The sequence below is a fragment of the Sorex fumeus genome, unplaced genomic scaffold (genome assembly GCF_029834395.1).
Source record: "Sorex fumeus unplaced genomic scaffold, SorFum_2.1 ptg000061l, whole genome shotgun sequence".
NCBI lineage: Eukaryota > Metazoa > Chordata > Mammalia > Eulipotyphla > Soricidae > Sorex > Sorex fumeus.
In genome coordinates this window covers 5,076,579-5,148,352 of record NW_026606118.1, presented here as the reverse complement: position 1 = coordinate 5,148,352, position 71,774 = coordinate 5,076,579, and the positions used below count along the sequence as shown (strand labels likewise).

Genomic DNA, 71,774 nt, shown 5'->3' with positions numbered 1-71,774 from the left:
CATGTAAGATGACAAGCTAAATCAATAATGTGTGTTGTATGAATCGCTCCAATTTTTCATCACTATTTGCGTATATCCCCTTCCACAGGTCACCCTCTTCTTTGGGATATTGAGTTAGACTGAGATTAGACTGATGAATAATTCTGCCTGGCCTCGAAGTGCTCAGGGAAAGGGAGAGTTGCCGCATCTTCCACTTTAAAATCTAGAAATGACCCAGTTTAGCAAGGAAGTGTGCTGCAGAGCCCCGAGGAAGCAGGGGATCAGAGGGAAGAGAGGAATGCCACGCATGTTAAGAAAGAGAAATGGTCTTATTGCTGCTATGGCGAAATTTGGGTGGTCTGAAAAGACGCTCCAGCCAGCCCCCACATTCCTTGAGAGATAGGCTAATCCAGGGCAAAAATTCCGACTCTGAGTTTATCAAGGCTGAGAGAGGTGGAGGGAGCTGTGGAAGGAATGTTTGAAGAGGCAGAATATGGTTTATGGGCCTGAAGGAGAGAAGCAGTGCTCAGAACCCAAACGGGCTGCAGGAGAAGTTGCAAGTTCCCCAAAAGACTCCGCTCAGAGGAGTCTGGGAAAGGAAATCAGGTGAGCCAGAGATTCCCAAGCAGACTGAACAGGCTCCCAGGAGAAGGGGACATCTTGGACCTCAGATCAAGAGAAGGGGCCCCCAACTGACCGCAAAGTGCCAAGGGGCTGGCCTCACACACTTACTAGAATTAACGCAGGTGGTGACTTGAAGTTAAAATTTATTCACCATTCTGAAAATCTGAGGGCTTTAAAGAATGATGTCAGGGGCTGGAGCGATAGCACAGTGGATAGGGCGTTTGCCTGGCATGCGGCTGACCTGGGTTCGATCCCCAGCATCCCATAGGGTCCCTCGAAGCACCGCCAGGAGTAATTCCTGAGCATCGCTGGGTGTGACCCAAAAAGAAAAAAATAAATAAATAAATTATGATGTCAGTTGTACTCTGCCTGTGCTCTGTAAATGGGAATGCAAGAGCTGTTTTCTCTTTCTTTTCCCCCCTGTTTTGGGTCACGCCCGGCGATGCTCAGGGGTTACTCCTGGCTCTGCACTCAGGAATTACTCCTGGCGGTTCTCAGGGGGCCATATAGGATGCTGGGATTCAAACCTGGGGTTGGCTGCGTGCAAGGCCAACGCCTTACCTGCTGTGCTATCGCTCCAGCCCCGCAAGAGCTGTTTTCAAGACACAATTACTATTTTTGTTTGTTTATTTTGGGGTCATATTCAGCAGTGCTCAGGGTTTACTCCTGCCTCAGTGCCCAGGGATCACTCTGGCGAGGCTTGGGGGAGCACATATGGATCAAACCTGGGTCTTCCACATGCAAGTCAAGTGCCTTATCTGCTGTACTCTCTCTCTAGTCCCCTAATGAAACATTCTAAAGCCACAGGTGAGTCTCACTACTAGATAACAAATTCGTCGATTGCCTCGAGCAGGCCCCAGTAACGTCTCTTTCATCCTAGCCCTGAGATTATATTCAAGGCTCTTTAGGAGAATGAGACCCATCATTGTTACTGGTATTTGGCATATTTGGTACGCCACAGGGAGTTTGCCAGACTCTGCCCTGTGGGCAGGCTACATTCGATAGCCTGCAAGTTTGTCCAAAGTAGGAATAAGATAATAAGATGTCATAAAAAGATGTCCTGATAAGATGTCGCACGGCCGCAAATGCGGCCGCGCGGTTCCGGGAGCTGGATTTTATAGTCTCTGAGTCTTGGCCGTTGATGGGATTACACGGCGCCAGGGGACCAGGTGGTGGGTGTGACCCCCGCCTACTGGAATTTGGAGGATCTGGGTGGAGGATGCTCGACTCCAATCCGAGTAGGCTTGGAGATCTCGGCCCCGGAACCCGCGTGGATTTGTCCCTCTGCCAGTACCTTCATGTGTGCGGAGAGCGGTCTCAGCATGGTGGTGGCTGGTCCTGGAGGTCTTCGGCTACTGGAGCCCTGGTCTGGGTGGGGAGGAAAGCTCAACCCACTCCCCTCCAAGGGGCCCCGGCGAGGAACAGCCAGGCGCGGGGGCAGGAGACTGCACTGTTCTCGTCCGGGAGCTGTCTCCTGCCCCTGTGCCTGGCTGTTCCTTGCCGGGGCCCCTTGGAGGGGAGCGGGTTGAGCTTTCCTTCCCGCCCCAACCAGGGCTCCGGCAGCCGAAGACCTCCAGGACCAGCCACCACCATGCTGAGACCACTCTCCGCACACATGAAGGTACTGGCAGAGGGACAAAGCCACGCGGGTTCCGGGGCCGAGATCTCCACGCCTACTCGGATTGGAGTCGAGCATCCTCCACCCAGATCCTCCAAATTCCAGTAGGCGGGGGTCACACCCACCACCTGGTCCCCTGGCGCCGTGTAATCCCATCAGCGGCCAAGACTCAGAGACAATAAAATCCAGAAAACAAATAAATAACAAAAATGACTTTCAAAATAATATTGAGACATACCAGAAGATGAATGTTGTTTTCATGCTTGCTAATATGACATTTTGCAGCCCAGAGACTAAGGAATCATTTTGACTTTCAAGTCTTCTTATTGATCGAAGAGATAGTCCAGTGGGCAGCGTGCCAACCCTGAGTTCAGCTGCTCAGGTTCATTCCGTGACCCCCATAGAATCTCCTGAGCACAGAGACAGGAGTAAGCTCTGAGCACCATTGGGGTTTAACAACCCCCCCCAAAAGAAAACAAACCCAAACAAATCTAAAATCAAGATTAGATTACAAAAAATATGTTTTACTTGTTTGGGGGCCACATGGTAGGTTCTCGGGGCTTATTTCTGGATTTTTTGCTCAGAGATCACTCCTGGTGGGCTCGGGGGATTGTATGGGAAGCTGGGAACTTAATCTGGGTCAGATGCATACAAGGCAAATCTGATGTTCTATTACTCTGGCCCCAAGAAATGCTTTTTGAGACTGAAGAGATAGTTCAGTGAGCACGTGGGAGGCTGTGGCTTGCTCTTCATGGTCCCCTTAGCACCATCAGAAATGACTCCCAAGTATGGAGCAAGGAGTAGTCCTGGGGAGCCCCTATGCAGAGCTCCTAAACAAGACAAAATAAAAAAAGAGAAATAGGAAAGAAACAAGAAATGTTCTCTAAGGCCTTACAGATGCAGCCCTCCTTTATTGCTTTAGCCCAGAATCCAAAATCTTTAAAACACAGCAATCGTTATGTTCAGCACACAATGAATAGAAGTAGACATCACAGAAAAGTGTGACTAAGAAAAATAAGTCAGTGAAAACAGACCTCAAAGTGGTAGAGAAATTGATGTAGCATATTGACCGACATTGCAAATAATAATTCGGCTAAGTTAATGAATGTAAAATTATTAAAAAGATGTTGGTAATGAGAAAACATAAAACACGTTCTTAGCAGGGAAGTGGGACTTCTGAGAAAGAACCAAATGGAAATATTTGAACTGGAAGTTGTAATATCCTAGATGAAAATTGTGCTACTTTGCAGAAGACTGCAAAGAAAGAGGTTCTGAAAAGAGGCTAATAGCAACGATCATATCAGGGCCAGAGAGATGGCACAGCAGGTTGGGCACTGGCCTTACATGCAGCCGACCCTGGTTTGATCCCCAGTACCCCATATGGTTCCTTGAGCACCGTGAGGAGTAATTCCTGAATCTAGAGCCAGGAGTAGGTCTTGATCATTGCCGGATGTGACCCAAAATAAAAAAATAAAAATAAAAAAAGAATGACCAAATCTGAAGAATGGGGGAAATATTTAAAAGAACCAAAAAGAACAGAGCTTTAGCAAATTGTTATTTATTATTTATTTTAATGTGGGGAGGTGGGTGCTCACCCAGAAGTGCTCAGGGATTATTCCTGGTTCTATGATCAAGGATCACTCCTGGTGAGGATTGGGGGACCATATGAAGTGCAGGGGAATAAACTAGGGTCAAGTGTGTAAGTGCCTTACCCCCTTGTGCTATCTCTCTGGTCCCAGCCTTAGTCATTTATACAATAATTTCAGGGAGTCTACAGTGCAAGTAATTAGAATGCCTGATAAAGAGAAAAGAAGAACAGAAGTGGCAGAGAAAACATTCGAAGAAATAATGACCACAATTATTTAAATTTAATTGATCACTTGATCACTTGATATCACATTCCTCATCGATTTGCTCGAGTGGGCACCAGTAATGTCTCCATTTCCCCCGTCGCATGCTAGTGTAGCCCAGTGGCATCTGCTCGTTCTAGGAACACGAAGAGCCTCAAATCGATCGTTCAGGGTCTTGACGAAGAAGTCTGACCATCTCGTAGGTGGGCAGCCATGCGATCTTTCGACGTCCTGTGGAATCCAGCCGGTAATGGCTCTAATCCAGCGATTGTCTCCAAATCTCATTACGTGTCCAGCACATCTGAGAATTCCCTGACAGAGAACTATCTGGTTGCCTGATGAGCGATTTCCTGAATGGCTTTTTTAAAAATTTTTATTAGTGAGACACCATGAGGTACAGTTGTAGACTTACAAATTTTTGTGCTTGGGTTTCAATTATACAATGATCAAATGCCCATCCCTCCACCAGTGCCCATTTCCCACCACCACGGATCCCAGTATCCCTCCCACCCCCCATCCCCCCCATCCCACCCTGCCTCTGTGGCAGGGCATTCCCTTTTGTTCTCTCTCTCTCTTATTGGGTGTTGTGGTTTGCAAAAGAGGCAATGGGTGACAATCATGTTTGGTCTATAGTCTACTTTTAGCATAGGGGCCTGGGTTGGCTCTGGTACGTGTATTTTAGCAAACACCAGACCAAATGGAGCTTGTATGATGATAACAAGCTCCATTTGGCCTGGGTTGTTTTCTCTTGTTGCTGCGTTGCTGACGGTGACGGCTGTGATTCTGCAGCAGTTGGATGTTGTGTTTAGAAGTATCAGGTCGAGTGTACAGCCATACAGCTCTGAACATGCCTGATCTCATCTGATCTAGAAGCTAGACAAGGTCAGGCCTTGGACGGGAGGAGTATCAGGTCCAGTTGGTTAAGAGCACTGAGACTATAACATACCATAATCTACTTGCTTTGCCTATTACTAAGAGAGGTGCTAAAAAATTAGATAATTAGATAAACTTAATTATCTAAACATAATGATAAATATTTATCTTCCTGAGATTCAGGAAGCGTGGGTTACACCAAACAGTATTTAAAAAGAGTGAGAGAAATTTATTTGGTCATATCAAGTTGAGAATCAGAGAGAATGAAGAAAACAATAAAAGCAGCTGGGGTGGAGTAGGAAAAACACAGGATTACATCCAGGATGATATCTGGGGAAATAACATGCGAGTGAAGGTGACTCCTATTGATCAGAATTTTCAGTACAGCCCCAAGGCAGTGGACTGCACCGAGAGGGGAGGATCCTTTAACCCAGAATCCCACTTCAGAACAAACACTCTTGATTCAAAAGTCAACATGGAGGGGCCGGAGTGATAGTACAGTGGGTAGGGCATTTGCCTTGTTGGAAACCCGCCATCCCATATGGTTCCCTGAGCCCGCTGGGATTGATCCCTGAGTGCGGAGCCAGGAGTAAGCCCTGAGCACTGCCAGGTGTGGCCCCAAATCCATATGGTCCCCCAAGAACCTCCAGGAATAATTCCTGAGTGCAGAGTCAGGAGTAACCCCTGAGCATGGCTGGGTGTGGCCCCAACCTCCACCCTCCCCTGCCCCCAACAAAGTGAAAGTGGAGAAAATCATCTTTAGATATATCAAAGATGAGAGAAATTGCCCCTAAAGGTTCTGTGCTATGAGAAATGCCAAAGTATGTTCTTGCGGGAAAGATGGCAGATGAAAATTCTGATCAATAGGAAGAAACATAAAGCACTAGAAATAGTCAAAAGTCAATACCCAAGCACAAAAATTTATAAGTCTATAACTGTACCTCATGGTGTTTCACTAATAAAAAAAAGGCAAAGAAAAGAAGTATAGGAAACCACAAAGCAAAGAATGATCTCAAGCCTTCAGTGAATTTACTGTCTTCACTGCAATCCTAAGAAATCAGAAAGGAGGGAATTACTAGTACAACGAAAGTTTCTACTAAAAAAAAATGTTATTGTAATCCAGGGAGTGTTGTTTATAAAATATGCTCATGAAAATTAAACTATTTGTTATAGTTGAAAAATAAAAGTCAATACATGGGTCAGTATGAAATACTTGTTGTTTTTTCCTTAGTCATTGAGACGCAACTCACGGTTGAAAGCAGTGCTCCCTTCATACTTCCTGGGATGGTAAATATTTGGGGTGCACAGGCCAGTTATTCGTCTCTGCCAAGACAGCCAGGAGAGGCCGCAGGCAGCATCTAACCAAATGGCACAGCCACGTTCCCATTAAGCTGCACGGACACAAGTGAGTCTAGCTCACAGACCAGTCTGCTCCGGTTAAAGCAAAAATATTGCATTGTGGGGGATACACATGCAGGCATAAAATATATGTAAACATGATGGGAGGCAAAATGTGGGTAGAATTTTATATTTTTAGTTTTTATGTGAAGTGACAATATGAACTCTAAGCAGACTGTCATAAGTTAAGGAAACAAATTGTGATTTTAGAATAACTGCCAAAGAAATTAAAGGGTAAAGCCAAAGAAAACAAAGAATAGGGGCTGGAGAGATGTACAGCGGGGAGAGCACTTGTTCTGTACGTGGCCAACCCAGGTTCGATCCCCAGCACCCCATGTGGTCCCCCAAGCACCGACAGGAGTTAATTCCTGAGTGCAGAGCCAGGAGTAAGTCCTGAGCATCGCCTGGTGTGACAGTGTGGCCCCCAACCAAACACACTTAAACAAACAAACAAACAAACAAAAAACCCAAAGAATATAAAACAGAATTCCCCTTACCTCCAAATGTTCATTAACCCAAAAAGGCTAGAAAGGAGGGTTAGAAATAAAAAAGGTAAAGGTAAAGGTAAAGGCCCTCCCGTTGATCGTCGATTTGCTCGAGCGGGCCCAGTAACGTCTCCATTGGAGACTTTGTTGTTACTGTGTCTGGCATATCGAATACTCTCTGTAGCTTGCCGGGCTCTCCGAGAGGGGCGGAGGAATCGAACTCGGGTCGGCCATGTTGGCCGCTTGTAAGGCGAACGCCCTACCCACTGTGCTATCGCTCCAGCCCAGAAATAAAGAAAGGAGGTACAATTAGAGAACAGATGGGAAGAGGATGGTCTTAAATCTGATTATATCAATGATTCCATAGATTTACATTCAAATAGAATTAAATATGACTGGTTAAAGTTTCCAGTGAAAATATGCGATTTTTCTGATTAGGGATAAAAGAGACAATGATTTGCTTTTATTTTTTTCCTTTAAGTACAGAAAGACGCGTTTGAAAATAGAAGAAAATGTGTGCTAAGCAATGGGGAGGTGCATGCAATTAAATTAATGACTACTAATTAGTATGTAATATTACACAATGATTCAAAACAATAAATGATTGCCAAAAAAGGTAGAAATTTTACAAAAGTAGGAGGTTGGACACAGTCAGTGAGGCAACTCCTGGCCTGCTGCTGGTGCGGGCTTAATTCCTGGCACCCCCCACCAGGAGAGACCCCTGAGTATGAGCCCAGGAGAAAACTCTGAGTCCCTCCCCAATTTTCCTTTGTTTTTTTGGTCTACAACCAGCAGTACTCAAGGTTTACTCCCAACTCGGAGCTAAGGGGTCACTCCTGGCAGTGCTCAGGGCACCATAAGGGCTATCAGGGATCGAACCTGGGTCGGTGACAGGCAAGGCAAGTGTCTTCCCTCTGTCCTTCATTTTTTTTTACAATGATAAAGAATATAATATTAATAAGGTATAATAACTTTAAATGTTTTATGCCAAGTAAAAAAGATTTTAATTGTATGAGGTAAACTAGAGAGAAATAGCAAAACTAGACCAAACTAGAGAGAAATAGAAAAATCCAACTGGAGATTTTTAGCACCTCTTTTAGTAATAGGCAAAACAAGTAGACTATGGTATGTTATAGTCTCAGTGCTCTTAACCAACTGGGCCTGATACTCTTCCCGTCCAAGACCTGACCTTGTCTAGCATCTAGATCAGACGAGATCAGGCACGTTCAGAGCAGTAGGGCTGTACACTCGACCTGATACTTCTAAACACAACATCCAACTGCTGCAGAATCACAGCCGTCACCATCAGCAACGCAGCAGCAAAAGAAAACAACCCAGGCCAAATGGAGCTTGCTATCATCATACAAACTCCACTTGGCCTGGTGTTTGCTAAAATACACGGACCAGAGCCAACCCAGGTCCCTAGGTCAAATCATCCAGGAAACCGCTCATCAGGCAACCAGATAGTTCTCTGTCAGGGAGTTCTCTGTTTGGGAACTGCTGAAATTCCCTGGACTGAGGAGTGACTGACTCAACTTCAGTTGTCTTGGAAAGTAAGGGACATCATGTTTTCTCCTTGGGACAAATATATATATATATATATATATATATATATATATATATATATATTTGGCCAGTGGTGCTCAGAACTTTTTCTGACTCTGCACTCAGTGATCACTCTTGGAAGCTTAGGGGACCCTATGGGGTGATGGGGGGCAAACCTAGGTTGACCGTGTGCCAGGCAAGTGCCCTCCTTGCTGTATTCTCTCGCTAGCCCAGTGAAATGTCTCATTAAAATATTACTCACTTTATTATTGTTGTTGTTATTTGGCTTTGGGGGGACACACCTGATGATGTTCGGGGGTTACTCCTGGCTCTGCACTCAGAAATTCCTCCCAGTAGTGCTTGGGGGACTCGATGGGATGCTGGGGATAGAACCCAGGTCGGCTGCGTGCAAGGCAAACGCCCTCCCCACTGTACTATTGCTCTGGCCCATATTATTATTCCTTTTAAGGATTCTAGTCTTGCAGTGAGGCAGAAAGAATGGTCTGACTCAAATATTACTTAGCAGGTGAGAATCCATAAAGCGATCGCTTGGCCATCATTTCTGAGTGCCCGAGCTGCTGGGAAGAACGCATGTGGGATAGAATGTGCTGTTTGTGTCTCCGAATCAGTAAGCAGAGCCAAACATTTTACGTGCCTAACTTTAGTCAGAAGCAGAGAGAGCGCCAACAGAACAAAGGCTCTGTCTTCCTGTTAGTCACGTGAAACCACAGACCATCATTACTAGGAAACATTCCCTTCAAAGTGTTAGAGGTGTGTTCCGGGGAACAATGGAACCACGACCCAGTGGTGGCGGCAGGCACGGGGTGGGGGTAGGGGTGGGTGCCTCAGCGTTAATCCTCCAAATGGGGATTAATTGAATATTTCTGTTGGAGAAGGGCGGAGGCGGAGGCAAGTTTATTAAATGACTGTTTAAACTATATGACAATCCACCAAGGCGTCACTCACCTCCCGTAACTCCTGCATTCATGGCTTTTCATGCTTTTTTTAGCTTTGAAGTCACCTGCTTGTCATTGCCAAGGCTGTCTGGGTTTGGAGTATCAGAGAACAACTCTGTCATTATTCGGAAGATGAGGGAGTTGGAAGGAGGCCAGGAGAGTTCAGGGCATTGGGACGGGATAGTAGGGGAGAAAGGGATGATGGAGAGCCTAAAGACCTGAGCCAGCAGAATCTTCCCCACAACAAGCCCCTTGTATGATAACATTGGTTTGTTCTTTCTGCCTTGCCACAGGGAGCTTAGGTTTATTGGGCTACTCCCATCACAGTGCTCCCGTTCCTCTGTGTTTATTTGTAACCTCTTTCTTTGTGCTCTGCTTCCCCAACTGGTCAATCACCTTTATCTCCCAATCAGACTCTGTTAATTTGTAAATGTTGCTTTCCTCGTCTCCTTAAGTCCTTTGCAGAGTTACTTCAGAGCAATGTCCTTTTTGTATAGACACAGGAAGACAGTTAATGCTACGCTTTTGTAAATAGGGAGTTAATTGACTTCAAATAATATTCACTACCTGGCATCTGTTTTCTTGACTTAAGCCTCAGTTGCCCTTGCTTCCTAGCACCCCCAAAACCGGGTCCCTATGAGGGACTAGATGAATTCAGGAATCACCCCTGGTCTGTCTTATTTCTGGGGCTCTTTGAGAATCCCGGCTTCCCGTGCAAGAGAAAGTTTCAGGTAAATGGTGCTCATTTGTCTGTTTAGATTAGATTAGAGCAGTTAGATTAGAGCAGGGAGGGGACACCAGGGCCTCTCAGTATGCTTGAGGGGGCTTTCTGCTCCTGCTCACGGGCAGGCTGAGGGACCATTGAGGCTGGCTATGCCCTTGGACCATTTTGCATCTCCTCTGTTTCTGCTCCTGAGAGGCGTAGGTGATGCTGGCGCACCCCTGGATAAACTTCCATTGGGTTATTTCTTGGCTCCAGATCTTGTAAGAACCACATTTCACCCAATGAAGCCAATGGGAACGTTCAATCAGCGCTCAAGACTGAACATGATTTGGCTGAGTTCCTGCTTGCTCTCGTCTCCTCCCTCCTTAGACTCCTTTCCAAACTCCACTTCAGTCTCGTTGACCTTGCTCTTCTCTTAATGCCCACAGAGTGGTTTGAAATTGGCCTATTTCTTGTTTTTAATTATCTCTTGAACTTCTGTCAGTTGCATATTTCCAAGAACCCATTTATTTTACCGAAGTTGTTGAATATGTTGGCAAACGCTTGCTATAAAAGTCCCTTATACCTTTAGATTGTCTTTGAAAATACCATTTGCTGGTTCTTTGCAGTGACTCTTTCTGTTAGTGTTGTATTCGCTTTGTTTCTTGGGTGGCATAGCTGAAGGGCCAGACATCTTATTTCTCTTTTAATAGCGCCAAGAGCCAACTTCTGGTGTTATTGATTTACCTCCTACCTTGCTTCTATTTTTCTGTTTTAATTTTGACTCTGATCATTTTTTGTTCATTTTTTTGCTTTTTGGGTCCCACCTGGCATTGCACAGGGGTTGCTCCTGGCTCATGCACTCAGGAATTACTCCTGGCGGTGCTCTGGGGACCATATGGGATGCTGGGAATCGAACCTGGGTCAGCCGCGTGTAAGGCAAATGCCCTACCCGCTGTACTATCGCTCCAGCCCCAGATCATTTTTTGTTTGTGTTTAATTTTGACTTAAGTTTGTTCCTTTTTTTTTTTAGGTTAGATGCTTAGATAAATTTAAACTTTTCTTTGTGTGTGTGTGTGGGGGGGGGTGTCACATCTGGTGGTGCTCAGGGATCATTCTTGGAGGGGTTTGGGGGATTGTATGTGGTACCGGGGATATAACACAGGTCAGCTGTGTGTAAGGCAAGCACCTTACCTGCTGTACTATCACCCAGGTCTCAAATGTAAACATTTCTATTAAAGCATTAAGCTATAAATGTTCCTATAAACTGTAGGTTGGGAGTACACGTCTTTATTTTACTTTAAAGTTTAACTTAGTTCAAGAATTTCTGAGTTTCCTTTACATTTATTTTTGTATGCACACACTACTTTTGGAGGGTGGAGATTTGGGGGCCTCAACAGCTGTGTTCAGTGCTTTCTCGTGACTCTGTGCTCAGGGATCATTCATGGCAGTGCTCAGGGAAACTGGCCTGTAAGGTGCCAGGGATCGAACCAGGGTCAGCGTGAGCAAAGCAAGGACCTTAACCCGCAATGTTTCTTTGGTCCTTATGCATGTTACTTAAAAATCTTTCACCTGCACTGCACTGTTGATTCAATTCTTGATACACATTAAAACTTTTTTTTTCTTTTTTGTCTTTTGGGTCAGACCCGGTGATGCTCAGGGATTACTCCTGGCTCTGCACTCAGGAATTAGCCCTGGCGGTGCTCAGGGGACCATATGGGATGCTGGGGATCGAACCCAGGTCAGCCGCATGCAAGGCAAACGCCTTACCCGTTGTACTAGCACTCTGACCCACATTCAAACTTTTATGTTGAAAAAGTTTCAGAGTTGCAAGGACAGCGCAGGGAATAAGGCCCTCACTGAATTTTGTTATTAGCACCTAAAAACCATTTGCTGTACTCAAAGTACTGGAAGCAATGTGGCATGTGGGAGCCCCGGGATCAGTCCCTGACACCACATGGAGCGTCAAGGCCAGCCAGGTGTGGCCCCAGCACTGGAAAACCAATTCCTTCACGCCTTCTCTTTCTCCTTTTCCACAGCCTGTCAACCTTGCTTTGGCTTTATTACTGGGGGCAGGGCTCAGGGGTCCACTTAGAGTAGATCTTACCCCCTGCTCAGGCAGTTCCGAGCGAGGACTCAAGAGGAGGGCACAACTCAGAGCCTGCAGATAGGACAGTCTGGGCCACACCAGGAGTCCTGGGAGCGCCCGGCCCACACTCACACTCTCTTGGGGGCCCATGGGACGCCACGGTTCAGTCCTGGCTCCTGCTGCAGCCTTGGCACCTGGGCCACCTCCCTTGACCCATTACTAGGATCTTGGAGAACAGGCTGCTGACATTATGACCTCTCATCCTAAATATTTTAACATACATGTGTCAGGAACAAAGACATTCTCTGAAGACCATTATCAAATTCAAGGAAGTTAATGCTGCAATTTATCCAAAATACAATCTATACTTATAGCCTCACCATTAGGTAAAGGTTAGTGTTTTCCCATTGCTCAGGATCCTATTTGACAGTCAGATCCTTTCCGTTTCTTTGGCATTGTACTCTTGGCCTTTGATTTTAAGACACTGATAATTTTGATGAGGACAGGTCAGTTTGTTTGTTTGGCGGTGCTCGGGGTTACTCCTGGATCTGCACTCAGGAATTACTCCTGGTGATTCTGGGGGACCATACGGGGTGCTGAGGATTGAACCCGGGTCAGCAGCATGCAAGGCAAACGTCCTACCCGCTGGACTATGTTTCCAGCTCTATTACAGGTCACTTCAGTTTTTTTGTTGTTGTTGTTTTTGGTTTTTGCTTTTTGGGTCACACCCAGTGATGCACAGGGGTTTCTCCCGGCTCTGCACTCAGGAATTACTCCTGGCTGTGCTCGGGGGACCATATAGGATGCCAGGGATTGGACCAGGTCTGCAGCATACAAGACAGATGCCCTACCTGCTGGACTATCTTTCCAGCTATACTGCAGGCCCATTTTTAATGTTTTACTTCTTTTGTTTCTTATTCTGTATATTAATACAAAATATGGGTAAGGTGTTTGCCTTACATGGCAGCCAACATGGCTGACCCGAGTTCGATTCCTTCGCCCCTCTCTGAGAGCCCTGTAAGCTACTGAGAGTATCTCGCCCGCACGGCAAAGCCTGGCAAGCCACCCGTGATGTATTCGATATGCCAAACACAGTAACAACAAGTCTCACAATGTTACTGGGCCTGCTTGAGCAAATCGATGAACAAGGGGAGGACCGTGACCGTGACGGTGATGCTAAAATATCAGAGTTTAACATTGGGGGTGGGGGGGCTGCTTAGGGGCAGCTCCCACATTCTCGTGCACTTGGGGAGGCCAGAGGCCGCTCCTGGCAAGAATCACTCAACCTCCAACCGGGTTCGACCGTGCAGTGCTGGGGCTGACAAAACAGTGCTGCTAGGGCCCTGGGTGGCTGTAGCCACCAGAGCCTCACCTGGCGGTGCTGGGGACGAGGCATGTGGAATAAAGCACAAGGCCCTGACCACGGAGCTACCTCCTGATCCCCCAGGAGAGTTTTGAAAGGCTTACACTGAAATCCCAAGAACTTACAAATCAAACTGTCCTCTCAAAATTGAGAAGACTCCTCCACTGGGTATGTTTGATTAGAATCAGATTATGTTTATTTGGAAGAAACAATGTGTAACTGATGGTCCTTAGTTCTCCATGAAGGAGGTATGGTGATCAGAGATGATCAGAGGTGATCAGGCCCCATTTCCTTATGGGAACGGGGAGCTTGGTTCTGGTCACATGATCGAAGAGGAGCATTGGCAGTTCCGGCCTGTGTCCAGGTTATTTTGAATGCTGCAGATCCCCTTTTTAGTGACCACATGAGGCGATGGTCTTTTTGGCTAGACTACATGGACTCTTTATTTTTTTTTTTTTGCTTTTTGGGTCACACCCGGCGATGCTCAGGGGTTACTCCTGGCTCTGCACTCAGGAGTTACTCCTGGCAGTGCTCAGGGGACCATAAGGGATGTTGGGAATAGAACCCAAGTTGGCTGCATGCAAGGCAAATGTCCTATCCGCTGTGCTATCTCTCCAGCTCACTACATGGACTCTTTCTTTGAGCAGGTGGCTACACTATGGACAGAATTCCTGATTTCAGCAATGGACATCACATACAGATTGACTACCAACTTCAAAGCTGGTGTCTTGGTTAGCCTTTTGCAATGGTTTAGCACTAAGAGGTGAGAACCAAGAAGTCGGCCTGGGAGGTAGCTATCTGGCAGACTCCCTGCCTGGCCTGTGCAAGAGATCTTGGATTCAATCACCCAAAATTAAAAACAACAACAAACAAACAAACAAACAAAAACAACCAGTGATGGGGTGGGGAAAGGGTATCAAGCCTCCAAACCTCTGTTCTTTCTTGATTCTTTCCGGGCCCTTCCTCCTGGACAGGCTAGAAGATCAAGTTTTATTTTTATCTTAGAAGTAACTCAGAGCTGTGTTCGGCTTCCTTCCCTTGTCTGCTTTCACTCAGCGTGGACAGTTTTGGACACAGAGTGGTCCAGACGTTGGACTTTGCTCTTCTCCCCTCCTCTTCCCTATCTGAGCTCGGAAGACAACACCTTGGAACGTTCCCGACACCTTCAAACTCATTTAGAAACACATTTGTCATAGTTCCTCCGGATTTTCCAACTGTCTTGGTAGGACAGTTGCACCCACATCACGTTGAACCTTTACAGCCATTTGAAAACGACAAGAGCCTTTATCTAAAGTGTCAGGCAGAGTAAGTGGAGCTGTGTGGGAAACCCAGGTCAGTCCTGGAACAAAAGCAACTTGAAAAGTAATAGTGCGTGCAAGCACAGTGAACACGGGAGCACACGTCTGCATGTGCACACCCACACACACATAGGCGTACTCCCACCCGCCCACAAGCAGGAGGAAATTGAGTTTCTGAAAACCTTAAAAGGGAGAGCAATCTTTTCAGAAACAGCTAGCTCACCGCATTGCTAGCCCTGAATTGCGAAACAGATAAATCAGAGGCTCGGGTGCTACTGAAATTTTATTTCACAAGTGTTTTGCCTTTTCTTGGGGGCAGAAAAATCCACAGTGACTTTGTTATCACATAAGAACGTTTCCTTCTGCTAAAACTTTGGAAGCAGGGCATTCATTCTAAGCCCAGAGGAAAACTACTCAAAATATTTTGGTGCTAGCTGCGGGTTTTCCATGAAGATCTGGATTTCAACTACTTTGTCATCGTATCTGGTCGAACAGTGTCCTATTAAATTTTCTTTTAGCTGTTAGAGCTGATTACAGTCAATAATATTTTGCGCGAGCAACTCAGGATGACAAAAGGAGAGTTTCCACCGAGTGCATTTAAACGCTCCCTCTCCCTCATCCCTTTACCTAACTCTGCAGGAATGTAGATTGCACAGGACAAAGGGAGGGCTTGAATCTCGGGTCTCAAATACCAACTCAAATCCGAATTTGTCCTTTTGCAATTTTTTTGTTGGTTTCTGTTTAGAACACTAGAAAGACAACTTTTTTTTTTTTGCTTTTTTTTTCGGGGGGGTCACACCTGGCAATGCACAGGGGTTACTCCTGGCTCTACACTCAGGAATTACCACTGGCAGTGCTCAGGGGACCATATGGGATCCTAGGAATTAAACCTGGGTTGGCTGTGTACAAGGCAAACACCCTACCTGCTGTGCTATTGCTCCAGCCCCATTTTTTTCTTTTAAGAACCAAATTTATTGACTTTTTTCTTTCCAAACAATAAGAACTCAAACTTTTTAAAGGGTACATTTATAGGGGCTAGAGCATAGCACAGCAGATAGAGCGTTTGCCTTGCATGTGGCTGACCCGGGTTGGATTCCCAGAATCCTATAATCCTATATGGTTCCCTGAGCACTCACTGCCAGGAGTAACTCCTGTGCATTGCCGGGTGTGACCCAAAGAGCAAAAAAAAGACTACATTTATAAAGTTGCCATGAAATCAAATTCTAATTGCTATGTTGGTAAATCAGTAAACTTGACTGTATTTTTTTCAAAATTCATAGAGACTCAAGATTTCGTGGAGTGTGAGGGCATCATTTCAGAGGTTCTATTCTCCCCCTGCCCCCCAAAATGGTTGCAGGATTTTTTTTTTTTTTGCTTTTTGGGTCATACCCGGCGATGCTCAGGGGTTATTCCTGGCTCATGCACTCAGGAATCACTCCTGGCGGTGCTCGGGGGACCATATGGGATGTTGGGAATCGAACCTGTATTGGCCATGTTGGCTGCGTGCAAGGCAAATGCTCTACCCGCTGTGGTTACAGGATTTGAGAGCATCTGCAGCCCCACGCCGCAGTGCTCGGAGACCTGGGCCCTTGGCTATGACCTGTGACAAGGCAGGAACCAGCCTGGCACCTCTGCCAGCCTGGCCCTGCAGATGAGCCTGCATTCATGGGGGTGGGGGGGAAGGGGGAGGTGGCCCCAGTCTGTCTCCCAGACCCCTCTGAAGGGGGCGTGGTGGTTTATTTCCCTCCTTTCAGAACTGGACCATAGTGTGGAGATGCTGCAGCTCCGTCCACCCGAAAGGGAGAATGAGTGGACTCAAGGCCCCGGGCACTGGCGCCTTCCTAACTCTAAGCATCAAGCATTGAACACGGAGCTTCCCAGAGCAGGAGACGCCTCCCCAGCACCCCCTACTCACGCCCTCCGCACCCCCTGCATGCCAGGGGCCGCTGGAACAGATTGTGGTTATCATTGGGGGGTTACTTTCTGTTTGTTTGCCCAGGGAAGGTAGATTTCCAGGGGGGTTTCTCAGCAGTTTGTTTTCTTTTGAAAAGAGGGCAGTTGATTAAGTAGGCTCGGGCACCTCTGCCTGGCGGGCGGTTCACAGGGTTTCAACACGGAGTTTTCAACACCAGTGGAGCGTGTCTGAGTGCCCCTCACCACCTCCTCCCACTCGCTTCCCGAAAACAGGTTGGTGGTAACGTGATCCACATGGAAAGAACATACTCCAGCAGTCCTCCTTACGCTCGAAACTCTACCACATTTCAAGGAATCCACCCTCCTTCTGATGAGAGTTACTTGTAAGTGCTGGTTTCAGGTATTTCAATAGCGTACGTTGAATTTCACCAAAGTCTTTCCATTTTTAGGAGTACGGACAGACCTATTACAAGATGACTCCTCCCACCTCCCCCCCACAAAATCTGACTCAGGCCAGAGTGACAGTACAGTGGGTAGAGTGCTGGCCTTGCATGGGACCAACTCAGGTTCAATCCCTGGCATTCCCTATGGTCCCCCCCAAACCGTCAGGAGTGATCCCTGAAAGCTGAGCTGGAAGTGAGGCCTGAGCACCACCGAGTGTGGCCCCAAACCTGAAGAGAATAAAGAAAAGTCTGTCCCAGGGTCAGTTAAAGCAGTTGTTGATGCCGACCCTGGGTGCGCCCCCACCTGCCTTGCTGCGGGTGTTGACCCACCCCCTGGCATGTTGATGGGACATGCTGATAGGTGGTGGGGGGTCTTCTGCAGGGAAACAAAACTGAAGTTCGAGGTGTAGCTTTCTGAGCCAGCCGTTCAGCACTGGAACCGTGGGGGATCCTGTTCCGTCTTGGGCACCCCAGAGCCTCATGACATGGGACCCCACTGAAAGTTAGATGAGAGAATGAATGCATGGGGAAGGGGCGCCTCTCGTGGTTTCTTCCCTTTCTTCTCCCGGTCGATAACTTAAAACCGATACTCAGGGTCAGAGCAATAGTACAGCAGGGAGGGCGTTTGCCTTGCACGCGGCCAACCTGGGTTCAATTCCCAGCATCCCATATGGTCCCCTAAGCACCGCCAGGAGTAATTCCTGAGTGCAAAGCCAGGAGTAAACCCTGAGCATTGCTGGGTGTGACCCAAAAAGCAAAATAAATAAATAAATAAATAAATTAAAAAAAAGAAACGGATACTCAGTCAAGCTCCCGATGGATGGAGATCCCATTTTTAACAGTACTGTATTCTGCATTGTGTACACCTTGGTACGTTTGGGGAAAGTGTGTGTGTGTGTGTGTGTGTGTGTGTGTGTGTGTATGCTGAGAATCTGACCCAGGGCCTTACACATGCAGAGCACATACTCTGCCATGAGCTCTGGCCCAGGCCCGAATATCAGGAGAGCTGGAGAGATGATTCCAGTGCCTGTGAGAACTGTTGGGTGGGCCGTGCCGCTCACCAGATGCTGAGTGGGCTGATGGTACCTCTTCTCTGGTGCTGAGAGGGCCCATGGTGCCGCTCCCCTGGTGCCAAGTGGGTCATGGTGCTACTTCCTGGTGCCGACTGGGTCACAGTGGTATTTCCCTGGTGCCAAGTGCCCCCCTCCCCACCCCCCCCCCCGCAGCTTGCCCTCCCACCAGCCCCTCTAACTCAGGACTCCCTGGCAACTGACTCGGCAGCTCCTTAGCCACGTCTCAGTAAATTCACATTTTCCAGGGCCAGGGTGTGGGGTATGTCCCTTGCCTGCGTGGGACCCCAGTTTAATCTCTGGCACCACATGGGCCCCTGAGCATCATTAGGACCCTCCAGCTGGCCCTAGTGACCCCCAGATCTGCAGGTCCGAGCAGTATTCCAGCTGGACACGTGCTCTGATCTGCCTGCCTGATTGGACGAGTCTCACAGGAATGGCCTTCGGGTGCCCTGAGCACTGCTGGTGAGGGTAGGTGATTAGAGTTATTTGTAAGTGCTAGTTTCAGGTATTCCAATAGCATATGTTGAATTTCACCAAAGTCTTTCCATTTTTAGGACTACGAACAGACATATCAAATCATTTTGTTTGTTTTTGGGCCACATCCAGTGGTGCTCAGGGCTTACTCTTGGCATTGAGTTCAGGGATCACTCCTGGCAAGTTTGGGGTACCTGGGATCAAACCTGGGTTGGCCAGATTCAAGTAAATACCCTAGCCACTCTACTATCTCTCTGGCCCCTGATTTATTTATTTGTTTGTTTTGGGGCCACAATAGGCGATGCTCAGGGGTTACTCCTGGCTCTGCCCTCAGAAAACACACCTGGTGGACACCATATGGGATTCCGGGGATGGAATCAGAGTTAGCCATGTGAAGGCAGCACCGTACTCACTATACTATTGATCCAGCCCCTAAAATCACATTTTCACCCAAAGCAAGTTACAGGATAAACCCTCATGGTTACACAAATCAGACTGGAAAATGGACCCATTGAAACAGCTAACCCTTTTTAAACTGGAAATGAAAACATGTCAGTGATTTCTAGAATTGGATGCTCATTCAACCTTATAGCGTTTGCTCTGGCTGGTTTCCTGGGCCCTTTTATTTACTTGGAAATAAAACCCATGAATACATTCTTAGAATTTAGGAGCTTTCTAAATTTGTGTTTTGTTGTTGTTTTGTGCCCTGGCTCTATGCTCAGGGATCACTCCTGGCTGGGCTGGGGGAACCATAGACGGTGGCAGGGATGAAGCCGGATTGGATGTAAACAGAGCAGAGCCCTGCCCACTGTGTGACCTCTCCTCTCTCCAGCAGAGACCCCTGAAGAGTAGCTTCCTGCTCTTCCCTCTGTCCTCGCACAGGATTGGTGCCTTCTCTGTGTGATTTCGGGACCAGACTCCCACTCGAGTTCAGGGGTCTCCCTGCACCCACCCCCACCGGCCCTGTGCAGCCTCAAGACCACCCCATCCCCTGGTGGGAGGAGGGAGCTCAGATACGCTCAGCCTGGTTCCTCCCGCAGCACCACCCATGCCCCGAGCACTTCCAGCAGCATCCTCTGAGCACTGAGTGAGGAGCAGTCCTGGAGCACCACAGGTGGGACCACCTTCTTGCCAAACAAGCAGAAAGGCTGATCCATTGTTGGGGTGAACCAGGTTCTGGTTCCGTGTTACTTTTCTAAGGGAAATGAACATGTGTCAGATGCTTCCCGGTCTCCCCCGACTCTGCCTGCTGTCAGGCCCATGTGCGTGAAGTGAGGGGACCCTGAGTACAGGCTCGCACCCCGTGGAATCCCACTGCATCCCTGGAAGCCTGACATCCACATCTGATGCGGAGACTGAGCCGGGCAGGGTGCCGGTGGAGGCAGAGCTTTGAAACCCTCTTCATCTCCGTGTCCTCAGACCCCAGTCCCATTCTCTGGGAGACTTTGGTTTCTATTTTGGGCCACTGCCAGGGATGCTCAGGACTTAGTCCTGGCCGCGAGGAGCTCTGCAATGCCGGGATTGAACCAGGGTTGTCGGCGGTGTGCAAGGCAAGCACCTTGCCCGTTGTGCTACGGCTCCGGCCCTTCTGTGAGAGTTCCACAAATAAGATCATCAGGTTTGTCATGTGGAGACACAAAGTCAAAGTCACTCAACCTGTGATGAACACACCGGCTTCCTGACCTCTTGGGAGCTTTTGCTTTTCTCAGGCTCCTGGCAATTGGCACCAGTGAGAACTGGGGGGATCTGGCCTCCATTCTCTCTGATGCCAGGAGCTGTGATATGGGGACCCGGGGTGCAAGGCCACGTGAGAGAAACTTCAGCATCCACAGGAGCCTGGTGTCGTGTCTGTTTAGAAATGCCACATTCTCACGTGTGTCCCTTTCTTTCTTTCTTTCTTTCTTTCTTTCTTTCTTTCTTTCTTTCTTTCTTTCTTGTTATATTTATTTATTGAATCACTGTGGGAAAAGTTACAAAGATTTCAGGTTTAAGTCTCGGTCATACAATGATCAAACACCTTTCCCTTCACCAGTACTCATTTTTCACCACCAAGAACCCCAATATACCCCCCTCCCACCCCTACCTATGAGGCAGATGATTTCTACTTAACTCTTTCTTGACTTTGATTACATTCATTATTTTGACAAAAGATGCACCATTATTGTTAGAATTTCCCAACAATCAGAACTGCTGAAAAGGTATTGTGAAATTATTTGTTTTTTATAGCTGGTTATGAGAACCATATGATGTTGCGTGGCCGCAATAGCAACCACGCAATTTTGGATTTCTGACGTTTTACTAATTAAATCTGGAGGGATTTCTGCCAAGAGCCAGATAATTACGAGATTGGTTTCTGTGCGTCTGATGCTATGGCTGTGCCAGAGAGCCATTCGTGGTGGGCAACTTGTGGCCTCAGTAGGGCATGAAGGATGAGCCGGTACCACCCCCCTTCCCATGAGGCTGCAGTTGCCCCGTCACCGCCAGCTCATACCTGGCTTTCCAATAAGCTCTGAGGTGGTGGCCACCTTGCTGTCTGGGAAGGAGGGGATGGGGGGGAGGTGGAAGGGACAGACACTCTTTCCCTCCCGGGAGGCATAATCCATTCTCTTTTCTGCTGCAAGCTGCCAGGCTCTGGATTAAGTTCTTTGGCCTCTGGAGCCATGGCTGTGCTGGAGAGCCGCTCGTAGGGGGCAACTCGTGGCCTCAGTAGTGTATGAAGCCGTTTCTTTTTTTTTCCTTTATTTTTTTTTCTTTTTGGGTCACACCCGGCGATGCTCAGGGGTTACTCCTGGCTCTGCACTCAGGAATTACTCATGGCGGTGCTTGGGGGACCATATGGGGTGCTGGGAATCAAACCCAGGTCGGCCACGTGCAAGGCAAATACTCTTCCTGCTGTACTATCACTCCGGCCCCTGTGTCTGTTTCTTGATGTTGCATTCTGAGAAAGATGAACCATTGATGGGGAACAAAAGCAGCTGTCCTGGGTGCTTGGGACTGAGTTGAAAACATTTGCTGCGTTTCGGGGGCCCCTTTGACTTCCACACAGCGCGATGGATTCCTGAGCGGCTGGGTTTGGGAAGAGGTACTGCAAACACTTCCTCTCTCTCCCCCAACGCCGGTTTCTCCACCCAGATTCCTGCGTCTGGGGTAGAATCTCGGGCAGAGTCTCACTTATCTGCCCTCTCTGAGCTCTTCAAACACAGTTTACAGCTCGGGCAGAACTGTCATCAAAACCCCAGACTCCTGTTCTTCTAGAAGCTTCTGCTCTTAAAAACACAGCCCCCTGCAGGCTGGAGCAGAGGCAGAGAGAGCTAGAATGTGCTAGAGTCCCCCTTTATTATTCTGTACTTTGGTTTCAGGGATTACACGGGATTACATCAGCGGCCAAGACTCAGAGACTATAAAATCCAGATCCCGGACGAGAACAGTGCAGTCTTCTGCCCCCGCGCCTGGGTGTTCCTTCCCGGGGCCCCTTGGAGGGGAGCGGGTTGAGCTTTCCTCCCCGCCCCGACCAGGGCTCTGGCAGCCGAAGACCTCCAGGACCAGCCACCACCATGCTGAGACCACTCTCCGCATACATGAAGGTACTGGCAGAGGGACAAAGCCACGCGGGTTCCGGGGCCGAGATCTCCAAGCCTACTCGGATTGGAGTCGAGCATCTTCCACCCAGATCCTCCAAATTCCAGTAGGCGGGGGTCACACCCACCACCTGGCCCCCTGGCGCCGTGTAATCCCATCAGCGGCCAAGACTCAGAGACTATAAAATCCAGATCCTGGAACCTCGCGGCCGCATTTGCGGCCGCGCGACATCTTATCAGGACATCTTTTTATGACATCTTATTGTCTCATTCCTACTTTGGACAAACTTGCAGGCTATCGAATGTAGCCTGCCCACAGGGCAGAGTCTGGCAAACTCCCCGTGGCGTACCAAATATGCCAAATACCAGTAACAATGATGGGTCTCATTCTCCTAAAGAGCCTTGAATATAATCTCAGGGCTAGGATGAAAGAGACGTTACTGGGGCCTGCTCGAGGCAATCGACGAATAACAGGATGATGAAATGAAATGAAATGAGGTTTCAGGACACATCTGGCAGTGTTTGGGGGTTACTCCTAGCTCTGAGCTCAGGGATGACTCCTGCTGGGCCTCGGAGCCTTTAGGGGGTGCCAGGGATTGAACCCGGGCTGGCCGTGTGTAAGGCCAGTGCCTTCCCGGCCTTCCTGTGGCATCTCCCTTGGGGCCTGTGCTCTCTTCTGTCGCCTATGAGGGTGGGTGCCCTGCAGTCAGCCCCTTCCCCCGCGGCTGCAGACCTGGGACACTCCTCAGTGTGCCCCCTGGAGGCAGCGGGAAGGCTGGGCGAGCAAGGCCCGGCTCAGGGCTCACTGTGTTGCTGGCCACCACACACCACACGGCTTGCCTGAGAGGCGCCTGAGTCCCAGGTGCCACTTGAGGCCGTTGATGGTAAACCACTTGTCCACACGGCCTGGGCCTGAGTGACCGAGTCAGCTCACTCCTGCTCGGGCAGCTGTGACACAGGGTCTTGGCCAAACTCAATTGCTTCTGGTACACTCTCAGCTGGTTTCTTTTATGGGCATCATACCCGGTGCTGTGGGGACTCCAGGCCTCGCCCAGGCTGTGCCTGTGTGCCCCTGTTGGAAGCAGGTCCCCGGCCGTTCCCAGCGGGTTTCAGGGCTGCAATGAGCCTTTTTCAGGGCAACGAAAGCTCCAGGGAATGCAGCTCAGACTCTGCTGCAAGCCTCCTTCCTGCCCAGACTCCACACCCAGAACCCGCAGAAAGTGCCCCTGTCCAAGGCTGATGCCGGGGGCGGGGGGCTCATGTCCCAGGCAGGTCACCTGCTCCCCCATGGGCCTCGTCTTGGAGCAGAGACTGAGACCGTTCCACTATGCAAAGCAGAGCAGACATGGCAGACGCCGGTTCTAGGGTGGCCTGGGGGGCACCCACATGTGGTTCTGATGGCCGCGGAAGCACCCCAGGGAGGTGCCAAAGGCTGTCTTGGATGAAAGGGCTGTGGCAGGGCCCTTGTTCAGTTGGCCGGAAGAGCATCAGGCAAAGTCACTCATCAGAGACGAGAACTGCAGACACAGGGAAAGCAAAGCAGGGGAAAGACCTGCTTGAGGAAGGATTCGAGTGCAGAGACCAAATGGAGTGACAGATGGGCCTGGGACAATCCGGGGTAGCCACTGAACCTTTTGACATTTCCTGGAGGAGAGTGACAGGCTGGTACCTGCCAATCAAGAAGTTAGAGAAACGCAGGGAACAAGTCACTGAAACCAGAATGATGCAATCACTCGGTTAAAGTTTAAGCCAAACGGAGGCAGCTTTGCAGGCAGACCCTGCCCTGTTTGTCCCTTCACTGAGCTAGTGTTGGGGCCCGCAGTGCAGAAACAAAGCACGTCCAGCTCTGGGGGTCTCTGAGCTCAGATCCCAGCCCAGAGCACAGGCTGGCGGCATGGGACCCGCAAAATGTCAGTGGGGCCAGACCCCCTAGCCCCCAGCCTATTGGCAGGGAATTGCTGTGCCTGTTGGTACCAGTGATGCTTCCTGGCATGGTCCAAACACCATCTTCCAACCCCAGTGTGAGGAAGCGACCTGCCTGCAGGTTCCAGAACATTCTGGGGGGACTCAGGAAACCCCACCAATATCTTCACTCTCTCAAGGGGGTAACTTAGCTGCCAACTGTGATGCTTGGCTGAAGGCCCAAGATCCACCTTAGGGGTCACTTCTGGGCATGGAGGTCCAGCCCTGTGGACTTCCTGCTAGCTGGCCAAGGATGTCCAAGCCCCTGTTGAAAAGGGATGGCCTCTGGGGCCGAGGGAGGGTAACTGTACCCCATGTTCAAGAAGGGAAAGGATGGTGGTGTATTATGTGATTAATAAACATCCTGGGAGGACTCACAATCCTACTTTGATGGGGCCATGTGGCTGCCTTGATGCATGTGGGTTGTGGCCGGAGTCGAACCCACAGCCTTTGGTTGGCAAGGCCGGGGCTTTCTTTGCTCTTGCACCATCTCCAGACTCCAGCTAAGCTTCATTTCTGCATTAAGCAGAGTAAGAACCAACAGTGAAATAGAACAAGGGCACGATATATTGGAATACGAGAGGCGTGAAGGGGTCTGGATCTCTCTAAATACCTTATGGTGCAGTGAAGTTTTCAACGTGGTTAGAGGTTCCCCCGCCAACCAGAAACCACAGTAGGTGAAACTGTGGGTCAAGGGGAGGGAGTGGGGGGCAATTGTCTTTACAGGCTTGCTGGGCAAATATTTAAATTTCGATTATCAAGGGAAACGTTTCTTATGATGTTTACCTTAAACAGTTCCATGCGTCGCAAGGAATTTCAAATCATTTTGAAAGGGCAGAGAGGAATCTTTGACATTCTCTAGATGTTTGTCTTTTATCTGTTCTCATCCTCTTTATTTTAATTTTTTGGGGGGGAGGGGGCCAGGTCACTCCCTGCAGTGCTGTGTTCAGGGGTTACTCCTGGCTCTGCACTCAGGAATCACTCCTAGCGGTCCTCGGGGGACTGCATGGGATGCTGGGGATCGAACCCGGGTCAGCCATGCGCAAGGCAAATGCCCTCCCTGCTGTCCTATGGCTCTGGCCCCTCATGTTTTATTTTCTGAGGTTAACTTTCTCGCTCCCATATCCTGTTGCCTATGAACCCCGGCCTGGGTTCCTCTGGAGGGTTCCGGGTGACTGTCCACTGGTCATGGAGTCTTTGATCTGGAAATGTCTGGTCTGAATTCATTTGCTGATGCAACTGTTGCCTCCCAGGTGAAGGTCTTTCTTTCTCTCTAGTGCTTTCTAGATCCTACTATTTTTTCTTTTTTTTATTTTTATTAGTGAAACACCATGAGGTACAGTTGTAGATTTACAATTTTTTTGTGCTTGGGTTTTGATTATACAATGATCAAATACCCATCCCTCCACCAGTGTCCATTTTCCACCACCATGGATAATATCCCCTCCCCATCCCCCCTCCCACCCTGCCTCTGTGGCAGGGCATTCCCTTTTGTTCTCTCTCTCCTTTTGGGTGTTGTGGTCTGCAAAAGAGGCATTGAGTGGCAAACATGTTCAGTCCATAGTCTACTTTCAACATGCATGTCCCCTCCTGGGAGGAAGATCCTACCTTTTTACTTGGCTTTCAAGCAGTCTCGCTCCTATGGATCGCGTTGTGAGGATGTTCCCTGCTTTTCCCGCTTTGTATCCAGGGACATCTTGGATTCCCACTCCTCCTGTCTCACACTGAGTGATGCTTGGGGACTGTTTCCTGGCTCCCCTCCTCTCCGCTGCCGCCTCCACTGCTCTCCTAAGTCTCCCCGAAACCTTCCGGATACTGTCTTTTACAGCCTAGACTTGTGTTTGGTTCTTTCTCTTCTCATTTCTATTTCTCTCCTAGGATTTCTGTTTATTTTATTCTATTTTATTTTTATTCCTTGGAAGTACATTTAATCTCATCGAGGAATTGTAAAGTCAAAGCAACTGAAAAGCAATCTAAAAAAAAACCATATCTTTTGATGTGTAAATATTGATATCCTAAAAATCCTAGCTTAGAAGTATAATTCAATCCATCTACGTTAGGACATATTCTACATGCAAATGAAATTTAATTAGCATCCTATATATATACATGTATACATATGTATTCATATATATGAGTCCCAAAGAAAAGAAGCCTAAAAATACTTTATACTAACTTCAAGTTTAATCATTTTGTCCCCTGTCTTTTGATTAATAGTTTTTTCCTTTTGGGGGGCTTTGTTTTGGTTTTGGGGGTCACACCCAGTGATGCTCAGTGATTATTCCTGGCTCTATACTCAGGAATCACTCCTAGTGGTGCTCAGTGAACCATATGGGATGCCAGGGATCAAACCCAGGCCATCTGTGTGCAATACAAACTCTCTACCTGCTGTAGATGGCTCAGGCCCCTCCAGCTCCTTTCTCCAGAGCTGTTTTTCTAGTTCCTTCCGTGACAGGTAGCTTCATTGCTTCCCTGTGGTTAGAAATAGAAACTGTGGAAGACATTTGATCCTTTTCTCTCACAACGGGGGTGGTGGTCTTTGTCTCAGCAGGCCAGGCTCTTGTCTGTGCTTGAGTTGCTAGCTAATCTCAGGGCCCAGCCGCACAACGTGCTGTCGAGTGTGGTGAACCCCTTCCTTCCTGCTTTCCTCCCCACCCCCAGCTCCTCACTGTCTTGAATGACCATGAGTTTCTGATCAAAGAGAGATCAAAGAGTTTCTGATCAGTCAGTGCCTCCTCCAAGGCCAGGCGCTCCACTGGGCAACAATTAACTCCAGGTGTGTGCAGTGTCCCATCCAGCATCACTCCCTGGAGTTGCTTGTGGAATTGTGACAGCCTCACCATTCCCCACAGGAAGTTCTGCTGAAGAACTCACAGTGAACGAGGTCACAGAAATGGGCCGGTAACCAGCACATGTGTGCAGAAGGTGCTGTAGAGGAAGTGCCGTGTCCAGCACAAGAGTGAGGAAGGAGCCATAGAGGAGGTGCTGTGTCTTGGTCACCCGGGGCATTGAAAACCCGAATAAAGGGTTTCTTTGAGTTAGAGTCTACTCATGCACTTAAATATTTCGTAAAAGATTAAGATAAGGTCACACACTGTCAGGCAGAGAAGATTCAGAGTGGTGTTCAGTACTTCAGCCAGGGTTGGACAAAACCCCCAACTCCAGTCAAGAAGAGATGAAATCCTACAGGTCACTGCAACTTGCATGGAGCCAGAGAACCTCAAGTTAAGAAAATAAGTCAGCAGGAGGAGGACAAATACTGGTTTTCTCACATCTTTGTTGTAGAGGGACAGAACAAGGGAACAGACAGAATCGAATGATGGCAAGTTCATGTCACTGAAGTACAAAACGGGGGAAGAGGGTGGTAAGAGAGTGAAGAACAACTAGAGGCGGCAGAAGGGGGGGGCGGTGGTTGTCAGGACTTGGGCAGGAGGAGTCAGTGGTTGTACATCAACGCTGCGACATAAACATCACCACTATCAAAGACGCATTGCTTCAACTCAGTAACAAAAAGCCCAAGTATTTTACTATTTTATTTTCTTATGAACCTCTTGCTGTTGTAAAAGGGAGAGATTGTTAATTATTAGTGACTTCTTAGGTGTTGGAAATCTTTCCAAATCATTTTGTGGCACTCTTTAACCCGAGCTAGGAAAGTTTTCAGAGCAACAGTGAGACAGAGAATGCCATGCCCTCTCTCCGGGAGAGAGCAGACCCCAGGTTACCGTCAACTGCTAAACTGGACCACAGATCAGAGGCAATAACCACAGCATCATGCTATGTCTCCAGGGAAGAGAGAAAGGAGCTCCAGTGGAAGCCACGCCTTGTGGCTGATTTCATTTCTTTCCCTACAAAGCATCACATATTCTTGTTTTGTTTGGTTTTGGGCCACACCTGGCTGTGCACAAGGCTTACACCTGGCTCCACGCTCAGGGATCACTCCTGGCGGGCTCAGGGCACCATAAGGGATGCTGGGGATCTAACTTGGGCCAGCTGTGCACAAGATAAGCGTCCTCCCCACTGTACTGTCTCTCTGGCCCCCTGTCGAGTATTTTTAAGTGGACATCATTTCACTAATGTTCCCACGACTTGGGTCATACTTAAAAGCATTAACTTTTTTTTTTTTAATTTTTATTAGTGAGACATCGTGAGGTACAGTTGTAGACTTACAAATTTTTGTGCTTGGGTTTCAATTATACAGTGATCAAATACCCATCCCTCCACCAGTGCCCATTTCCCACCACCCTGGATCCCAGTATCCCTCCCACCCCCCATTCCCCCATCCCACCCTGCCTCTGTGGCAGGGCATTCCTTTTTGTTCTCTCTCTCTTATTGGGCGTTGTGATTTGCAAAAGAGGCAATGGGTGACAATCATGTTTGGTCTATAGTCTACTTTCAGCAAAAAGCATTAACTTTTAATGACAGTTTTATAGAGACATAATTTACAGACAATAAAACCTACCTTTTAAGGCGTACCATTTGGTGAGTAATTTTCATTATTTGGATATGAGTTCCAGGCCCATTACTGGGCATTCCCCGCTACCCTCTCCACAGTTGCTAGCAACTGCTACTTTGCTCTTTGGAGGAATTCACCGAGTCCGCCCCTTTTATCTTACCCAAACAACGAGGACCATACTCCAAAGAGACAGTCACACACACTGGAACCCCAAGGATCAAGCTCCTTGGGGTTGAAAGTTTTCAAACTTGGAAGTTTGAAAAAACACCCCCAGATTCTCTTATCCCTGACCTTGTGTGTTGGAATTTGAAGCAGGCTGGTGTATGGATCTTGTAGATGATGGGCATTTGTCCACGGACAGTGGGAACTCACAGAAGTGATGGTCAGTGTCACGATGCGGTGCGATTCTCAGTGTACCTTCACCTGGCCCACCAAAATCCCCTTGGCCTCTCTCAGACAATGTCACAGACATGGTCCCTGGCATGCCCAGAGTATCCCCCTAAGACTGAGTGGATTCTGTTCCACTCTGCCTTCCTCCCTTTCCCATTAGATGTTAATTTGGGGGATTTCCGCACTGAGGATTTTGTGCTTTCAGATTTTTGACCTTTGGGATTTCTGAACCCAGGTAGAATGACACAGGAGATGAGTTTCTTGCCTGCCTTCTTTGTTGCTGTATGATTTAAGTTTCTTCTATGTTACAGCATATTTTATTCCTTTTTTAGTACTACAAGGTTTGGAGACACTTATCAGTTGATGGTATTTAGATTATTTCCATTTGGGGGGCTTTAATGGTATAATGTTGCTATGATATTCGTGTCCAAGTTTTTGTGGAAGTATACTTTCCTTCCTCACTGAGTGAAATTACTAAGTCACATGTAACTATAAAATTTCAAGAAACTGTAGGTTGTTATTTAAAGTGACTTCTATTTTACACTTCCAATCAGCAATGGATGAGTTTCCTAATTCCTCTAATTTCTTGTACAGTGGGTAGGGCGTTTGCCTTGCACACAGCCGACCCGGGTTTGACCCCCAGCATCTCCTGTGATCCCCCAAGCACCGCCAGGAGTAATTCCTGAGTGCAGAGTCAGGATTAACCCCTGAGCATCGCTGGGTGTGACCCAAAAAGGAAAAAAAAAGCTGGACCCTGAGAGATAGTACAGTGGGTAGAGTGCTTGTTCTGCTCATGGCAATCCTGTTTGATCCATGACACCCACAAGGTCCCCTGAGCATGACCAGGAGTGATCTCTGAACACAGAGACAGGAGTAAGCTTTGAGTACAGCCATGTGTGATCCCAAAACAAAACAAAACAAAACAAAACAAAACAAAACAAAAAGTTAACTTTCCTAACGGCAATAAAGTGGTACATGACTTTTATTTACTTTTCTTGCATATTTTTGAGGATTTGTGACATTGAGACTTTTTCATATACTTAATGGATCATTTGTTTAGATTCTTTGGAGAGAGTACGATTCAAATCCATTTCCCAATTTTAAATCAGATTGCCACATTACTGCTGAGTTGATCAGAGTTTCACTGATCTTATACATTTGGGGAGAAGTAACAATTTGAAATGGAATGTTGTGATCTTGTTGATTTTGTCCACCAGAGTCTAATAGTTTTCTTCACACATTTTGCACTCACTTTGTTCGAACTGTTTTTTCTTATTTTATTTGGGAAGGTGTGCTAATTGTAACAGTATTGTGTTTTTAATTCCAGTCTACTTATTAATTGCTGGCATACAAGAAAGTGATTGACTTTCATATGTAACTGTATAGCTTGGAAGCTCATTATACTTATCAGGTTCACGAAGGTTTTGTTGTTGATGATGATTCTTTTTTATTTTCCTTTTCTTCTTTTTTCTTCTTGGGCCACACCCAGTGGTGCTCAGGGCTTACTCCTGGCTCTGCGCTCAGGGCTCACTCCTGGCAGGGTTTGGGGGGCTATGTGCAGTGTTGGGGATTGAACCCAGATCTGCTGTGTTCAAGACCAACACACTACCCACTGTACAATCACGTCACCCCTGCATTTTCTACACAGGGATTGACTATGACGGATGTGTAAATCTCCTTATAGAATGTATAGAATTTATTGAGCAACTGTAAAGAGTAATAAAATAATAAATATAAAGAATAATTAAAAAATCAAATTATGGGTGGGTGCTCTCTGCTATATGGTTTATTCCAACGCTCTTTTTGCCCATTTCTTCTTTATTCTCCTTTGGGGATATCCCATATATATATTTGTTGGGTTTGTCATGATGAATCATAAATCATTGCAACTCTTCCTTTTTCCTCATTAATTTTCCTTTGTTCCTCAGGGAGGATCATATCAATGGACTTAACTTAAATTCCATGGATTCCTCCTCCTACTATGAGGCCTTGCAGTGAATTTTTAATTTTAGTTACTGTAATTTTCAACACCTAATCTCTCACCTTTGTTGAAAGATGTTTTATCTCTTGGTATTCAGTTTCACTTTTTATTCACTGTTTGATGAGATTGTGCCTTCATACTTTAATTCTTTAAGACACAGTTTCCTTTAGTTCTTTTATAATAGCTGATTAATTTCTTTTATACGTTCAAAATCCGTAGTTCCTCAAGAAGTTTCTACTGTTTGCCTTTCTCTTCCTTCTGCATGAAACTTACTTGCTGTTTTTTCCTGTGTGTCTTACATTTTCACTCAAAGTTGGGCATTTTAAAAAACTAAAATGTTGTTGGAGCCAGAGTGATAGCACAGTGGGCATTTGCCTGCATGCCACCAACCTTTGTTTGATTCCCGGCATCCCATATGGTCTCCCAAGAACCGCAATGAATAATTCCTGAGTGCAGAGCCAGGAGTAACCCCTGAGCATCGCTGGATGTGACCCAAAAAGAAAAAAAAAGGCAAACTAAAACGTCACTCTGAACATCAGTGACTTGCCTTGTCTTTCCACCAAAGCCTTCGCTTCTTCACATGGTCGATGTACTTTGTCTCTCTCTTTCTGGTGGGTTGGGGCCTCACCTGACAGTTCTCAGGAGTGTGCCCCAGCTGGTGTCAGGGATCAGATGGGGTCAGCACAGGCAGGGTGGGCGTCCATCTGGCCCAGACTATTCTCTCTTCAGTGGCCCAGAACAAATTCTGCCATTCAGTGTTTTGGATTGCACACGGCCACAGTGTTTCGGATTGCACACTTCTCAGTCATCTTTGGGGCCAGGGCATTAGAAGATGGACATGAGTCAAATGCTCTGAGCTGTCAAGACTCCGCTCCTTGCCAGAGGTTCTCTGTGGATCGGGCATGTCTTCAGTATTTCGGCAGTCAGTAACTGACGTCTCTCCCTTCCTGCCTGTCGGGAGTCCCACGGCCAGCTGGAGAGCACTGAGGAAGCCAACCAGCGTGAAGGAGCACTGCCTGTGGAGTCTCAGCAGTGCCAGTGCTGCTCGGTGTCCCCGCTGGATAGTCTCAGCCCCGTTTTTGTTTCTTTTAGGACCTAGGGAGCATCTTGCTCCAACTATTTCCACCTCAGAGATCTGTTCTGTTAAACAATTGCCAATAAATTTTCTTTTACCAAAGCTCTTATGTTGAGACTTTCCTCATTGAGAAGCTCCAAGGCAGGTCAAGTAATAAGCCCAGTAAGTAGAATTTTTCCAATAGTTCAGATAGTGACAATTTGGGGGAAGCTCTAAACCTCTTTTCTTCCCTCCAGCAGCTGTGAGGCCGCTTTCTCTGTTCTCTGAGTCTGCTGGTTTCATTGGTTATCACGGAGCTGGGAAAAAAATGAGTTTGGGACAGAGAAAGTTTAAATGCCACAGACCATCAATATTCTCTCTCAGATTCAGGCATTAAAAAACCCATTGCAAATCTATGGTCAGTTTCCAGAGTCCTGAACTTTTTTTTTTTTTTTTTTTTGCTTTTTGGGTCACACCCGGCAATGCACAGGGGTCACTCCTGGCTCTGCGCTCAGGAATTACTCCTGGTGGTGCTCAGGGGACCATATGGGATGCTGGGAATCGAACCCGGGTCGACCGCGTGCAAGGCAAACACCCTACCCGCTGTGCTATCGTTCCAGCCCTGAGTCTGAACATTTTTGAATTTTTATTTAACTTGTCTTTGTTTTCCTGGAGGACAGCTTCTCAAAGGTCCTTCCACCACCATTCCAGAAATACTTCCCCATAAACATTCACTTCTGTCCTGAGATGCAGAAGCGCGGGTGGGGATTGGTTCTGGAGCTATTTCCTGCTGTCTGTCTTCTCTCACGGATGTTATTCCATCAGATGGGGTTAGCTCCTAAGCCAGCCCCTCCTTTCTTGTTAATACACCACCACAAATGCCCTGCGGGGTTAATCATCAAATTGCTGGATTGTTAAGGCAGGCCAGGAGAGTTCGGATGCTTCCCTCCTAAGTCTGTGGACTTTGTGACATTGCGACTTCTTGTTTTGACCTCTGTAAAGTGAGGGAGTCTACATGTTATACATGCTCCGAAGGAGACGGACTGCATATCATACATTGCGCAAAGTGAGACTTCCACATATTTGAAATTAGAGGATGTAAATGAGAAAGACAAGCTGGTGGTGCACAATCCACATTCCAAGGGATCCTGGTCCCACACACACCCTTGCTGGGTCTGCTTCTACCTCAGTAGCACAGCCAGTTCTGGGACACAGGCTTTGAGATGGCAGCGACCAAAGAGGAATTCAGTGTGACGAGTAAGAAAGACATGGAACGGGCCGGAGAGATAGGACAGCAGGGAGGAGGGTGTTTACCCTGCACGAGGCTGACCCAGGTTCGATCCCTGGTATCCCTGATGGTCCCCCGAGCACCGCCAGGAGTGATTCCTGAGTGCAGAGCCAGGAGCAACCTCTGTGCATTGCCAGGTATGACCCAAAAAGCCAAAAAAATATGTGGAACTATGCCATCAGAGGGGTAATTGGGAAAAGTGATATTCTATGGAAAAATTTGCTCAAGCGGGCCCAGTAACGTCTCCATCATGAGACTTGTTGTTACTGTGTTTGGCATATCGAGTACGTCACGGGTAGCTTGCCAGGCTCTGCCGTGTGGGCAAGATACTCTTGGTAGCTTGTTGGGCTCTCCGAGAGGGGTGGAGGAATCGAACTCGAGTTGGCCTTGTTGGCTGCGTGCAAGGCAAACGCCCTACCGCTGTGCTATCGCTCCATAAGACAGGGAAAAGGACCGATTTCTTGGAATGCAGCATAAGCCTGAGTCACGGACTTGGTCTGCATCTAAACCCTGGAAGGGACTGAGGATGGCAGGATTATCAGCAAAAGCAGTGGTGATGAATGGGACAGGCCTGCACGGCTATATAGTTTACCGGAGTGTTGGCATTGAGAGTCTGAGGCATATGGGTCCCTCACCTCCTCGCCTCCAACGTGCCCAGTGTCCCAGCGTCACTTCCGGTTCAACCATCATCCCCACCCCCACTGTGCCACTCCCTGCCCCCACTCTTTCTTTTTCCAGTAACCCAGAGCCGAGGGCTGACTGGCCCGCGATAGTGTCAGCTCCCCTGTTTGACTTCTTCATGCCACAGATAAGTGGAATCATCCAGAAGCTGTTGTCTTTGGCTTATTTCGGTTAACAGGACGTCCTCCAGTTCTAACCAAGTTGCAGGCAAGTACTTGATTTCATCTTTTTCTTTTCTTTGTAAAATGAGTTCACTGTGAACTACAAAGTTCTTCATGACTGAGTTTCAGGAATACAATGTTTCCACACCCATCCCCGCAGCAGGGTTCACCGCCCCCCCCAACCTGCCTTCCTCCCTGAGAGGCACCTTTTAACCTAACTCTGGGTTACAGTAATGTTTCCAGTCGTGTTCCATGTCTACACTTCAGTCCCTCTTCCTCCAGACCAACACTTTCCTCCTCTGGGGCTTCGCCGCTCTCTTCCCTGTCCACGTCTGCCTGGCCCCCAAGGGGCAAGCTTCCAATGAAGACCGCTTCTCATGTTCTTTGGTCCATTGTCTTGGGGTGTTCGTTGTTCCCCCACTATGTGTCTTAATATCCCACATATGAGAGAGACCATTCGATGGTCATCTCTCTTGCTTTAACTTACCTCAGCAAGATACTCTCCACGCCTCTCCATGGAGCAGCAAATTTCTTGAATTTTTTTTCTTCTGGCTATGTAGAATTCCATTGTGCATATATTCCACAATTTCCTTATCTGTCAGTTCTAGAACATTTGGGTTGTTTCTATATCCAGGCTATTATACGAAGCACTGCACTAGATAACACTGTGCATGGATCTTTTTGTATTACTACAGGGGACAGATTTTCAATCAGTATAAAAGAAATTTCTGATAATGACATCTGTCTTGAACTGCGCAATTGACTAAGCATTGATCAGTCAGGGCCTGGGGAGATCAAACCAAGACAGACAGAATTGCTATCCCGGGGCAGTCACAAAACAAACATCCTTTCAAGAGGTTCAACATGAACTCAAGTGAACTCTTGTTAATCCTGAATTGTGAGGAAGACTGGACAATGGTGGAGTCCATTCTAAAACCAACATTTCATGGATCTGAGATGCTGGACGAAGTCCCTAGGTGTCCTCTCTAGAGTTGGAAGATAATTTTAGGACAAGATAAAACATTTCATGTGAGTAAGGAGACGCCAAGGACACTTCCAAGAGTATGTTTTGAACAATCTATCAAGGTCTCTTTGCTTGTGAAGTTATGGCCACAAGACTTTAGGGATTTACTGACCCCTGGTGGTCAGTGTGGATGTTAACATCATCCAGAAGGTTGCAAGAAAAACCGATTAGCACCAAGAAAAAATGTTGAAGATTTATAAATCCATAAAACAATAAACACTTATTGATGTGAGATATATTTTAATGAATTTATCGTAGTTTATTTAAAGATATTTTACCCTTAAACATTTTGATTGCTTTTATTTCTGCACACCTATATTCCATCCTTATAACCATATATTATAATATTCCATTATAATAGTTCGTGTATTTCAATGGTGCTATTTTTGTGGTTGATAAAAAAATCTAAATGAAATTTATGAAATTTGAATCCTTGAGCTGAAACCACTAAGACACAAAAGCAACACACCGTCGAAGGGAGGTGGAGGGCCACCTGGTGACTCACAACACCCACAGCACTTTTCCCAGACAGGCGACACCCCATTTGGACCATTATTTCGGGGTTCTGACTAAGAAGACTAGTTGTGGAACAAGGGCCAAGAAACAACAGGTGCTGATGGGACAGTGAGAAAATAAAACCCACCCTTGGGCCTCTTCAGAATGCTTTGTGCTAAACTGAGACCCTTGGCTGGGTATATTGGACCACAGGAAAAATATAAAAACTTTCTGTGACTTGCCTGTGGACAAGAAAGAGAAGGCAGAATATATCAGATTTTTTTGGTCTCTTCATTTCATTTATGAAAATGAAGATGGTGCTTTAAATAAATAGCTTATGTGGTGATATGTTGTAGCACCCTACGCAAACACCTTTTCTCAGACGGTTCTGTTCTCAGAACTGACAAAGCGATATGATACCTAAAGACCCACTTATCCCGGCTCCCTTCCGCTTTTTGAAACAATTTTCACCACCAAGTGTTTTTCCCTTGTGAAGACCCTCCACGCTCCCACTTGCTTTTAAAATAAAAGTTGAGTTGTTAAATCAGAAGAAAACCACTGTGTGTGCTAAGACGAGGACATTGGTCGGGCCAAGGGTCAGAGTCTGTGCTGCTTCTGGTCTGTCCCTCGCCCCCCCCACCCCACCCCCGCACTGCTCTGATGAGTGGCCAGAGGCCAGGATGACAGGAATGCAATGATGCCTCGGCTGGACACCGCACCCACCTCTGCACACCCACCTCTGGCTGCTTTTAGGGGGAACCCATTTTATTACTACTTAGCATCTGTTAGCTCATGCAGCTGAAACAAAGGGAAAGAGACCCAAACTGAAAGAGTGTTATGCCACCGATTGTTTGCAAAGCTGCTAACAGTGACCAAAAAACGTCTTGTTGCTCTATGGAGCCAAGCCAAGTACCTCAGATTTACATCAAATCTTTCAAGTTCTTGAGACATTCTTTATAAACTTAAGTTTACTTTTCCATTCAAAGTATTTCCTCCAAAGAATAATGTAACAACACCCTTTCCTCTCAGCTTTCTCATGAACAGTTCTTTTGTTTGGTTTGGTTTGGGTTTGGGGGGCCACACCCAGCTGTGCTCAGGAGTTACTCCTGGTGGTGCTCTGGGAACCATATGGGATGCCGGGGATCGAAACTAGGTCAGCCCTGTGCAAGGCAAATGCCCTGCACCCTAAACTCTCTGGTCTCACGGTCAGCTCTTGAGCCTTTCAACTGTTTCTATTTCTTCCCAGGATGGGGCAGGATGTGCTGACATCTCTCTAATTTTAGTGTGGGGTGTGCAGAGTCCGTATCTTCCATGGAATTGAATGACAAGATGAAATTTCAAAACACAGTTTGGATGTTTAGCCAACATTTGCAAATGGAGTTGGTTAATGTAATGCAGCATTTGAATCGTAGAAGATAATCAATCTCAAATCCACACTGAAGGTATTACTAAAGTTGTGGTGACAATTTCACACTCCTAAATGTCTACGCACCTAATGAGAGACCAGCAAAACCCTTAAAACAACTGCTCATAGAGCTAAAGAAAGACATGATAGCAACACAACAGCAGATGGAGACTTCAACACTTCTGTCCCCTCCATAAATCCACTAGACTAAAGCTCAGTAAGGAAATGCTTGTTTCAAAGGAAGAAACGGAAGACAGGGGTTTCATAGATATTCATAGATCTTTGTCATTGTCAGAAAACCTAATACACATCTTCCTCCTATGCTCATGGGTCAACCTCCAAGACAGGAAACATGATGGGAGAAAGAATGGCTCCACAAAGTCAAGAGCAAAGAAATGAAATCACATCAACTATCTTCTCAGATCATGATGCACTGAAAGCAGAAGTTAATCACAAACAGAAATGGAGAAACAAATGAAACACCTGGGCAGTTAACAGCTCATTATTGAGAAACCAGTGGGTCAGAGAGGAAGTCAAGAAAAAAATTGAAAAAACCATGGAAAGAAATGAGAACGAGGACATTACCTCAGAACTTGTGGGACGCAGCAAAAGCGGTGATAAAAGTTCATTGCTATGCAAGCATTCATCAGGAAGGAAGAAAGAACCCACATAAATAACTTGACCGCACAACTTAAGAAACTGGAAAATGACCAACAAAATGAGCCCAAAGCAGGCAGGAGGAAGGAAATAATAAAATATACTGCAGAAATTAATGAAGTGGAATCTTAAAAACACAATTCAGAAGATCAATGAAACCAAGAGCTGGTTCTTTGGGAAAAAAAATAAACAAGGAAGAGATAGAAACAGTGATAGAGAGAACCCTAAAAATTGGATCAAAAATAAAAGAGGGGAGATCATAAAAGACAGCACAGGAACTCAAAGGATCACCAGATGTTTCTTTGAGAATGGTTATGCCAAGAAATAAGTTAATCTGGAATGGATAAATTCCTCTGTTCCTATAACCTCCCAAGACTGAGAAAGGATGGTTTGGAATACAGAACAGACCTATCACTATTGGGGAAATTGAAATGGCAATCAAAACTCTCCCCCAAACAAAAAGTCAAGGCCTAGATGGATTCACTAGTGAATTCTTTCAAACCTTTAAGAGGACTTACTGCCAATCCCTTACAGGATCTTCCAAAAATTGAAGAAACAGAAGCACTCTCAGTTTTTATGGAGCAAACATCACCCTGATACTGAAAATAGACAGAGACACCACCAAAAGAATTATAGGCCAATGGCATCCTTGATGAACACAGATGAATACTAGCAACAAAACAATAACACAGCAAAATGCTAGCAAATAGGATTGAACAATTCATCAAAAAGATCATACACCATGGCCAAGTAGGATTCATCTTGGGGATGCAAGGACGTATTAACATACGCAAATAAATCAACATAATACATCATGACAATAAACACAATACACCATATTAATAACAAAAAGAGAAAAACCATATGATCATATCAATAGATGCAGAGAAAGTATTTTACAAGACCCAGTGTCCATTCATGGTAAAAATTTCAACAAAATGGAAATTGAAGGAATTTTTCTCAATATAGTCAAAGCCATTTACCTAAGGCCAAAGCAAACATACTCAATGGGGAAAAATTAAGATCTTCCCTCTAAGATCAGGCACAAGCCAAGTTTGCCTGCTCTCATCACTTCTATTCAATATAGACCAGACGTACTTGCCATAGCAGTTAGGCAAGAAAAAGATACCAAGGGTATCCAGATCGGAAAGGACGAAGTCAAGCTTTCAACTATTTGTGGATGACATGATAATCTATTTAGAAAATCCTAAAGACTCTATAAAAAGCTCCTAGAAACAATAGATTTGTATAGTAAAGTGGCAGTATACAAAATTAATACAGAAAAGACCATGGCATTCCTATGTACAAATAATGAAAGAAGAAAAATAGTAAGTAAGTAAGTAAAGTAAAGGCCTCCCGTTGTTCATCGATTTGCTCGAGCGGGCCCAGTAACGTCTCCATTGGAGATTTTGTTGTTACTGTGTTTGGCATATCGAATACTCTCGGTAGCTTGCCGGGCTCTCCGGGAGGGGCGGAGGAATTGAACTCGGGTCGGCCATGTTGGCTGCGTGCAAGGCAAATGCCAAAAATATATTTAAAAATTCCACAATTGTGCCTCAGAAAATCAAGTACTTTGGGATCAGCTTAAATGAAGAGGTAAAGGAGGAGAGATAGAGCGGGGAGTGGGAGAGAGAGACAGACAGACAGACAGACAGACAGACAGAGGTCTAGTACAGAGGCTGGGACAGGGGAGGAAGGAAACTGGGGACATCAGTGGTGGGAAATGTAGACTGATGACAGGATGGGTGTTGGAACATTGGGTCATTGAAAAACCCAATCATGAACAACTTTGTAACTGTGTATCTCAGAGTGATTCAATTTAAAAAATAATAAAATAAACTAAAAAAATTGTAGGGATCTTAAAATCAATAAAATGATGATTCAGGGATAGAGAGAGGGGCGGGGAAGAAGGGGGAGTCACTTCCAATCTACCGCCCAGGCATGCAGAAATACCAGAAGAGAAACATTTACACAGAAACCACATTAACACCATCGTAACCTTGTTACCTAAATGACAAAAACACATTTTGAAATATGGCTTCACAGAGACCAGAGGGGGTTCCGGAGAGCTAGCACAGTGGATAAGGCACTCGCTTTGCACACAGCCAATCCCTAGCATCCAAATAGTCTCCTGAGCACTGCCAGGAGTAATTCCTGACCACAGAGCCAGCAGTAATTCCTGAGCATTGCTGGGGTGGCCCCTAAACAAGCAAGCAAGCAAACAAGAAGAGCAGTTGAAGAATTTGCTTTGCATGCAGCTCAACCAGGTTCAGTCACCTGCACTGCATATGCTAGGAATGATCCCTGAGCCCAGAGCTGGGCATAGCCCTGAGCACTTCTGGGTATTCCCCAACCCCAGGCCCCCCAGGCCCCATCCCTACAAAAGTCAATCAATCAACAAAAGATCTGGGGTTTGTCTTTTTTTTTTTTTTGCTTTTTGGGTCACACCCGGCGCTGCTCAGGGGTTCCTCCTGGCTTTGCACTCAGGAATCACTCCTGGCGGTGCTTGGGGGACCACATGGGACGCTGGGAATCGAACCCGGGTCGGCCGCGTGCAAGGCAAGCACCCTACCGGCTGAGCTATTGCTCCAGCCCCAAAAGATCTGGGTTTTTCAAAAGTCCCAAGTGTCTCCAAACAAATGCATGTGAACGCACATTCATGGTTCAAAAACAAAGCCAGAGCCCAAAAAAAGCCCATGCACGTATGTGCCAGCCTCTGGCCTCTCAAAGGAGAGACCCTACAGTGTTGAAGGCTTAGATAAACTGTTACTTGAAAAAATGCAAACAAGTTGGATAGTAACTCTAAGTGTTTTAGGTTTCATCAGTGAATCGCCATTTCTCCCCTCCCCACTCCCGCCAGAGAAATTTGCAGTGCTCTTGTGAGCACCCCTAATGCCCCGAGTTTATCTTTAACCTTCCCTTTGTGCTTTACCTCCCCCATGTGCGCTGCATTTCCGAAGTCAGTCTTGATTATTTATAAGCCAAAACTTCTAGTGACTCTGCACTTTGTATTTGAAGTGAATCACTTGCTTTTAATTTCCCATATAGCCTTTTCATATTTTACTGTAGAGCAATGTTCTTTGCTTAAATGCAGAAAGACCATTCGTGCTATGCTGCTAATATCTGGACAGTGATTGACTCTGAAATATTTCTACTCCTGGGCATCCATCATAATTACTTGACTCGGGTAATTACTGGTTGCGATAGTGCCTAACCCTCACATCCCACAAAGGGAGGTCTGGCCATGGGACTGCGATGGACCTGGCAAAGCTACCCCGGCATCAAAATGGGACAGTCTAGAAGAAAGTATGAAAGCATGGTCTTGATGCAAGCCGTTATGACTTAAGAGACAGGACCACCCTGGGGAAGGACAAGCAGAACCAGCCTGAGGAGCTAGTCTGGGATTTACGGTAGAAGTAGAGCAGCCTTGCCTCAGAGCCCAGAGAACTAAGTTTTGGAATCTATATCTCTTACTGTGTTTATCCAAATAACAGCAAGTATTAATGAGAAGTAAACATAATTGTTTAATATGTACAACTAAAGGGAGTGAGAAAAGCAGTATAGATGTCCCTGGGAGACAGAGCTTCCTACGTGAGAATAGCTCCTGCCGAGATGCTTTTTTACCTCTGTAAATAATCAATAACATCTACTTGCAGTCTTATATCTCAAGCTCCTTCAGATGTGCTGTAAGTGTGCTAGCAGCTCTGCATTAAACGGGCCATTTTGACCATCCCTCCATGGTCCCCTGGGGGACCTCTTCTGGGGGAGTCTGGGGAGACGGTTCTCGGCCACTGAATGCACGCGTTGTGCACCCACATTTTGAACTCATAGTAGACAACACGTTTGTGTTTGTACACCTGTCCTCCTAAGTCTCCAATCACATCTGCTTCTGTAACATCTGGAAAGGGTCAACAAGGTATCCTCGAGGTGTCAGTGCCTAGGACAGGCCTGGTGGGCATGACCAAGAAGACCAATGTCAGCCATGAGTCCTCCAATGCCCTGAGCCTGCCTTGAATATTGGGGGTGCAGGGAGACACCCTATTCACGCTTACACCAACAGTGCCCGCAACTCCTCTGGCTTCCAGCTCAGGGCCTCGGGCTTGGAGGGTCCTTCCCATTACCACTGAGGGATTCTGTTGCAGGAAAAGGCCCAGAGAAAGCCCTGGTGTCTGGCCCCAAATGCCACACTCACTACGATATCCACACCACGGCCACGCCTGGTAGAGCCCCAAACACACACGCACACAAGAGCTGGCCAGGCTGCAAGCAGGGCTCGGGGCTCGGGATGTGGGCAGAGGTGGCCTGCCACCTGCACCACGGGCAGAGCCAACCACGACACAAAGGCCTTGTATTTCTTGAAAGTAGTTTTATTATTTCAACAGATCTGATCTGCAGAGCTCACAAGACAACAAGTTCTGCGACTAGAGATGACATAATTTCCACGATTCCCTGCTGGGCCGTGGGCGGCCAATCCCTCCCCTCCGGCGTCCCTAGAAACTTCCCCTCTTCTCCGGGTCCTGCCAGGTTTCATCCATGAAGTTCATGTCCTGGGGTGCTGGGCCCCAATAATTCCCCTGATAAATGTTTGTCTGCGAGGGGTCTGTGCCCAGGTAGGGGGGCTGCAGCGACACCCCTGCCTGCTCTGGGGCAGGGAAGGGCATCTGGATGTCATTCACGGCTTCGGGCCAGCTGACCTGCGTGTCCATCGTTGTGTACGGGAACCTGCCCTCCTTCCACTCGAACGCCGTCAGCCTCCTCTCCACCACCTCGCGGATCAGCACTGCGGAGGACAGGCACGGAGGCCACTGTGAGTGCCCCGGCGGCCCTCCCCGAGAACCCGGACCGCCCGAGTCCCCTCTTCTGACAGAAAGGCAGCGCTGAGCTTCAGGGTCCCTGGGTGCACTGACTGTGAGCGAGCGTCAGATCCCCCCCACCCCCCTTGCAGAGAGCGTCATTTACAGATCAATGCCAGAAGGTCGGGCTCAGCTTGGTCTGTGATGACCAAACTGGAGAAGAGCAGAAACAGCATGGAGGGTAACGCTACGTCTCGTTATACACGAGACACGCCGAAAACCTGAAAACTAAAACTGAAAAACAAGCTAAAAAGACAAGCAACTTTCTGCTATTTATTCTTTCTTCTGAAAGATCCCTCCTCCACCTTCAATTCCTCTGCCCCTCTCGGAGAGCCCGGCAAGCTACCGAGAGGATCTTGCCCCCACGGCAAAGCCTGGCAAGCTCCCCGTGGCGTATTTGATATGTCAAAAACAGTAACAAGTCTCACAATGTTACTGGGCCCGCTGGAGCACATTGACGAACAACGGGAGTACAGTGACAGTGACTGAAAAATCCCAGCGATGATTCTTATTATTTTTGACACAGCTGGTGATGCTAAGACTTACTCCTGGCTCTCTGCACTCAGGGCCCACTCCTGGCTGTCTCGGGGCCATGTGGGGTTCTGGGGGTTGAGCCTGGGTCAGCCAGGAGCTGGGCAAGTACCCTACCCACTGTGCTCTAACTTCCCCTGATATCTCTCCCCTTCCCAGCTATGAGTTTTTTTAAAATTTCCTTTTTGGGCCACACCTGCCAGTGCTCAGGAGTTACTCCTGGCTCTGCACTCAGGAATTACTCTTGGCAGTGCTTGGGGACCAGATGGGATGCCAGGGATCGGGCCTGGGTCGGCTGTGTGTAAGGCAAACGCCATACCGGCTGTACTCTAGCTCTGCCTGCCACCTCCCTGCTTCCCAGCGATAAGTTTTGGATGAAATGAAAAACTTACTGTCCACCACTGTTCTTCCCACTAGTTGGTGCTCCATGGCTTTGTCGACTTCATGCATTAGCCATGGGAAGAAGCCCAGCTCGATATCTAGAAGGCAGTGAACCTCGTTAAGAAGGTTTTGTGGAGTCCTTCTTCCCCACTGTGAATATGTCCATCAGCATGGCCTTCGCACCACAAAATGTGACAGCTCCCTACATGGCAGGCCCCTTCACACCGCAGCTTTGGAGACGGTACTTCCAAAGCCGCGTGACCTCCTCTTGAGTCAAGACCCACAGAAGTAACTTCACAGCTGCAGCTGGAGACGAATCGTGATGGAGGAGCCGGGAGTGGGAAGGATCAGTGTCAGGGAGCAGGACCCCAGTCTGACGCCAGGGAGCCTAGGACTCAGCGATGCTGTTTGGGCAGACCCCAGGGGCTGGCGTGAGCCAAAGCTGACCTGGACAGAGACTGGCAGTTCAGCATCTACCCGGTAGGTTGTAGTGGAGGTCCATTACAATTCATATTTTAATGATTCAGGATAGCTTTGGGGGGCAGGCTTCTAAGTGCAAAATTTCAGAGGGATGATGATGGATTATTATAGACTATGATATTCACTTCTCTAACTTTAATCTGAGGTGAGAATCCAATCGGCAAATTTCTAAGTATCTGTAATGGACTTTTCCAGCAGTTCACTAGAGGCAAGGGGTGCTGGCCTGTGTGACAGGAGCCTGTGGGAGCCCAGGAGGGCAGGCAGTGGGTTAGGGACGCCAGCTGGGGTCAGGCTCCTGGGGAGACAGGCAGTGGGTTAGGGACGCCAGCTGGGGTCAGGCTCCTGGGGGGACAGGCAGTGGGTTAGGGATGCCAGCTGGGGTCAGGCTCCTGGGGGGACAGGCAGTGGGTTAGGGACGCCAGCGGGGGTCAGGCTCCTGGGGGGACAGGCAGTGGGTTAGGGACGCCAGCTGGGGTCAGGCTCCTGGGCCGGCTGGCAGGAGGCGCTGCGCTTCCCCGCTCCCTTCTGCCTCTGAAAGTGGGAATCCTTCTGCAGTATCTACCTCACTCATGGGGTCCTGGGGAAGAACAAACGGTGTCACACCCGCCACGATGACAAATCAACTGTGAAGTCCAGTATAAATGGAGACGAAAGTGCTAGTGACCTGGCCATGAGCTGGGCTGGACCGGAGATGTGGTCAGTGAAACAAACATCCCTGACATTCACCCCAATACTGGAAGCCCTGTGAAACGGAAAGGCTTCGGGGTAAAGCCAGTGTTTCCCAGGGAGCTAGTTCTGGGGGTCTCTTGGGAGGGAAGGTCTGGGTACCTGAAAGGCAGGGGCTGAATTTCCTTTTTCTTATTTCACTTTACCTACAACCCTTGGGCTAAATATCCCTTGCCTGGAAGCTGTAGATGTGAGGGAAAGAATCAAAGTTCCCTACAGCTGCCCACAGGGGAGTCATCCTTGGAAAGGTAAGACACACCCCTTTCGCGCTCATTCTTGCACACACGGTCTCACATTCTGAGGCGCTTTAGGGCCTAATCAATCCGTATTTCCCTCAGAGGAAGTTGAAAGGCTCTCAGCCAGTTTTTTTTCCCCCAAATGTGTGCACCAGAGTCCAGTTCAAAATTAAACTGGGAGAGAGAAGGGACCATTATGACAATGATGGTTGTAAGGGATTGCTCTGGATGGGAGATGTGTGCTGAAAGTGGGCACACGACCAAACATGATGGCCTCTCAGTATCTGTATTGCAAACCATAATGCCTAAGAGGTGGGGGGGAGCGGGGAGAGAGAGGGAAGGAGGGAGAGAGAGAGAGACCGACAGAGAGACAGAGACAGAGACAGACACAGGGACACAGAGACGGAGACAGCGAGAAAGACAGACAGACAGACAAAGAGAAAAGTGCCTGTCAGAGAGGCAGGCTGTTGGTGGGGGGCATGGCAAGAGGGATATGGGGTATTTTGGTGATGGGAAATATACACTGGTGGAGGAAAGGGTGTTGGGACAATGTATGACTGAAACCCAATCATGAAAGCTTCCTATCTCACAGTGATTTAATGAGAGAGAGAGAGAGAGAGAGAGAGAGAGAGAGAGAGAGAGAGAGAGAGAGAGAGAGAGAGATCACAAAGTATGTAAAAAAAACAACATTCTGCTCCCCCTCCCCCCCCCCAAAATTAAACTGGAACTGAGATCAACCTGCACCACGAAGAGGAAGCATATTGGAATGGGGCAGCCCCCCTGGGAGCCCGACCTCTCTCCACGGGGTCATAGAAGTAGCCGGCTTCCCGCAGGCTGTCGAAGACGGAGGGCAGCAGGTCGGCCAGGTAGCGCTGGGTGAAGGCCCGGGCCGCGATCTTCTGCGAGGTCTCGTTCTGCTTGCTGACGATCTGCCACTGCTGCTGCTTGCGGCGCTCCTGAGGGGGGCGGGTGGGTCAGGGTTTGCCAGGGCTAACGCTGCCCCCGCTCTGCCCGGGGCCTGCAACTCTCTCTCTTTCCACTTAAGGCTCATCAGGAGCCTGAATTTCAACAGCCGGCAGCTACTGCACTCAGGAAAGAGATGGCACTTCAAGTGAACATGGCCTCTGGGTCCATTTTCAAGTAAATTACGGGTCCAATCTCAAGCAAAATCTTTCTATCATGCCTCTCTGAGAGTACTGTTAGTATTTTTATTTTTTAACAAATTAATGGTTTGTGGCAAAAGGAATAGGACTTGTTGGAGGCTCGGATGATGGTTAGTCTTTATTTCGGCAATACATTTTCTTTGCATTAAGATGTAGAGTTTTGTTTTGTTAAAGAGTGATTCCTGGGCACTGAGCCAGGGGTAAGCCTGGGCACTGCCAGGGGTGGCCCCCAAACCAAAAGAAAACAAAAGAGGGGGGTGTAGAGTCTAATTCTAGGAATTATTCTATGAAACACTAGTGAGTGGTTCTGGTGTGTCCTTGAGGGTAGAGCGGACCAAGGATCTGGTTCTGCTCAGAGCCAGAGTTCGGGCAGACTGGGCTTCTACTGCCAACCTAACCCACTTGTTCCTTTTGCCTTCCTGCCAATGACTTGCAGCGAGTCAATGTATTTAAGGCTCCATCAGTAAGGCCAGGGTGCATGCAAAGAATTTCATCTAGAACCTTCTGGAAGCTCTACTTGGAGACAATTGTGAAAGGTGAAGTTGCAAACGGCATTTTCAGCTGCATTTGTTAGTGGGAGATATAATAAAAATTATATCCTAATATCCAAGGCCAGGGAAAGCGGGCCAGGAGGACTGGCGGATGGCTGGAAATCAGCACCAGGGCGTGTGGCGGGGTGGAGGGGGGTTAAGACAAGAGGAGGGTCCATTATGACAATAGTACTTGGAAATGATCACTCTGGACAAGGAGTGTTGAAAGCAAGTAAAGAGGGATAGTGATACCCTTTCCGCATCTGTATTGCAAACCATAATGCCTAAAATGAGAGCGAGAGAGAGAAGAAGGTGCCTGCATCCCAGCAGGCTGGGGCGGCCAAGGGTTTGCAGGGGGAAAAGGAAACTAGGGACCCTGGTGCTGGGAAGTTACACTGGTGGGTGTTTGGAACACTGTGACTGAAAACCAGCCAGGAACGGTGTTGTAATGGGGCTATCTCCTGGTGAGTCGATAAAATAAAAATGCTTTTAAAGAAAAGAAAACTGCATTTTTGGCCCAGGAAATTCTACGCTGGGGGCTTCTGGGACCTGTTTGTACAGATCGGCTCTCTGGCCCCTGGCACCGGTGGACCCGCGCCCGCCCGCCCTGTGGAACTGGGTGCAGGGGCACAGGGCGCTGGACCCTTCCCAGGGCCTTGTCCTGGGGGGCGGGGCCGGTACCTTCTCCTCGCGGTGCCGCCGCTCCTGCTCCTCCAGCCGCTGCACCTCGGCCAGCTCGACGTTGCGCATCTCCCGGAAGGCCGACTGGCTGGCCTGCAGCGCCGCCAGCTCCTCCTCCTCCATCACTTCCAGCAGCGCCTGCTCGATGGTCTTGCCCACCAGCACCTCCAACATGGGCCGGACCTCAATGTCAAAGTCGAAGAGCTGCAAGAGCCACCAAAGCAAACCGGAACCGTCAATGCGGTGCCAGGCGCCGCGGGCCGGTACCCAGAGGCGCTAACGGGGCCTTTCTAACCGCGGGTCTCCTGCAGGGGGCCTTGACTGACCCGCTGCAGACAGGTACCTCGTCTGTCTGGATAAAAACCGGGTCGACGCTATAAAGAGAGTCAAATAGACGTTAAAATGAGTGTTCACACTCAGTAATTTGCAGACCAACTTCTGGAACACCAGGACATGGCCTTCCTTATCTCTCATCCTCTCTACCTCTGTTGCTTGACCTTTACTGGATTTGTTTATTGATACAGATGGAAGAACAAGGAATAAAAATAACATTTTTTTGGCGATTTTTTTCTGGCATTCAGAGCATTCATTTCTGGAGTCCACAGGCAGAGACGAACTTCACCTCCACTTACCCCCATGCTTCTAGCTCCCTGGAGCCTTACACCCCAATTAAATCATGTCCATAAACACTGGCGTGTTCAATTTCACATGTGAGCCTAATTCTTTCCACACTGGGCTGAAAATGCATGATTTGAAGGTTATTTCCTCCCCCCCAAATGGATACCTTTACAATAAAAAAACTTTAAAGCAAAATTGTTTATGTGACATTTTCCTTATTTGGCACAAAAATGGCTTATAATCACATATGAAAGCAAGTATGCAAACACACAAAATCAAACTTAAACATCTAAGGATATTTTTAATGATTTTCATTTCTTATCAGCCAAGAAAAACCAGAACATGGTATTTTAAAAACATTTGGCGGTGAGTGAGGGAAATAGTACAATGGGGAAGGCGCTTGCCTTGTACACAGCTGACCCAGGTTCAATCCGTGATATCCCGTATGACATCCCATACGAGCCCGCCAGGAGTAATTCCTGAGTGCAGAGCCAGGAGTAACTCCTGAATATTGCTGGGTGTGGTCCCAAAGCAAACAAACAAAAATTTTTAATTAGAAAAACAAAACAAAACATTGGGCCGAAGTGACAGCACAGTGGGGAGGGTGTTTGCCATGTATATGGCCAACCGGGGTTTGATCCTAACATCCCAGATGGTCCTCGATCCTGCCAGGAGTGATTCCTGAGTGCAGAGTCACAAGAAAATCTTGAGCACTGTGTGCACACACATTGTGTATGACCCCAAAAACAAAAACAATGGAACAAACAAACAAAAAAAACATTTCTTCAATGTTCAGGACATAACTATAAATTCAGGAAGGAATTTAATAGGCAGACTTTCTGTGAAGTGGGTATACTAATCTTTTAAAACTAAACTCGCCACTCAAGAAGATAGAGAGAAGTTGAAACAACGCACCATACCTCTCCTTCTAGTATCTGGGTGGCGACGTCTTTGCCAGTTTTGGCTGGGATGAAGAGTGGTGTTGGTGGTCTGTCCAGAAATGCATCTGTTTGACACTCCATATCAACTTCTATCATACGGTCAGCAATTTCCTCAAGGTATAATTCTATGAGAATAGTATATGCATGGAATTTGAAATTTTGGTCTATTTCAGGTATATCTGTGCATGTGAAACTTCAGCTACTTCAAAATAGAATAAACTGGATCAGTTACACACATCTTAGAATGAGAGTGCTCTAACATGGAGTTCAATTCATATATTAAGTGACTTTATAATTTGGAAGACCAAAGAATCAGATAGTTTGGAACATTTATTGACTCGAGAAAGCAGAGTTTTATATCCGAAAATGAAAGATGAAATCATAAAGATAAGACACAAAATATAACAGGGGGTAGAAAGTTAATAACCTGCTGAGTCCCAAGATAGTAAACATAGGAATGTTTGAAAACTCCTGGATATTCAAAATAATGATGCACTATGCCATATTGCTACTTGATCCTCCTTATAGTCTACCGAGTATAAACAAATTTAGGAAAAACAATTTTAAATAAATGTTAGCAAACAAATTTCACCGGAGTAATAATTTACAAGGGCAGTGTGGTATCATGGGAACCGCAGTCAGATGCTGAGCATTGGACCTAGAGAAATTGGAACCTTAGTTTGTTATCTGTAAGGGGTCATAATTATCCATCACTAGAATATTTACCATGCTGAGACCACTCTCCACATGCATGAAGGTACTGGCAGAGGAACAAAGGCATGCTGATCCCGGGGCTGAGATCTCCAAGCCTGCTCAGATCAGGGCTGAGCATCCTCCATCCAGATCCTCCGAATTCCAGTAGGCAGGGGTCACACCCACTAACTGGCCCCCTGGCGCCGTGTAATCCCATCAACGGCCAAGACTTAGAGCCTATAAAACCCAGCTTCCGGAAGCGGGCGGCCGCATTTGCGGCCGCATGACACCTTATTGTGACATCTTATTATCTCATTCCTACTTTGGACAAACTGGCAGGCTACCGAATGTAACCTGCATACACGGCAGAGTCTGGCAAACTCTCCATGGCGTACCCAATATGCCAAATACCAGTGACAATGATGGGTCTCATTTTCCTAACCCTGAAAGAGCCTTGAATATGGCACCTTTTAAAAAATCTCAGGGCTAGGACGAAGGAGACGTTACTGGGGCCTGCTCGAGGCAATCGACGAATAACAGGATGGTCATGATCATGATCGTGAATATTTACAACAGGGAAGGAGATGCATAGGTAAAGATCTGGCGCAGACTCCCAGATAAGGGAAGTACTCTGAGGGAGACCTGGCACAGACTCCAAGCCAAGAGAAGTGCTCAGCATGGGGACCTGGTGCATATTCCTACCTAAAAGTATTCAGCGGGAGGAACTGGTGCAGATTCCCAGCTAAGGGAAGTACTCAGCAGGTGTCTCTTATTTCAACTGTTTAATACTCAGCTAGCAGGAATCAGTGCTAGAAGTTAACTTGCAGTATTACTGTATTATTAAACACAAACATACACTCACTGCAGACACAGCCTCCAGGAAGGGGAAAAGGAGTGGGTAGTGTTCTTCCTCCTGCCCTTTAACACCCAGAAATTACTTTGAGGAATCTACTTGCCATCAGAAGGTAAAAGGGAATCCTCAAGCGGTGTCACGGTCCAGGAAAACACTAGGCATTGTCTGATTGTCATCAATATTCTAGCAAACACTACAGGCCAGGTTGGTCTCTATAGATGAAGCCATTTGACGAGTGGGGAAAGCCTGACCAGGCTGGGAGGGACGATGTGTAGCCCAGGGAGTGAGCAAAGGGGAGAAAGGGCCAGAGAGGCCCCGCAGGGGAGGGGGCGACTGGGTCTGAATGACCCTACACAGCTCTCTTCTGCTGAACCCAACAGTGGGTTGTGCAGGCAAAAGTGGGTTCACTCCAATTTGAGAACAGAATATATAAACAAGATTAAGGGAATTAAATTGGGCATCAAATTCTTTCTGACATCATTTTGGGGTCATGACTGGTAGTGGTCAGGGGTCACTCTTGGCAGTGCTCAGGGAACAGTGCCAGGCTGGGCCTGGACACCGGGCCTCCAGTATACAAGCTTGGGCACTAGTCATCTGAGCTGCCTCCATGGCCCACAAAATTCTTATTTAAAAACACTCATCTTGGGCTGGAGTGATAACACAGCGGGTAGGGCGTTTGCCTTGCACGCGGCAGACCCGGGTTCAATTCCCAGTATCCCATCTGGTCTCCTGAGCACCGCCAGGAGTAATTCCTGAATGCAGAGCCAGGAGGAACCCCTGTGCATCTCCAGGTGTGACCCAAAAGGCAAAAAAAAAATCTCATCTTGTAGGGTTAGGTTTAGGAAAAGAGAGCCAAGAGAAAGGCAAACCAAACCCTCCTTCTGTTCCTGAGCATGCTCGGTAACACAGTGACGCCTTTGATAAACGGCTTCTCCCATGGGGCAGCTGGGGAGGAGTAGGCGCTGGGAAGGACAGACCAGCAGCACACGGGTGCCAAGGGCACAGCCCCACCTGTCTGGACATCCACGTGTTTTCGGCCCTCCACGGCCTCGGGTGTTTCCGCCTTCAGCTGCTCTACCGCCCGTTTCTGGGCCAGCGTCTTCCTGGAGTCACGGCGCTTTCTGTGAGAACGGACGAGCTCGGGCTGCTTCGGCTAAAGGACAGAAAAGACTTCTCAGACTCGATGATAGGTCCTCACATAACACAGACACCATTCCAAAGCCATGCCCGGAGACCCCCCACCTCCCGGACACTGCTTCCTTCCTGCTTCTCAGCGCCGTGAGCAGCTACTACAGGCACTGTGTCATTGCTGACAAAGCATAAAAGGAACGGAGAACCACTGCAGAATCTGATCTAATAACTTATATTTCTTCTTTCGAATGTTTGTAAAGGAATTCCTCTAAAGCCTAGTTAAATGGATGTACTCATTCGGTTACAGTAAGTTCTAATGGCCAGCTAAGAAGTTGCAATGCATTAGGGCATTTTTTAAAAACTGTAGCACTGTACCACTGTCCTCCCATTGTTATTAATCGATTAGCTCAAGCCGGCCCAGTAACTTCTCCATTGTGAGACTTGTTACTGTTTTTGGCATACCGAATACATCATGGGTAGCTTGCCAGGCCTTGCCATGCGGGCGAGATACTCTTGGTAACTTGCCGGGCTCTCTGAGAGAGGTGGAGGAATCGAACCCGGTCAGCCAGTCTGGCCTTGTGCGAGGCAAATGCCCTACCACTATGCTATTGCTCCAAACTGAATTTCCCTAAAATATATATTATAAAAATATATATTCTCACCCTAACCATAGCACAGCAGGTAGGGCATTTGCCTTGCACAAGGCCAGTCCGGCCAACCCAGGTTCGATTCCTTCGCCCCTCTTGGAGAGCCCGGACAAGCTACTGAGAGTATCTCGCCCACACAGCAAAGCCTGGCAGTTACCCGTGATGTATTCTATAAGCCAAACACAGCAACAGCAAGTCTCACAATGGAGACGTTACTGGGCCTGCTCGAGCAAATCGATGAACAATGGGAGGACAGCGCTATATATTGTCACAAAGAAATATGGTTCTCACAAAGAAAACACCCTCAGTCCAAATGAAGTCAAACTGTGTTCACAACACAAGAGCTGCATGAGCTAAAAGATTAAAATCATTATTATTTACAGTACTTCAGCAACATTTGGAGGTCTTTGATTTCGTTATGTCTACCTCATTTTGGGCTGGAGCGATAGCACAGTGGTAGGGCGTTTGCCTTGCACGTGGTTGACCCGGGTTCAATTCCTCTGTCCCTCTCGGAGAACCCAGCAAGCTACTGAGGGTATCCCACCCACATGGCAGAGCCTGGCAAGCTCCCCGTGGCACACTCGATACACCAAAAACAGTAACAACAAATTTCACAATGGAGACGTTACTGGTGCCCGCTCGAGCAAATTGATGGACAATGGGAGGACGGTGCTACAGTGCAGTGCTACCTCATTTTGTAGCAATTTCTGTAGGGAAGCTGTCTTATCTGAAAGTCGATATAAAAATGATTTGTATGAAAAATTTGAACAACTAAAACACCTAAAGCAAAAAATGTGCTTTAAAGATAAATGTTTTAATTTTTTTGAATTAAGCTTTCTCGAGCGGGCCCAGTAACGTCTCCATTGGAGACTTTGTTGTTACTGTGTCTGGCATATCGAATACGTCACGGGGAGCTTGCCAGGCTCTGCTGTGCGGGCGAGATACTCTCGGTAGCTTGCCGGGCTCTCCGAGAGGGGCGGAGGAATCGAACTCGGGTCGGCCATGTTGGCTGCGTGCAAGGCAAACGCCCTACCGCTGTGCTATCGCTCCTTGAAATTTTTATTTTAGGCACTGTGGTTGACAATACTCTTCTTAATAACAACCAAAAAAAAAAGAGACATATCTTTAACACAATGGCAACTACTATATAAATGCATCTGGTCTTTAAAAGTTGTGGTGGAGCTGGAGTGATAGCACAGCAGGTAGGGCGTTTGCCTTGCACTCAGCTGACCCTGGTTCGAGTCCCAGCATCCCATATGGTCCCCTGAGCACCGCCAGGAGTAATTCCTGAGTGCAAAGCCAGGAGTAACCCCTGTGTGTCACCAGGTGTGACCCAAAAAGCCAAACAAAAAAAGTTGTGGTAAGAGGCTTTTTAATCTTTGTGGTGCTGGGGATCGGACACAGGGCCTCACACATAATGTATGCTCTGTCACTGAGCCTTGACCCCGCTAGGCACTTTATGCATCTTTTCCCCTAAAATCACCACCCTGGCCTTTCCCATGCTGCATGGTACAGGAGGGGGAGGGCTACTGGCTCTGAAGCTCCCGTGCTGCTGCCGCTGCAGCTCAGTCTCCTCTGGACAATGTGCTCCCCCCCTTCCTCCCTCTCCCCCTTCCCTCCCCTCCCCTTCCCTTTCCCTCTCCCTCTCGGGGCTTGCATGCAGAAACACATCCGGGGCTAATATGAAGCCGAACCAATAATGACAGAACAGCCTGCCTCTGCACGAGCATCGCTCCACTGCCGTATAATCACAGTGCAACCAGACTACCCATACTTCCATCTTTCTATTGTAGCACATAGCACCGTCCTCCCGTTGTTCACTGATTTGCTCGAGCGGGCCCAGTAATGTCTCCATTGTGAGACTTGTTGTTACTGTGTTTGGCATATTGAATACGTCACGGGTAGCTTGCCAAGCTCTGCTGTGCGGGCGGGATATTCTCGGTAGCTTGCCAGGCTCTCCGAGAGGGACGGAGGAATCAAACCTGGGTCAGCCACATGCAAGGCAAACACCCTACCCGCTGTGTTGGCTACATCTGGCAGAGCTCCTGTCTCTGTGCTCAACCATCTACCATATTTCATGCTCGAGATCTAACTGCGGTCGGCTGCAAGCAAGGCAAACACCTTAACCCCTATTTTACCTCTCGGACCCCACTAATATCATTTTGGGATTGCTACATAAAGACTTTTGGTGTGTGTCATCTACATTATTATAAGCATCCTACTTGATTTATTTCCATTTGATATAGCAGCCACACTTGGAGGGACTTGGGGTCTGGGGCTACTCCTGCACCGCTGGGGAGAGGGATGCAGTGTCAGGAATTGCACTCAGATCCTCACCCATGCAAGGCTGGCACTTGGGACCTTGTGCTAACTCCCCAGTACCCTTACCCATACCCCATCTGAATTTATTTTTGTATGTGGCAAAAGGTTTAGATCACAGTTCACCGAATTATATTTTTTTATATTGAGACATCCAATCACATCACACTAGCACTATTTGCTAAAAATTCAAACGTTCTCTTCTTTCTTTTCTCCCTTTGCAAAAATTCAGTTGTGTATTTTTGTGCTGGTTAATTTCTGAGTTCTCTATTCTGTTTCATTGGTCCATGCATTTAATCCTCCATCAGTAATACCTTATATTGATACGATTAATAATATCATAGACAGTCTTAACTTTGGGCAGAGTGGTTGATTCTCCCACTCCTTTATTCCTTTGTCCCTCCTCATACACTCATAATGAGCTCGCTTAGCTTTATATAAATCACAATTTTGAAAGAAATCACGTTATACATTTATACATCAATTGCAAGAGAATTAGCAGTTTTACTGGGATCACAACAAACACAACAATCCCGTTATTGGTCGATTGCCTCGAGCAGGCCCCAGTAACGTCTCCTTCGTCCTAGCCCTGAGATTTTTTTTTAAAAGTGCCATATTCAAGGCTCTTTCAGAGTTAGGAGAATGAGACCCATCATTGTTACTGGTATTTGGCATATTGGGTACGCCACGGGGAGTTTGCCAGCCTCTGCCGTGTGGGCAGGCTACATTCGGTAGCCTGCCAGTTTGTCCCAGTCTTATTTACTGGGATAAATTTTCTAATTCATGCCCAGATTATCTTTCCATTTATTTACAACAAACTGTATTTTTTATGCTTTTTGGGTCACACCTAGCAACACACAGGGGTTACTCCTAGTTTTGCACTCAAGAATTACTCCTGGCAGTGCTTGGGGGACCATATAGGATGCGGGGAATCAAACCCAGGTTGGCCGCGTACAAGGCAAATGCCCTACCCACTGTACTATTGCTCCAGCCCCTCTAATTTTTACTTTGCATATTCTTACACGTTGTTCTAAGATCTAATAATCCAGTTGACTGTTTTTTGGGGGCTGGGGCACATCCAGTAGTGCTCAGGGTTTACTCCTGCTTTGTGCTCAGAAATCACCCCGGGGCCAACTTGGGGGACTATATGGGGTGCCGGGAGTGAAACCTAGGTTAACTACATGCAAGGCAAGTGCTAACCAGTCCTAGCTTGAAAGAAAGAAAGAAAGAGAGAGAGAGAGAGAGAGAGAGAGAGAGAGAGAGAGAGAGAGAGAGAGAAAGAAAGAAAGACTGTGATTTACAAATTCATATAATCCAGACGTTTTAGGCACTCAGTGTTCCAGTCCCACCGGCAGTGTGCCCTCCCTTCCACCACTGTCCTCAGTTTCCCACCCACGCTCCAAACCTGCCCCCTTAGCGGGCACCAAAACGTTTACTTCATATTTCTTGTTACCCAAAAAATGGGCAATTGAATTATCAGCAAATAGAGAAGGTAAAGGCCCTCCCGTTGATCATCGATTTGCTCGAGCGGGCCCAGTAACGTCTCCATTGGAGACTTTGTTGTTACTGTGTCTGGCATATCGAATACTCTCGGTAGCTTGCCAGGCTCTCCGAGAGGGGCGGAGGAATCGAACTCGGGTCGGCCATGTTGGCCGCTTGTAAGGCAAACGCCCTACCCGCTGTGCTATCACTCCAGCCCTAGCAAATAGAGAAATAAAAGTCAATTTGTGATCATTGTTATATTTCACATTGGTGTTACTAAAGTCATTGAGGATTTACTGGCTGGTGATTGGCACGAGCTGAGCCTTCTGTCATTGTTTAGACTCACTGAGCTTCAGAGGCTTCTCTGCAACATTCCCACCAAATTTGCTGGGCTCCTACTGGGCTGCCAGAACTGTGAAGCACAGAGGAGGTGGTGACGGCTGCATTCCCATGTCCACCTTTGTTCCTGTGTCACTCGCAAGTCCACCCTCACAGGTCCTAAGCGCCTCCAGGTGGGGCTGAAGCACACTCTCACTCCGATGCAGTTTCCAGGTGCTGTTGACCTACCCTGCTTCAGAGCCGTGAATTGCCCATCTACCACCATGGAATGTTTGCCTCTTAAATGCTGGTGAGTGCTCATTCATGAATGGGACTCTGTTTTATTTCAGTGCCAAGAGACCAGCACTTGTAACATCACACAGATGACTAACATTTGGATCTGAGGCTTCTGGCTAGGACGTAAAATTCAGTAAATTCTTGTTGAGTGAATTAAAGAAGCTGATTCAGATTTGTGGGTTAAATTAAGACTCTAGAACACCCCCCTCCAGAAAAACAAAAAATAAATTAATTAATGTAAGGGACAGGCCCAAAAATGGACTACCACCAGAATTAATTTAGCTTATGTCTCTCGGAGAGCCCGGCAAGCTACCGAGAGTATTCCATATGCCAGACACAGTAACAACAAAGTCTCCAATGGAGACGTTACTGGGCCCGCTCGAGCAAATCGACGATCAACGGGAGGGCCTTTACCTTTACCTTACCTTAGCTTAATAGGAACCTGCATTGCAAAATAACTTGTTTTTCAAGGAACAGGTCTAGATAAGCTTTTTCAGATCCGCTTTATAGGAGCCTGCACTGCAAAATAGCTGGTTTTTCTGCCCCTGAGCAAGGAATTCAGATACAGGTACTCGAAGGGTGGGGGTCAGACCAGATAACCGGATGTCTCTCACAAGACCCATGTTGCAAGACCCAGGACTGCCTTAAACACCTGCCAGTTCCTAAGCACCGACGCAAAATGCTGATCTTTAAACTATAGGCTAAGGAGTGATGTACTGTTAAATGGATTGGTTAAGAAAGCATATGTTGTTACAAATCTATTGGCTATGAAATGCGCGGGCTTTGCTGTAACGGCCAGTGAAGGCCTATATAAGATCCCCTTTGAAGAAGTTCGGGGTCTTGCCTCACCTAACTGACCTGCGTGTCTGTGTAGGCGGCTTGACCCTGGCTAGCCAGTCTTACAATAAACCTTGCTTGCTGTTTGCAGTCTCTGGAGTCTCTTTGTCGTTAAAGGGAGATCACGATCAGCGCCCTAACAATTAAGACTCTCGAATAACTTAAATCTGAACACCTCAGACCTATGTGGTCTGTGATCAGCTTGAAGGTGATCATTTCCACAGAAAAACTAAGAGTTTAGAAACTTTTCGATGTTTCCAGAGTTTTGCTAATTCCAGTAAAAACCAAGGCCTCATCTTTTTCAGGGATGATTTTCAAATGTGCTAAAACACACATGACATAACACTCACGTCTGCCACATGGTCAGAGCTCACAGTCAGCAGCTCTGGAGACACTACACGTCCATTCCGGGAAGACAATTCAGCACAATTTGCATCTCTCCCTGCTCAATGACACTCCCTGCTCTCCTGGGCCCTGGCAACCATTTCATGCCAGTATTCCATATGTCTCTTTGGGCAAGTTTCATTTCTACAGTAATTCCTCTTTATTCTATTTTAGTAAGCATTTCTGTCTTCAAGAGATCGAAATAAGGATGCAAGGCCATCTCAGGCCCCATCCCAGGCTGTTTGAGTGACTTTGCCCTTGTATGATACCACTTACCTCGGGCAGTGTCTGAAGTGCATAAGTGTTGCCTCGGACCACCCTTCGATCATACATTATGTTCCCGAATCTCATGGGTTCATCAGATCTGCAACACAGCAGATACTCAATAGCGACCATAATAGAGAGTTGGTAACTATGAAGTCAACTATTTGCTGATTTGTTTTCTTTTGGGGCCACATGAGGCAGTGCTCTGGGCTTACATCTGGCTCTGCACTGAGAGTTACTCCTGGTGGTGCTTGGGGGACTTCCTAGGATGCTGGGGATCGAACCTCAGTTGGCCAGGTGCAAGGCAAACACCCTACCCACTCTACTACTGATCTGGCTTAAAGTAGACTAAGATAAAATTGTTCAAGAGAACAAAGTTTTATTTTAGCACATTCCATAAAATCTGGAACTATTACAGGGTTACTTTTCATGGAACATTTATTATATGCCCAGCCCTTTAAATACTTTATTCACTGTTCATAATAAGCTTCATTATTGTATTTATGCTTAGGGGGGCTGGAGTGATAGTACAGCGGGTAGGGCATTTGCCTTGCACACAGCTGACCTGGATTCGATTCCTCCACCCCTCTCGGGAGAGCCCGGCAAGCTACCAAGAGTATCTCGCCCACACGGCAAAGCCTGGCAAGCTCCCCGTGATGTATTCGATATACCAAAAGCAGTAACAGCAGGTCTCACAATTTGTTGTGAGACATTACTGGTGCCCGCTTGAGCAAATCGATGAACAACGGGAGGACAGTGCTACAGTGCTACATGCTTAGGGACCAGGATTGCTACTTGACAGAAGAGGAAGCAGAATTCAGGCAGGGAGTTACCTAGCAATCACCTAGCAAGGAGAAGTCAGAGCCGAAGACCCATTAGACTCCAAACAGGCAAGTGTGAAAGGGCCTGTCTGGAATAGTGTCTGCTGAGAGGGCTCAACCCCCTGCTCCCCAGGCCTTAGATTCCAAAACTGAGATCACCAAGAGGGGGAGACAGCGTGGGGTGAGGTGGGACAGTGGAGGCACTTTGAGCACTTTGAAGGGTTGTGTACACCAAAGCCCCAATTATCCTCACTGTCGAAAACCTCTTACCCGCACTATAATAATCATTACAGGAAACTCTGCTTCAAGGATTTGAATGTTAAATGACTAGAAGAACCAGGCTTTAAAAAATTAGTCAATTTTCTTACTGTTCTTCCACTTCAATGATTTTAAAAAGACCGTTTGAAATGTTAACCAAAGTTTAATTCCAGAGATCAGCAGTGGGAAAGAATCATTATTTCCCCTTCTAAGTTCTCTCACTGATCTCCTGCTTTAAAACTAAATCTGGGTGAGGGCCAACAGCAGTACCTACCTGATGGGAAATAATTTGGGGGTGAGCTTGCAGCTCATCATCATCTGTGGAAGCCACTAGGGGCGCACTGTCTCCTTGCTGATTACAAACCGGCTTTGCTTGACTCTAGTCGGCCTGGACAGCTTGGCCGGGCTGGTCCGTCCCTGAGCACCTGGCTTCTTCTCTGTGACAGCACTTGGTGTTTTCCTGCTGCCTGTCCTGTTCATGGGAGGGTTGCTCAGGGCTCAGCCCACTCTGGCCCATGGTGGACCTCATCTCTTCTCAAGGCCTCATTTATGCTGCAGCCTAACCAGTGTTTCTCTTGTTTTGGAGGGAGGGTTGGGCCAGGCCGGCCGTGCTTGAGGCTCACTCCTGTCTCTCTGTGCTGAGGGGTTACTCCTGGGCACTGCTTATATGGCGCTGGGGATTGAATTGAGCAGGCAGCATGCAAAGCAAGGGTCTTATCCCCTGTACTTATTTTTGGTACCATATTATGTGTATTTTATTTGCTTAAGTAATCGTGACTTTTGTAAATTGAAAACCACCAGTAAGAATAATTTATTATTATTATTATTATTATTATATTTTGTTTGGGGGGCCATATTTTCTGTGATCAGACCTTGCTCTTGGAGATGCTCTGGGGGCCACATGTGGTAACAGGATCAAACCTCAGTTGCCTACTATACTATCTCTTTACCCCAGGATGATTTTAAAAAATTGAATACACACACTGCTTCCAATAGCTTGAACTGAATCAACAGATTACTTATATATCTGCACTGCACTGCACTGTCCTCTCGTTGTTCATTGATTTGCTCGAGCGGGCCCAGTAACGTCTCCATCGTGAGACTTCTTGTTACTATGTTTGGCATATTGAATACATCATGGGGTGCTTGCCAGGCTTTGCCATGCGGGCAAGATACTCTCAGTATATATGTATATAAATGTATCAACTAACTTAAAAGCATATTCTTAATGACATATATAAATATATCAACTAACTTAAAAACACATTCTTAATCACATATATAAATATATCAGCTAACTTAAAAACACATTCTTAATGACTTCTCTTTCATCTCTTTGTCTGAACCCAACTACTCAAAAGCACCAGAATGAGTTTTTTCTAAGAGTTAAATTGAGGCCTTTATTGAAAAAAATTGGAAAAAGGTCTTTAGAATATAAATACCTTCTTCTCAAATGCAAATTTTTAATTTTTTCAAAAAATAAAAATGTATTAATTTAAATGAGTCTATTTTTTTAAAAAAACACACCACATTTTGTCCAAATAAGGTAATTATTAATTTTAGATTCCGTGATTAAAATAAGCGCTGCGTGACAAGGCCGCATGTCCATCAAGAACTGGAAGATTTGGGAGGAGACTGTCGACTCTTGACAACTCTGCTGGCCCCAAAATTGGGACTTTTCTGGAAAGAACTTTAAGACAACACTAAAGCGTGCTTGAACGGCTGCAACTGCTCGCTGCTGTGAAGTGGGATTTGGGGTGCAGCCGGTGGAAAGCGTGGCGCCCCTTGAGACAGGCTGCGGCGGCACTGGCCAGGGTCCCCGTGCCTTGGGGTCTGCGGGGAAGGACGCAGGCGGCCTCGGAGCATCGCGTACCAGGACGGGCCGAGCCAGGCGCCAGGGGCTCAATCAAACCTGGGGACAGCGGCGGCTCCAGCGCCCGCTGTCATTTAGGTCTGCACGCCTGGATCAGCGAAAGGGGGTCCTCCTCCCGCGTCCCTGGGGGGCACCGCAGAGCGCAGGGCAGGGCAGGGCAGGGCAGGGCGGCGGCGCGGAGGGGAGCGGGCGCGGGGACCCCGGGGCGGCGTGTCACTCACTCCAGCAGGTCCTCCCGGTAACGGGCCCGCTGGCACGGCAGCACCCGCGGCCGGCTGGTGAAGGTGTAGGTGCCCATGGCCCGAGAGGAGCGGTCGGGTCCGCGTCGGGACCACCGGGTTCGAAGCTCGGCTTGGAAGCGGGGGTCGCCCGGGCGCCCGGGGAAGCGGAGCAGGCTCGGGAGGGACGCGGGCCGGGGATTCCGCCGCCTCGGGAGCCGCGACGCGGGGCTGGCGCCGCCGCGGGGTGCCCGGAGCCCGCCAGCGGCGTGCCCAGCGGTTGCCTAGCAACCCCGAGTGCCGCCTGGGGGCGGGGCCTCCGGGCCGGGCTGGGGGCGGGGCCTCGGCACGTCCGGCATTGGCTCCGCCCACCGCGCTTCCGAGGAGGCGGACGCGCCTGCGCGGTGAGCGCCGAGGCCGTGCAGGTGGGCGGGCGGCGGCCGACTGGGCTTTTATTTCAGTCCTGGCGCGGTTGCCGGGCGGGAGGGGCGCCTTCCTCTCCCGCCCAACGTGCTCCTTGCACCTCCGCGTCCTCAGCTGTTGCTCCCCGCAGCACCGCTGCCGCGGCTCACCCCCGCGACCACACACACACACACACACACACACACAGTGGCCCGTTGTTGTAACTCCAGGAGAATCTGATTTGCAGAAGGGCCCTGGCGCGTGTTTGCATTTGCATTTGTTCTGTATTTGCATTTCCGCCTCTTGCTGCCCGAGATCCTGGTTCTGCAGCGCCGCAGCCTCAGCGTCATCCCCAGCGAGTTAAGGCTTCCGTGCCTCATTTCCCTAATCCGTCAAACTGGGATAATAGAAGTTGTCATTGGGGTTTATCACGGGGATTACAAGCATGCATTGATGTAGATCAGCTTTGAGGTAGGCCTGGCCTTAAGTTCTAGAACCTGCCTGTGCTTTGAAGCCGCTGGCCTGAAGAAGGTGTAGGCTTTCACAAGTACCGCGTGAAGATTTTAGGGCCAGCTACTTTGGAGGGTATTTATCAGTAAGGGTGGTAGCAGGAGGAAAGCTGGGTGCAGAGAAAGTGCCAATCGCTGGAGGCCAGAACAGATGATGTAGCAGAGGGTGGGGGCAAGATGGGGCCTACCCTTACATGAGTGGAGGGTCTGGCGTAAGGCCCTGCTGCTGTTAAGAGTCCGGAGTCAACCACCCTCAAGGACAGGGAGCAGAGTCGATAATGCAAATCCCAGAGCAGTGCACTGTCCTGTAGCACTGTTCTCCCATTGTTCATTAGTTTGCTCCAGCGGGCCCAGTAGCGGCACCACTGTGCTGGCATATCTGTTACTGTGCTTGGCATATCGAATACGTCACAGGGAGCTTGCCAGGCTTTGCCATGCAGCAGCTTGCAAATCCCATAGTGAGGTTTATTGTTCCAGCTAGCTGGGGTCCATGTATCCGCACCAGTGCAGCGAGTTTCAACAAGGACCCCCGAGCACTAGGTTCAGCAAGTTCTTATACTTTTATTTTGGCAAGTCAGCATTACTCAGCAAATTTCTATTACCTATAGAATACACCTATTTTTGTTGTTGTTTTGGCCTGCCACATCCAGCCCACTCCCTGACCGTTAGATTCCCGTCCGGAGACCTCTTCTCATTCCCGGGATGTGATCTTTGATAAAATCATCTGGCTTTTCTGCCTCTCTTGCTCTTGGAGGCGGCATAAGTCACTCAAAGGCCCCAAAGCCTGCCATGGCAGTTCTCCGGCTAAGCGGGTCCTACCAGTGCTTGGACCACATTCCATCTGACCTGGTGAGAGAGGTTCTTTTGCTTCTTTCTGTTTTATTTATTTATTTATTTATTTTTGCTTTTTGGGTCCCACCCAGCGATGCATAAGGATTACTCCTGGTTCATGCACTCAGGAATTACTCCTGGCCATGCTCAGGGGACCATATGGGATGTTGGGAATCGAACCCGGGTCGGGCCGCGTGCAAGGCAAATGCCTTATCCGCTGGGCCTTTCATCCTGGGCGCCCTTGCCTGGCGGGAGTGGCGCCTTCCTCTCCTGTCCAACTGCTCCTTGCACCTCCGAGTCCTCAGCTGTTTCTCTGGTTGCACTGCACAATTGTTGTAGGTAACATGTTTGCAATAGTGTTACCATTTATGGTTTTGATGTACAGTTATAGCATCTTCCTCCGGAGTTCCCAAGAGCCTCCCCATTGTCCCTCTCACTTCTTATTACCAATTCGTTCTCCCCAATCGTTTCATCATCCAAAACCAAAGGTGCACATCCAAAATGGTAAGATTTCACTTTTCCTTAAAGCTACATCATATTCCATTGTATATAAACACGTCATATATTTACCCACTCATCTGTCCTTGGACATTTTAGTTGCTTCGATATTCTCGCTATTGTATAATTGGGTTAAGGTGTATTAAATTGCTCCCATATCCTGACACCGCAGTGAACACAAATGTGAGTATATCTTTCTGAATTAATGTTTTGTGCCTTAGGATTCTTCTATTTCTGCTTCACATCCGAAAGAACTGAAACTTAAAGAAGTTAGAGTAAGTTGCCAAAGTCAGACCATACTTCGTCAACAGAAACAATACTTTCAAGAATAAAATATTGAATAATAAAAATGCTCAAATTCTGAATTGGAAAGATGAAAAAGTTTATTGAAATGTAAAATAAAGTTCCCAGCCAGGGAGGAACTTAATATAAGACTAAGTGTGGCTCGTGTGTGTGTGTGTGTGTGTGTGTGTGTGTGTGTGTGTGTGTGTTTAAATGGGAAGACTGGGTCTTTGTGTTACTTATTGAGTAACCAGGTAGTTACAAAGCACTCGAAGATTTGCATTTGATTATCAGGTGGTCTGGTCAGCTTAGATTTTCTGTTTGACCATTCACCTTACTATTGCTTGTTTTCTTAGTCTCCTGTGAGACCAAGATGTGGGGCAGAATTCATAGTCTTGGGGCAATTATAAGCATCCTCTGTCTTAGAGAGAACCCAGGAGTTTGCAGGGATGTTTAAAAAATAGGATGGGCAGAGTAAAAATGAGGCTGCCCCAGCAGCTGGCGAGGGGAAACTGAGACCTCCTCTTTCAAGTCCCTTTCCTGACATTCATTAATTTTATATTTTTGCAGTGGGGAGGTTAGGGGTTCCCCCAGTTGTGCTCAGTGATAACTCCCTGCGGTGCTCAGGGGACATTTGTGGTGTATGCAAAACAGTCTCTTCTCCTATCCTGCCGGGCTGGCCCTGCCTCCTGAAACCGGCCTTCAACTGAGCCAGGCTCTTCTCCACACCCACATAAAGGCCTTTCTCAACTGCAGCCCTGAGAGAGATTCCTGTAGATGAACATAGCTGAGGGTCCGAGAAGCTGGTATCTGACACTTCCTCACGTGGGACCCAGGAAGGAGTGAGCCAGTCCAGGGAGATGGAGCAGCATCTCTTGGGCACTGTCTGCAAGGAGGAGCTGGGCTGTGAGCTCTCCTATAAGACTTTTTGGAGTAGCTCGAGTCAGCCCGAAGGACTTTGAGGCCAGGAGAGGAGTTTGGATGATGGGGAATCATCATTCATCCAGGGACTTTGAGGAGGTGAGCAGGTGCCCTGATAATCAGCCAGGTCCTGAGAAGCGGCGGATGAGAGGAAGAAGCAGAAGATTATGTGCCCGCTCTGGGGCATGTGGACTCTGAGAGGTTGTCAGGCTCTGGGCAGAGGGGGGAGTGATCGGGCGGAAGTGTGAGTGTGGAGTTGGTGGTAAGGTTATAGCTAGACTAGAGAGGGTAGAGAGGGTTGGCAAGGTAGGAGAAGGCACTTGCCTTGCGTGACGCTGATCCAAGTTCAATCCCCAGCACCAGATATGGTTCCTGAGCCCCACAGGGAATGACTCCTGAGCACCGCGCCAGGACTAAGCCCTTGAGTACTGCCGGGTATTACCCCTGCTCCCAACAAACAAAACAAATGTATAAAGAGAAACAGCGTGTGGTCGCCCCAGAACTAAGGTTCTGTAGGGCAGTGGAATCTGTATAGTAAAAAACCTATGAGAGGAAAGCCTCTGAGAACCGAGGCGCAAAGAGGGGGCCTGCCAATGTGGCTGTGGTCCTCACATGGGACATTAGGGCCTTCAGTGAGTTGACACTGGCGTGCCGGAGCTGGGGGCCGATGCCCAAGTGAAGCAGCTTGCAGAGAGCTCTGTTACAAGAAGTTGAGTTGATGACCTTCGTTTATTCTGTCAGGATGCTCTGCTGGAGAGAAGGGCTGTATGTGAGGCCTTGGTCAACCTGAGTGCAGGATTACTCTGCTGTAGCCACGAGGTGTCACTACAAGCTTTCGGTAAGGAAGATCATCTCCGTGTCTCATAAAGGAAATGCTCATTTACAAACCACAGAACAGGAGTCTCAGAAGGTGGTTATGTACAGTTTCCTTTCCAGACTCAAAGTCTCTGGAACACTAGACAGAGTTGCCCAGTGGAAGGCAAGCACAAAGGTGGAACCAGTAAGCAGGATCTAGATTTAGAGGTCAGACTTTGGAGCTGCACGAAGTCAGTCCCATTTTGCACTGAGGAGCTATGTCACCTCTCGCAAGGCTGAAATGGTTCTGTCTTGGTACACAAAGACAAAAGGGAGCTCAGATAAAGAAGGGAACACCTAATAAAGGGTGCTTGGAGGATCCTCCCAGGATGGGAGATGCATGCTGAAAGTAGACTCTAGACCGAATATGATTGCCACTCAATGCCTCTTTTGCAAACCACAGGACCCAAAAGGAGAGAGAGAACAAAAGGGAATGCCCTGCCACAGACGCTGTGTGGGATGGGGGGGGGGATGGGGGATGGGAGGGATACTGGGATCCGTGGTGGTGGGAAATGGGCACTGGTGGAGGGATGGGTATTTGATCCTTGTATAATTGAAACCCAAGCACAAAAATGTGTAAGTCTGCAACTGTACCTTCATGATGTCTCACTCTTAATAACTTTTTTAATAAAAAATAAATTAAAAAAATGTCGGACATGAAAAATAACGACTGTCTTATGGTTTCACCTAAATGTTTTTCCATATTAAAGGAGATAATGTGTGTAACAGGGCTTCTAGAATTGTATGTTATATGTTTGTTATGTAGCACTGTAGCACTGTCCTCCCGTTGTTCGTTGATTTGCTCCAGCGGGCCCAGTAATGTCTCCATTTTGAGACTCCTTGTTACTGTTTTTGGCATATCGAATATATCATGGGGAACTTGCCAGGCTTTGCCGTGCGAGTGAGATACTCTCAGTAGCTTGCCGGGCTCTCCGAGAGGGGCAGAGGAATTGAACCTGGGTTGGCTGCATGCAAGGCAAACGCCCTACCGCTCTGCTATTGCTCCAGCCGAACTTTATAGCAATAAGGCTTATGTAAGCCCAACAAAAGGCTTACGTAAAGTGGTTATATTAATGGATACTCTAAATTGCAAATGGTAGAAATCCGTTTAAACTTACTTGAAGCAGGGCATATTCAGACATTTAAATGGGTAAGGTCATGTGACTTCAGGAAGGGCAACTATGTGGTCTGGGGGCCTGCAGGCATCACGGAACCAGAACTGGAAATAAACTTGGCTGTGCACTTCAAAGGGTTTGGGTTGGAGCAATAGTACAGTTGGGAGGGTTCTTGCCTTGCTTGCGGCTGACCTGGGTTCGATTCCAGGCACCACAGAGATGGGAGTAAGCACAGCCAGGTGTGGTCCAATAAAATAAAGAAACAAAAGGTTTCCTTCATTCCAACAGCAGCTGATGGCCACATCTGCACTTTGCAAAGAGTGAGGAAACACCTTATTAGCATTCAGGCCTAGAAAAGCAAGTTCCCTGAGCAGGAATGAAAATATCATTGGCCTAAGACTTCTCTGCAGTGCCCAAGATTTTTTTTATTTGGGGAGGAGACAGTTGCTTGGTTTTGGTTTTGGTTTTGAAGCCACATTCAGCGATGCTCAGAGGTTAGTCCTGGCTCTGCACTCAGGATTTACTCCTGGAGGTATTTAAGGGACCATTTGAGATGCCGGGGCTGGAATCTGAGTCATCTCATGCAAGGCAATATCTGCTCCAGCCCCCACACTTCGAGATCTGTAAGCCTCGGACCCTAAGCCATCCTGTCTTGGAGATGTGGGACATGAGAAACCACAGAAGAGACTCAGCAATGAGGAAATGAGACTCCTGGGCCTTAGAAGACCAACCACGTACCTGGAAACTTGGAAGTATCTGAATGGCCTTGGTGTGGTTGGGTCAATCTGGCACTTCCTGAGCTGTTCCTTTGAAGGGACTCCCTTCCCACTTTCTACGAATATATATATAACATATATATATATTTCTTGAACTGTGTGCTATACGCTAAATCTCAGAGAAATGTCATTTTGATTGCCCCTTATTTTGGAAGGGGGCACCAGGGCAGTGCTCAGGGGTCAGCTTTGTTTGATGCATTAGAGACACTCTGAGCTGTGCCCAGAGGTACATGTGGTGCTGGAATTGAACCTGGGCTTCTGCCTGCTCCTGCCCTTTTGAGTTCTCTCCCTGGACCCTTGATGACCCCTTCCAATGGGCTTGGTTCTGGTAAGTAAAGTAAGTAAAGTAAAGGCCCTCCCGTTGATCGTCGATTTGCTCGAGCGGGCCCAGTAACGTCTCCATTGGAGACTTTGTTGTTACTGTGTCTGGCATATCGAATACGTCACGGGGAGCTTGCCAGGCTCTGCCGTGCGGGCGAGATCCTCTCGGTAGCTTGCCGGGCTCTCTGAGAGGGGCGGAGGAATCGAACTCGGGTCGGCCATGTTGGCCGCTTGTAAGGCGAACGCCCTACCCGCTGTGCTATCGCTAACTCTTAATATTGTGTGTGGTATCAGGGGTTGAATTCATACATGCAAATTAAGTGCCCTGCAGCCTAGCTACATCCTGGCCCAAGAGTTTTTACTTTATTTTATTTTGATTTTCTCAGTATGACAAATGACCTGGCACCCGAGCTGCGCAGGAGGAAGAGAGCAGCTTGGAACGCCTTCAAGAACGTCGAAGAAATAGCTAAGAGGACGAAGAACCTCCGGCTCCGGGCACATCTCTTTGATTCCACTGTTCTTCCTGCATTAACATACGCCTCAGAGACCTGGGCCCTAAGAAAACAGGATGAGAACGCTATTCAGGTCTCCCAAAGAGGAATCGAAAGAGCTATGCTTGGAGTATCACGTTTCACTCAAATGAGAGAAAGAATCCAGAGTTCCGACCTCCATCGATGATCAAGAATCAGGGATGCTGATTTGCGATGTCTCATTTGCGAAGGTGTCAAAAATCAGATGGGCTGGTCACGTAATGAGATTTAAAGATGACCGCTGGACTAGAGCTGTTACCGACTGGATTCCACAGGATGTCAAAAGACCGCGTGCCCGTCCACCTACCAGATGGTCAGACTTCTTCATCAAGATCATGAATGATCGGTTTGAGGCTCTTCGTGTTCCTAGAACGAACAGACGTCATTGGGCTACACTAGCACGTGACAGGGACGACGAATGGAGACATTACTGGCACCCGCTTGAGCAAATCGATGATTAACGGGAAGTCAAGTGATCAAGTGATCAAGTTGATTTGCATAATTATTTATCTGGGTGAGGTCAGGATTGAAGCTGCGTCATGCAGGCCAGGCTCTGCTTTACCATTCGCTGAGCCACACCCCTGGCCTCTAGACGCTGGAACTGTAGATACTGACATGTGGACAGCAGGGAGAACTCTACCTGGTCTGATTCTTGGCACTACCTGGCTCGCTGAGCATCCCTCAGTGCAGCCTGGGAGGCCCTGAGCATCACCCAGGTGGCCAGGGATCACCGGTGCCGTAGTCCTGAGCAGCAAGTCCTGGTGCCCTTCTGCTAAACTGCTGGCCCAGTCGGCCCAGAATTGCCAGTGGGGCCCCCAGATCTCCTAAACAATTCTTAAGCAGTTCCCACCACCAAAACCAAAACCAGAAACAAAACACTGATTTTACCCTGTCGGGCTACAATGTCTAGAAGAAAAGACTTTCCTCATGCCCCCACCCCCCACAAATGGACAGTGGAATGGTGTGTCATATTAACCGCTTCATCCCCAAGATCCTCCCACTTGTCTGTGTCCTAAAATTCTCCGGACTTCCTGCCTCGTGATACGGCTCTTGAGCAAGGCGGGCTCCTAGCATCAGCATCCGAAGTCCTCCAGGCCTAAGCACTGGGCGCATCAGACGCTCCTATTCAGAAATGCTGCTACTTTATGTCTGTTTTGTAAGAAACCGCTCAGAATCAGATCGAGAAGGTATCATTTCCTTCGAGAAGTCAGTGACCCACTTCAGAGTGCTGGATTCTTAAGGGCACAGGAAAGACAAAGAATCACAGCAGGTCTAGTTACTGTTGGGTAACTAGTCTCCAGCCCCCGTGGATGGTTTGAACAATAACCGTTTTCCTCTGCTTCCAAGGTCAGGAAATGTGGAGGTTCGGGGGATGGGTACTTGTCTTTGCTGCTTGAGGTCTAGGACCTCAGCAAACAAGATTCAAATTAGTGGTGACCTCACAGCCGAGCTGAGAGTGTCGGGAAACGCTTTCACTTCCCTGTCTGGTGTCTAAATTGTGTGGATTTGAAATGTAGGCCAGCTGCGCAGGGTGGTGGCCAACCAGCTCAGACAGGAGAGGCGACAAAAGAATTTGTGGGGGCTTGGAGATAGTTCAATGGGTTGGAGCACCCAACGGCCATGAAGGCAGCCGGAATTCAAGGCCGGGCCTGAGGAATGCCAGGAGTAAGTAGCCTCTGAGTCCTTCCTACTGGGTGGGGCACGTGGTTTCATCTGCCTTGTAGGTTGGAGGATGGTGTTAGGAGTTGAACTGTTCCCACATCTTCCCCCACTCCCTACACACACACACACACACACACACACACACACACACACACACTGTGTGTTGAAGGCCTGGCTTGCAGTCCCCTAGAACATGACCTCATTTCCTTATTTGATAGCAGGCTTCTGCAGGGGTCATGGGTCTGGGTGAACGTGGTTGGGTTGGACAGAGGACAGGGCCTTCCTGTGGCAGAGCCCGGTGTGAGCCCCAGCATCACAAGCACTTCTGGATGTGGTCCCAGGTACAGAGCCGGAGCAGGGCCGCATCCCAGGCCCTCACCAAGGGCTGCCTGTAGTGGGGGGAGGCCCAGGAGAGACCCTCTGACCACTACAGGAGGAACCACTTCCCTCACCCTTGGACCTTGAGCCTCTGACCCTCTTGCCAGGACACGCTCCATCCCCGGCACTGCAGCCTCTAGCTTTGCGGTGGTTTCCCAGGAGCCCTCGTCATCAGAGAGACGCTTTATGTCTGAAAATGTAAAGTATGAAAACTTTCAAATAGGAAAACTTGACCAGGTTTTCATATTTGCGATTAGAAACTTAGATTTCTCGGGAACAAAAGGGAGGGGGCGGGCCAGGTCGGCCCTCCACAGCATATGCCGCCACCCAAGCCCAGCTGGTATGACCCCCCACCCCCCCATCCCTGTCTCTAACCTCTGAGCAGCAAACATGCAGGGAGCAGCCCCTGAGCACCTCCAGGTATGGCTTCGAGAGCCAAGAACTGACTTCCTTGAGGCACTGCATGGAGCCCAGACTCACCCTGTCAGTGCCAAGGTGGACGATCCCTGGAGAGTTCTTTGCATATAAAACTCAGAAGGTTAAGAAATTCGAGTTAATGTACAGATGTGGGTCCCTTCCCAAACATCTGGCCTCTCCTTTACCCATGGACGGTGTCCCTTGGTCGGGCCACACTGCCCATTCCTGTGTACAAGTCCTGAGTGCTGGCCCTCACTGTCCACTCCCCTCCGGTATGCGCTGACCTGGTCTTATCCCTGTGCTGCTCTCTGTCCAGTGTCACTTTCCTGCTCTGGGATCTGGCCACTGGCCTTTCCTCGGGCTGTCCCCCAGGTGCCCTAGCTCTCCTAGTCTCCGCCACCTCCGGGGGAGTGCGGGCGGGATTCCTGTGCCTGGTGTCTGTCACCTGGCCTCCCCGCCTGCCTCGGTTTGCCACCTGCCCCTGCCAGGCACACCCAAACCCTACATGATCCTGCTATCTATCTGGAGAGAGAGAGAGAGAGAGAGAGAGAGAGAGAGAGAGAGAGAGAGAGAGAGAGAGAGACACAGAGACAGAGACAGACAGAGACAGACAGAGACAGAGACAGAGAGAAGGAGGGTGGAAGGGAGAGAGAGGGAGAGAGGGGGAGGGGAGGAGAGAGGGAGGGGAAGAGAGGGAGGAAGGGAGGGAGGAAGGAAGGAAGGAGGGAGGGAGGGAGGGAAGGAAGGAAGGAAGGAAGGAAGGAAGGAAGGAAGGAAGGAAGGAAGGAAGGAAGAAGAGAGACCTGTCTGCTGGGGTCACTGCACCTGCTTCCCAGTCTGAGGGTGGAGGGCTGGTTTCTGTGAGAGACACCAGCAGAGATGGAGGTGTGGGTGAAGCCACCAAGGTAAAAGCCATCGCCTGAGTCTA

At 48.0% G+C, this 71,774-nt stretch overlaps 1 protein-coding gene across 1 annotated transcript; it reads right to left on the bottom strand.

Moving 5' to 3' along the window:
- Positions 1-42,304: 42,304 nt before the first annotated feature.
- Positions 42,305-62,101, bottom strand: RSPH3 (radial spoke head 3). The gene is made up of 9 exons (XM_056126313.1): positions 61,958-62,101; positions 61,353-61,633; positions 58,192-58,279; positions 51,512-51,653; positions 48,934-49,079; positions 47,396-47,599; positions 45,815-45,977; positions 43,591-43,677; positions 42,305-42,594 (listed from the first exon to the last, which is right to left on the bottom strand). Exons 1-9 carry the CDS (start codon positions 62,099-62,101, stop codon positions 42,305-42,307), a joined length of 1,545 nt encoding a protein of 514 aa, XP_055982288.1.
- Between the last annotated feature and the right edge of the window lie 9,673 nt (positions 62,102-71,774).

Excerpts from the sequence above, each read along its gene's own strand:
- RSPH3 (XM_056126313.1), bottom strand. The coding sequence starts at position 62,101 with ATGACGCTGAGGCTGCGGCGCTGCAGAACCAGGATCTCGGGCAGCAAG. Across the intron at positions 51,654-58,191 it reads CACTTCAGACACTGCCCGAG|CCGAAGCAGCCCGAGCTCGT; the intron begins GTAAGTGGTATC and ends TCTGTCCTTTAG. Across the intron at positions 49,080-51,511 it reads ACACGTGGATGTCCAGACAG|AATTATACCTTGAGGAAATT; the intron begins GTGGGGCTGTGC and ends CTATTCTCATAG.